Source organism: Coregonus clupeaformis, unplaced genomic scaffold, assembly GCF_020615455.1.
Source record: "Coregonus clupeaformis isolate EN_2021a unplaced genomic scaffold, ASM2061545v1 scaf0076, whole genome shotgun sequence".
NCBI classification, from domain to species: Eukaryota; Metazoa; Chordata; class Actinopteri; order Salmoniformes; family Salmonidae; genus Coregonus; species Coregonus clupeaformis.
Window position 1 is genome coordinate 24,892 of NW_025533531.1, and position 62,609 is coordinate 87,500.

General features: G+C 45.0%; 4 protein-coding genes across 4 annotated transcripts in view; 1 reads left to right on the forward strand and 3 right to left on the reverse strand.

Annotated features, from left to right (window-relative positions):
* Positions 1-4,776, reverse strand: part of LOC123481043 (B-cell receptor CD22-like) — a 26,593-nt gene extending 21,817 nt beyond the window's left edge. Inside the window, exons 1-2 of the mRNA XM_045213054.1 lie at positions 4,575-4,776; positions 1,736-1,783 (exon numbers count right to left, since the gene is read on the reverse strand). Of these exons, the coding sequence (XP_045068989.1) occupies positions 1,736-1,781 (46 nt within the window). The 5' untranslated portion in view covers positions 1,782-1,783; positions 4,575-4,776. The remainder of the gene's footprint in view (positions 1-1,735; positions 1,784-4,574) is intronic.
* A 9,794-nt stretch (positions 4,777-14,570) lies between these two features.
* Positions 14,571-17,519, forward strand: zgc:64002 (uncharacterized protein LOC393330 homolog). Its single transcript, XM_041869215.2, has 3 exons — positions 14,571-14,793; positions 16,500-16,707; positions 17,032-17,519. Exons 1-3 carry the CDS (start codon positions 14,652-14,654, stop codon positions 17,453-17,455), a joined length of 774 nt encoding a protein of 257 aa, XP_041725149.1. The 5' UTR covers positions 14,571-14,651; the 3' UTR covers positions 17,456-17,519.
* Positions 17,520-28,361: 10,842 nt separating this feature from the next.
* Positions 28,362-29,493, reverse strand: LOC123483309 (collectin-12-like; the record flags this gene model as incomplete). The annotated part of the gene is made up of 3 exons (XM_045213056.1): positions 28,362-28,593; positions 28,786-29,139; positions 29,256-29,493. Coding segments are annotated over 3 exons (600 nt in total), but the record flags the coding sequence as incomplete, so codon positions are not given.
* Positions 29,408-37,876, reverse strand: LOC121555396 (L-selectin-like). Its single transcript, XM_041869222.2, has 4 exons — positions 37,847-37,876; positions 33,637-33,695; positions 31,577-31,936; positions 29,408-29,732 (listed from the first exon to the last, which is right to left on the reverse strand). Exons 2-4 carry the CDS (start codon positions 33,668-33,670, stop codon positions 29,521-29,523), a joined length of 606 nt encoding a protein of 201 aa, XP_041725156.1. The 5' UTR covers positions 33,671-33,695; positions 37,847-37,876; the 3' UTR covers positions 29,408-29,520.
* Between the last annotated feature and the right edge of the window lie 24,733 nt (positions 37,877-62,609).

Sequence of the window (62,609 nt, forward strand, 5' to 3'; positions counted from 1 at the left end):
ACTAACTCTAACCCTGCTGGATAGATGGCTTAGACAACAATCTCTCCTTAACAAATATATACTAACTCTAACCCTGCTGGATAGATGGCTTAGACAACAATCTCTCCTTAACAAATATATACTAACTCTAACCCTGCTGGATAGATGGCTTAGACAACAAACTACTAGGTTAGTAAAAAGATGAACAGTTTATAATTATTTAACTGCTCCCCAATTGATTAACCATTAACCAATACAATGGACATAATCTGAGGCCGTATTTATAAAGTGTTCCAGAGAAGGAATGCTGTTCTGGGATCAGGTCCCTCCTGTCATCTCATCTTTATTTATTCTGATCTAAAATGTTAAACTGGTTCCAGATCAGCTATCCTACTCTGAGACAATATGGCCCCTGAAATGATCTGACCACTGGTCTTAGTGATCTAACAGGATGTTTTCATTTCCAATGTGACTATTGATCTGGGAGGAAACCGGGACCACAGCAGCTTATTTTGGAAATTAAGTACCAGTCGAAAGTTTGGACACACCTACTCATTCCAGGGTTTTTCTGTATTTTTACTATTTTCGACATTGTAGAATAATAGTGAAGATTTCAAACTATGAAATAACACATATGGAATCATGTAGTAACCAAAAAATCTATGTTATATGTGAGATTCTTTAAATAGCCACCCTTTGCCTTGATGACAGCTTTGCACACTCTTTGCATTCTCTCAACCAGCTTCACCTGGAATGCTTTTCCAACAGTCTTGAAGGAGTTCCCACATATGCTGAGCACTTGTTGGCTGCTTTTCCTTCACTCTGCGGTCCAACTCTTCCCAAACCATCTCAATTGGATTGAGGTCGGGGGATTGTGGAGGCCAGGTCATCTGATGCAGCACTCCATCACTCTTCTTCTTGGTCAAATAGCCCTTACACAGCCTGGAGGTGTGTTGGGTCATTGTCCTGTTGAACAACAAATGATAGTCCCACTAAGCCCAAACCAGATGAGATGGCATATCGCTGCAGAATGCTGTGGTAGCCATGCTGGTTAATTGTGCCTTGAATTCTAAATAAATCACAAACAGTGTCACCAGAAAATCACCCCCACACCATAACACCTCCTCCTCCATGCTTTACGGTGGGAACCATACACATGCGGAGAAATTCCACAAATTAACTTTTTAAGAAGGCACACCTGTTAATTGAAATGCATTCCAGGTGACTACCTCATGAAGCTGGTTGAGAGAATGCCAAGAGTGTGAAAAGCTGTCATCAAGGCAAAGGGTGGCTACTTTGAAGAATGAATCTCAAATATAAAATATATTTTGATTTGTTTAACACTTTTGTGATTACTACATCATTCCATATTTGTTATTCCATTGTTTTGATGTCTTCACTATTATTTTACATTGTAAAAGTAAAGAAAAAAAGATAAATATGTAGGTGTGTCCAAAATTTTGACTGGTAGTGTATGTGTCAGTGTTCTGCAGAACTGAATTAGTGGTCTCTGTTTGCAGGGCTGGGTTCAACAGAACTGAGTTAGTGGTCTCTGTTTGCAGGGCTGGGTTCAACAACCCAATACAATACTGACACTGAATGAATAAATATCCTATCATAACCTACATTAATTGATCAATTGATCATTCTTCAATTCCTCTAAAAATTGAAAATTCTTCCTTCTCAAAATTGACCTGAACATATATGATCTGTAAGAAAGAAATGTATAAAATCAAAAAGCACATTTTCTAAGCACCTTTCAGCAGCCAGCCCAGAAAGATCAGTCTCTCTGCTCCTTGCATCTCTACACGGGGAGAGATAAACACACACACACACACACACACACACACACACACACACACACACACACACACACACACACACACACACACACACACACACACACACACACATACACACACACACACACACACACACACACACACACACACACACACACACACACACACACACACACACACAATGACACTCTCACTACATAACCATGAAAAGGCACAATTATTACAGTTTTTTTTGATTGCTTAAGCACGATTTTCAAAACAGGGCCCGTGTTTTCAAAAACACTACACACAATTAGCACAACCACACACCCAATTAGCTAAAACACTACAGATCCTTTGCAAAATTAAACACTCTTGTAAAAACTATACACTTCTTTTCAAAAACCACACTTTGTTACCATATGAAACACACACGTTTCACATTACTATACTCTGTTTGCACGAGTTACACTCTGCTGTGATAAACCTAAAACACTTTTAGCACTTCTACTTCCCTATGATTAGAGTAGGCTACCTCAACAAAGTACAAATATAATGTAAATTCACCAAACACTACACAAGACCAATGTTGCAGACTGAAGAAACTCATTTATTTCTCAACACGCCCAAAATGTTGACATGGAGATTCATAATACTGTAACCAAACGTCACTTTACGTATTGTAAGTTCAAAAAAAATTAAAAAAAATAACTAGACATTGTCTCTTCCGCTCAGCTGGATCTGGCCAGAGAATTTCATCAACATCGCAGGCAATGTTGTCATTAGCAAGACACCTTGGAAAGAAACGTCTTGAATGACGAATCCATCCTTGCATTGCTGCTACCTCCATCTGGTCACAGGCCGGGGGTACCTCAGCCTGAGACGGAGATCATATACCTTCACCGCCATGCCGAGAAAAAACTATTCTATAGGGTTGAGGAATGGAGAGTATGGTGGAAGATATAGGACGGTGAAATGTGGATGTTGCTGAAACCAGTTCTGAACCAGAGCAGAGCGGGTGGAAAAGACACATTGTCCCAGACAACAATGTATTGCATATGATCGATTTGATGCTGTTATGTTGCTGCAATTGGTCCAAGAATGTAAGTATGAGTGCTGTGTTGTAAGGGCCCATATGGGCATGGCGGTGGAGGACCCCATTCTGTGTAATGGCTGCACAGAGTGTTATATTACCCCCACGTTGCCCTGGGACATTGACTACAGCCCTGTGGCCAATGATGTTTCTTCCCTCCTTCGTGTTCTCGTCAGGTTGAACCCAGCCTCATCTACGTAAATGAACTCATGCTGGATCTCCTCTCCATCCATTCGTAAAACTCTCTGAAAAACAGTGTCAGGCAAAATTGTGTAGTTCAGTGTAGATCTAGTATACATATTACAGTACAGTAAAAGATTATGAGACAGTATGCAAGATCACACTGCTAAAGTGAATACATACCTCTGCATAATCATGCCGCAGTCGTTTCACCCTTTCGGAATTGCGCTCGAAAGGCACTCGATACATTTGCTTCATTTGAATATGTTTTTTTTTAGGATGCGTGCCAGTGTTGATGTTGAGACCTGATGGATATCGTTCGAAAATGGCGTGGTTATTGACAATGTTAGCTTGGAGCTGCTTGAGTGTTATAGCATTGTTGGCCAAAACCATGTTTACTATCTCCCTCTCTTGCTGTTCTGTGAACATAGGAGGCCTTTCCCCCTTGTCGTCCCTGACCCTCAATCCTATGTAGAAAAAAAAACAGTATACAATAGTACAGTAATTTCACAGGAAAAAGGTAACAGAAGTGCTGATTGTTTTTTTTATCATGTTTTTGATATGATGATATTTTACAATACCTATTTTCCAGTCGAAATGTTCTCATCACACTTGCCACTGTATATCGGCTCAGATTTGGCTGTACTCGTAGTCCAGCCTCCCTCAGCGTCAGGCCGTGGTTGACAATGTGGTCAACCAGTGTTGCGCTGGATCTCATTTGTCAGATTCGGGTCCTCTTTGAGCACCTTCTTGTCTTCCTCTTCCTCTTCCTCTTCCCCTCCTCTTCCCCCCTCCTCGTCTCTCCTCGTCCTCTCGTCCTCCCTCGTTCTCCTCGTCCTCCTCCTCGTCCTCGTCTCCTCCCCTCGTTCTCCTCCTCGTTCTCCTCCTCGCTCTCTCCTCGCCTCCTCCCCTCAGCTCTCTCCTCGTCCTCCTCGCCCTCCTCCTCGTTCTCCTCCTCGTCTCCTCCTCGTTCTCCTCCTCCTCCTCCTCCTCCTCGTCTTACCTCTTTCTCTGACTCTTTCCATTGTGCTTGAAGACCGATGAACTCACCTGCTGCTTTTTATAGTGCTTATACACCTGATTGGTGTGTCTACAATTAAGCAAACGAGTGTTTGCACACCTGATGACTGTGTTGAACCAATTGGTTGGACGGTGTGGTAATTTGACAGTCAGTGCTTTGGTATTGCAAGGACGTGACTTCATGATAGATTTTTGTGTGTAATGTATGTTAAGTGTGTTTAGTGTTTTGCAAATCACTGTGTGTAGAGTTTTGCAACAAGTGTAAGGTTGACAATGTGCTTATAGTTGTGCAAATATGGGCTGATGTTTTGCTTCTTGAGTGTAAGGTTTTGCTAATAGTGTACTACTTTTAATTTTAGTGTGTAAGCAATCCAAAAAAACTGTAATAAATGTAAAAAATCGACATATCAAAAGTTTAACTAAATGATATCGTAAGTTCCTTAAACATCCATAAATGTTCAATCATTCATTCTTGTTCTTGTCACAATGATGTATTGTAAATACACAATAAATCAACCTACCGTATATTAAGTTTCCAACTCCTAGAAATGTAAAACGGTTCTAAATAGCTCAATGAATGGCCCGATGAAAGTCCTACTCATACTTGGTCATTCCTCTGAATGAAAACAGTGGTTCTTCTCACTCTTCCCCCAGAGACAGAGTGGTCCCGTCCTCAAGCACGAATACAGACTTCACTTACATCAGTAGCGTTCTAAAATGACTTGAAGGAATAGGCTAAGGGCTACCTCTGCTGGTTGTTCAATAAATGCAATAAATCTGTAGCTCAGCTGGTAGAGCACGGCGCTTGTAACGCCAGGGTGGTGGGTTTGATCCCCGGGACCACCCATACGTAAAAATGTATGCACACATGACTGTAAGTCGCTTTGGATAAAAGCATCTGCTAAATGGCATATTATTATTATTATTATTATTCAATGTGTAATAGCAGTGGAAATACCCCATTCAAACACTTTGGATGCCCCCCTGACACCCTCCACTTAAACTCTGTTAAAGTTATGTCTTCGTCCTCCACTGGCCAGATACTAGGGGCTGCATGGCCCTGACAGTGCTTCGCCTACCACCAGTGTACCGAATGCAAGTAGCTACATATTGAAATGAAAGTAGTTTATCAAATGTCGATCCACGTTTATCCATTTTGACTGTCCCCTAAAAAAAACCTTGTTATGTCTTTGTCCCCCGGATGTTAAAGACGACATGGTCCTGAGACTGTTTCCGCCGGTGTAACGAGTTGGAAAAGAAGACTGCCCGCCCAAGCAGTGATGAGGCCCGAAAGTCATTTTGTAAGTATGCATGTGGAATGTTGAATACTATTTAATATGTAATATGTAATACTGTAAACCAGAGATGGGAGGTAACTCAATTATCTCGTTACTGTAACTGAGGAGCTTTTCCAAGTACTTGTAAATGTTTCGTATTTTTCAAAGTCAGCAATTTCTCTACTTGAGTAAAATGTCATTGAAGTAACAGTACTTCCACTGCAGCAGGACTCTTCCTGCCGTAAACCACAAAGTGGCTTCACTCAACTCAACGATTAACGTCCTGCACACAGCAGTAGACTGTATAGGAGTATAGAGGGTCCCCTGTAGCCCAGTTGGTAGAGCATGGCGTTTCAACGCCAGGGTTGTGGGTTCGTTCCCACGGGGGGCCAGTATGAAAAATGTATGCACTCACTAACTGTAAGTCGCTCTGGATAAGAGCGTCTGCTAAATGACTGAAATGTAAAAAATATAGCATGTTCTGAGCAATAGGAAAAGGCCACAATTTGTGTGATGAGTGTCTTGATTGTTGTTCAATATTTTATAATCATATTCTCTAATCCCCAGGCTGGAACCAATATGGCTGAATATCTCCGCCAGGCGACCAAAAGAACAAGAGACCCGAGCCCTTCGTTCTGACTCTCTGTTACAATCTCCTCTACTCCCCTGGCATTCACCATCATGAATGGGCAGGCTCTGGAGCACAAAGAATTGTTTCATTGTTGTTGTTTTACATGAATTCATATTGAAAATTGATACCTGATTGGGGTTGGGGTTGAGGAGTAGAGGGTAAAGGGTTTACTTTTCTTTAGACCCGTTCCTCAGCTTTAATCGATAGGGCTGCTGTCAGTTTAAAATGATAGATTGTGCTTCTAAAGTTTTAGTTTATTTGTGTGTTCCTTATTTGTTGTTTATCTTTTGCATGACTTCATTTTGTAACTGAAATTAATATCTTAAAATAAACATTTTGTATTTTATCTCCAATTTCTCATGGTTGGCCATATGCCATTTTAAGGAATTTCATAGACTGTAGTAACGTTGTAACATTGATTGTTATTGTTAGAAGTATTTGTACCTTTAGAAAATTAGCAGATTCTGTAATAGAGAGAAGGTCAATCTAAATAACGATAACCCAGCAATAAAGAAATAAATAACCTACTGCTGGGTCAAAAATATCCACATGTTGGGGTATGTCAAGTAACCCAAGGTGTTGGGTCATTCACATAACCCAACACTGATGGGTGAAAATTACCAAAATTGGGTCATTATTGACCCAGCATTTTTTTCTTTTAAGTGTACATTTCTGTAAGCCAAGCACTTGGGACAGTTGAGGAAGTTGAGCCCCAAGTCCACAACAAACTGGGATGAGGCGTTTTAGCGCCCCCTGGTGGAGTTTTCTGTCAGTTGCTTTGTTGTTACATCGATTTGGCTCAAAGTGTTCGTGTCAGTGGCCCTCTGCACACATGCCTGTAGTTATTCATAATTTGCCCCACATTCAGAGAGAGAGAAGACAGGAAAGAAACCACCATTTACCTGTTTTCATTTAAATAAACCACCATTTACCTGTTTTCATTTAATTTGAGTGGTAATTAAATAGAATTGATGTAGAATTATTTTTTAAAGACTTTTCCCAGAAATATTTTTACCAGCTCGGTGTATTCTCAAATTGAAAATAATGAGGGAGCGCTGCTCCCCCACTATATGGCAGCATGGATTCGTTGCCATAGAAATGTACCTGGCTAAAAGGTGAGCCACTTTCATATGACTGGTTATCCCAAGTTGAACTCACAGTTGACCCAAGTTACCTTGCTAACTTCAGAAACCTGCTTCATAAGATACCTCTGGTGCATGGGAAATCATTTGATTGATTATGACGTAAGCTTAAATAAACAAACTGATACGGGCAAGAGAAGTGTGTGGTTTTTCCTTTTTAAATGTTAATAAAAAACAAACATATGGTGGATAAACTGTGTTTATGTATTTTTTTTTTAGTTTATAAACTATGTTCTTGTTCTTTATATGTTCTAGTGTTGATCTGGCACATGCACACACACACACACACACACACACACACACACACACACACAATGTGGGATTCCAGTTCAGCAGGATAATTCCATAAGGGTTGCCACAGGACTCTTGTTGGATGTCACGCACGCTCATCGGATCCGCCTGTAAGTACCCCGTCACTCCGTCTGTCATGCTGTACTCCGACATGCCACAGTATTGAATTTAAACAGTTGTTATTATGAACTACTATCAATTTGGGCGGTTAACTGTTTGTTCAATGTCTTCTCTCTTGTAAATGTGATTTAAAAGTGACTCTGTAGCTCAGCTGGTAGAGCACGGCGCTTGTAACGCCAAGGTAGTGGGTTCGATCCCCGGGACCACCCATACACAAAAATGTATGCACGCATGACTGTAAGTCGCTTTGGATAAAAGCGTCTGCTAAATGGCATATTATTATTATTACATATAACCGTCGCATTTCACACTGCTGGCTGGTGGTGCGCTGCTATGACGTTTGGCGAGCTCGGCTACTGTCCGCCATCAAGCTGCACTTGCCTTGTTTCAAAGTTTCCTATCTGTAGTTGAACTTTTTCTTACATTTATAATAGCATTACTAAATGATTTATTTCTGTAGCCAGTGAGTGAATGAAAGTAGTCAGGCGCGCTTGCCCCTGCTGCTGCTTCTACAGAACTCCCCAAAATACATTCCGTAGCCCGCCAGCTGGCGTTTATTAATATACCCCTTACCCTTTAGCAGGCTGCATTGCGGTCAGCATGGAGTAAGAAAGACCACCTATAATACGTTCCTAGACGTATTAAGATGAGCAATAGTGTCAACGAAAAAACTGCACGGAGTTGAGAAGATCTGTCAGGGGACAGTATGGGTTTTCATGTAATACACAATAGCGCTATGCTATCTCTCTGTCCTACGGTGGTCCTCTGTAGCTCAGCTGGTAGAGCACGGCGCTTGTAACGCCAAGGTAGTGGGTTCGATCCCCGGGACCACCCATACACAAAAATGTATGCACGCATGACTGTAAGTCGCTTTGGATCAAAGCGTCTGCTAAATGGCATATTATTATTTTATTGTTACTACGCCTGCTGTCATAAATGTTAACATCACATATCTCTCTCTCTGCATGTTGCCATTGTTGATACCACTCTCTACCCTCAGGTGACCAACAGGTCTGACATAGATAGGAAACTCCTAAAGGGGAAATCAGTAGTTGCTACATCAATTTTTGGACTTATAAATTAATGATATGTACCCATTGATTATTGAAGAATATAACTTAGAAATGCCTTATGAGCTTAGTTAAACTGTTAACCTCATCAGAATCTAAATGATAAGCTTGTTTTACGACCATGTTTTGTAAACTAAGTAAAGACTGTATAGCCTCAAAACCTGCTTAAAACTAGAACAAATTACAAACATCCATTTAATATAATGGCTGGTCAGTCCTTGCATTGATTGTCTTTGAATTTGAGAGTATTTACATTTATTAGCCCCATCCCCCAGCTTTTTACCAAAACAGTGGTGGTGAGATCGCTTTGTTATTGTTTCAACTGCTGATTGCCACTTTAAATAACTTCACCATGGCTATTTCAATTAAATGAAACAGTTGTATTTGGCTGGAGTTAGGTATTGTATGTATGTAGATTTGTGTCGGGGAGAAAGTGTCCCTCAAAATACTTTATTCAAAAAGTTGTCTTAGGTTGCAAACTCCTGTCCAGCAGGTGGCAGTATAACATCGTTCTTGGTGATATTCAAACTCCAGTCCGGGAGGTGGCAGTATAACATCGTTCTTGGTGATATTCAAACTCCAGTCCAGGAGGTGGCAGTATATTTGCCCTGCTTTCACACAGTCAGCTTTCTGTTTCTCTGAAGTGATGTCTTTAAAAGTGTGAGTGTCTGACAGGTCCAAAACAACATTTGGCTTTCAATTAGAAACAGCCAATGAGATCTAATAGTACTCCACTATATATATGTAGATATCAGTCTGTATGCTATAGGTCTGTACTACTCCATAGGCTGGTCAGATATCAGTCTGTAAGCTGAAGGAGAGAGGCCTTACACACACGCACACGCACACGCACATGCACGCACACACACACACACACACACACACACACACACACACACACACACACACACACACACACACACACACACACACACACACAGCAGGGGCTTTAGACAGCAACCCAGGGCGTCCTGGTGTCAGGGAGATTGATGTTTCTGCACAATGGGCTATAGTACTGTAGGGCTGGGGTATAGTACTATAGGGCTGGGGTATAGTACTATAGGGCTGGGGTATAGTACTATAGGGCTGGGGTATAGTACTATAGGGCTGGGGTATAGTACTATATGGCTGGGGTATAGTACTATAGGGCTGGGGTATAGTACTATAGGGCTGGGCTATAGTACTATAGGGCTGGGGTATAGTACTATAGGGCTGGGGTATAGTACTATAGGGCTGGGGTATAGTACTATAGGGCTGGGGTATAGTACTATAGGGCTGGGGTATAGTACTATAGGGCTGGGTATAGTACTATAGGGCTGGGGTATAGTACTACAGGGCTGGGGTATAGTACTATAGGGCTGGGGTATAGTACTATATGGCTGGGGTATAGTACTATAGGGCTGGGGTATAGTACTATAGGGCTGGGGTATAGTACTATAGGGCTGGGCTATAGTACTATAGGGCTGAGTATAGTACTACAGGGGCTGGGGTATAATACTATAGGGCTGGGGTATAGTACTATAGGGCTGGGGTATAGTACTATAGGGCTGGGGTATAGTACTATAGGGCTGGGGTATAGTACTATAGGGCTGGGGTATAGTACTATAGGGCTGGGGGTATAGTACTATAGGGCTGGGGTATAGTACTATAGGGCTGGGGTATAGTACTATAGGGCTGGGTATAGTACTATAGGGCTGGGGTATAGTACTATAGGGCTGGGGTATAGTACTATAGGGCTGGGGTATGGTACTACAGGGCTGGGGTATAGTACTATAGGGCTGGGGTATAGTACTATAGGGGTATAGTACTATAGGGCTGGGGTATAGTACTATAGGGCTGGGGTATAGTACTATAGGGCTGGGGTATAGTACTATAGGGCTGGGGTATAGTACTATAGGGCTGGGGTATAGTACTATAGGGCTGGGGTATAGTACTATAGGGCTGGGGTATAGTACTATAGGGGTATAGTACTATAGGGCTGGGGTATAGTACTATAGGGCTGGGGTATAGTACTATAGGGCTGGGGTATAGTACTATAGGGCTGGGGTATAGTACTATAGGGCTGGGGTATAGTACTATAGGGCTGGGGTATAGTACTATAGGGCTGGGGTATAGTACTATAGGGCTGGGGTATAGTACTATAGGGCTGGGGTATAGTACTATAGGGCTGGGGTATAGTACTATAGGGCTGGGGTATAGTACTATAGGGCTGGGGGTAGAGTACTATAGGGGCTGGGGTATAGTACTATAGGGCTGGGTATAGTACTATAGGGCTGGGGTATAGTACTATAGGGCTGGGGTATAGTACTGTAGGGCTGGGGTATAGTACTATAGGGCTGGGGTATAGTACTATAGGGCTGGGGTATAGTACTATAGGGCTGGGGTATAGTACTGTAGGGCTGGGGTATAGTACTATAGGGCTGGGGTATAGTACTATAGGGCTGGGGTATAGTACTATAGGGCTGGGGGTATAGTACTATAGGGCTGGGGTATAGTACTATAGGGCTGGGGTATAGTACTATAGGGCTGGGGTATAGTACTATAGGGCTGGGGTATAGTACTATAGGGCTGGGGTATAGTACTATAGGGCTGGGGTATAGTACTATAGGGCTGGGGTATAGTACTATAGGGCTGGGGTATAGTACTGTAGGGCTGGGGTATAGTACTATAGGGCTGGGGTATAGTACTATAGGGCTGGGGTATAGTACTATAGGGCTGGGGTATAGTACTATAGGGCTGGGGTATAGTACTATAGGGCTGGGGTATAGTACTGTAGGGCTGGGGTATAGTTCTACAGGGCTGGGGTATAGTACTATAGGGCTGGGGTATAGTACTATAGGGCTGGGGTATAGTACTATAGGGCTGGTGTATAGTACTATAGGGCTGGGGTATAGTACTATAGGGCTGGGGTATAGTACTATAGGGCTGGGGTATAGAACTATAGGGCTGTGGTATAGAACTATAGGGCTGGGGTATAGTACTATAGGGCTGGGGTATAGTACTATAGGGCTGGGGTATAGTACTATAGGGCTGAGTATAGTACTATAGGGCTGGGGTATAGTACTATAGGGGCTGGGGTATAGTACTATAGGGCTGGGGTATAGTACTATAGGGCTGGGTATAGTACTATAGGGCTGGGGTATAGTACTATAGGGCTGGGTATAGTACTATAGGGCTGGGGTATAGTACTATAGGGCTGGGGTATAGTACTATAGGGCTGGGGGTATAGTACTATAGGGCTGGGGTATAGTACTATAGGGCTGGGGTATAGTACTATAGGGCTGGGGTATAGTACTATAGGGCTGGGGTATAGTACTATAGGGCTGGGGTATAGTACTATAGGGCTGGGGTATAGTACTATAGGGCTGGGGTATAGTACTATAGGGCTGGGGTATAGTACTATAGGGCTGGGGTATAGTACTATAGGGCTGGGGTATAGTACTATAGGGCTGGGGTATAGTACTATAGGGCTGGGGTATAGTACTATAGGGCTGGGGTATAGTACTATAGGGCTGGGGTATAGTACTATAGGGCTCGGGGTATAGTACTATAGGGCTGGGGTATAGTACTATAGGGCTGGGGTATAGTACTATAGGGCTGGGGTATAGTACTATAGGGCTGGGGTATAGTACTATAGGGCTGGGGTATAGTACTATAGGGCTGGGGTATAGTACTATAGGGCTGGGGTATAGTACTATAGGGCTGGGGTATAGTACTATAGGGCTGGGGTATAGTACTATAGGGCTGGGGTATAGTACTATAGGGCTGGGGTATAGTACTATAGGGCTGGGGTATAGTACTAAGGTATAGTACTATAGGGCTGGGGTATAGTACTATAGGGCTGGGGTATAGTACTATAGGGCTGGGGTATAGTACTATAGGGCTGGGGGTATAGTACTATAGGGGCTGGGGTATAGTACTATAGGGCTGGGGTATAGTACTATAGGTGCATAGTATAGGGCTGGGTATAGTACTATAGGGCTGGGGTATAGTACTATAGGGCTGGGTATAGTACTATAGGGCTGGGGTATAGTACTATAGGGCTGGGGTATAGTACTATAGGGCTGGGTATAGTACTATAGGGCTGGGGTATAGTACTATAGGGCTGGGGTATAGTACTATAGGGCTGGGGTATAGTACTATAGGGCTGGGGTATAGTACTATAGGGCTGGGGTATAGTACTATAGGGCTGGGGTATAGTACTATAGGGCTGGGGTATAGTACTATAGGGCTGGGGTATAGTACTATAGGGCTGGGGGTATAGTACTATAGGGCTGGGGTATAGTACTATAGGGCTGGGGTATAGTACTATAGGGCTGGGGTATAGTACTATAGGGCTGGGGTATAGTACTATAGGGGCTGGGGTATAGTACTATAGGGCTGGGGTATAGTACTATAGGGCTGGGGTATAGTACTATAGGGCTGGGGTATAGTACTATAGGGCTGGGGTATAGTACTATAGGGCTGGGGTATAGTACTATAGGGCTGGGGTATAGTACTATAGGGCTGGGGTATAGTACTATAGGGCTGGGGTATAGTACTATAGGGCTGGGGTATAGTACTATAGGGCTGGGGTATAGTACTATAGGGCTGGGGTATAGTACTATAGGGCTGGGGTATAGTACTATAGGGCTGGGGTATAGTACTATAGGGCTGGGGTATAGTACTATAGGGCTGGGGTATAGTACTATAGGGCTGGGGTATAGTACTATAGGGCTGGGGTATAGTACTATAGGGCTGGGGGTATAGTACTATAGGGCTGGGGTATAGTACTATAGGGCTGGGGTATAGTACTATAGGGCTGGGTATAGTACTATAGGGCTGGGGTATAGTACTATAGGGCTGGGGTATAGTACTATAGGGCTGGGGTATAGTACTATAGGGCTGGGGTATAGTACTATAGGGCTGGGGTATAGTACTATAGGGCTGGGTATAGTACTATAGGGCTGGGGTATAGTACTATAGGGCTGGGGTATAGTACTATAGGGCTGGGGTATAGTACTACAGGGCTGGGGTATAGTACTATAGGGCTGGGGTATAGTACTATAGGGCTGGGGTATAGTACTATAGGGCTGGGGTATAGTACTATAGGGCTGGGGTATAGTACTATAGGGCTGGGGTATAGTACTATAGGGCTGGGGTATAGTACTATAGGGCTGGGGTATAGTACTATAGGGCTGGGTATAGTACTACAGGGCTGGGGTATAGTACTATAGGGGCTGGGGTATAGTACTACAGGGCTGGGGGATAGTACTATAGGGCTGGGGTATAGTACTATAGGGCTGGGGTATAGTACTATAGGGCTGGGGTATAGTACTATAGGGCTGGGGTATAGTACTACAGGGCTGGGGTATAGTAGTATAGGGCTGGGGTATAGTACTATAGGGCTGGGGTATAGTCCTCACTATCTTACCTATTATTTCCCCCCCTCTCTCACAGGTACTGCACCTCTCCCACCACAATCTGAGTCACACACCTGAACACCTGAACACCTGAACACCTGAACACCTGAACACCTGAACAACCACCAGAACTCCAGAACACCCACCTGAACACCTGAACAACCACCAGAACTGCTGAACACCCACCTGAACACCTGAACAACCACCAGAACACCTGACTCACACGCCTAAACACCTGAACACCTGAACACCCACCAGAACACCTGAACAACCACCAGAACACCTGAGTCACACGCCTAAACACCTGAACACCTGAACACCCACCAGAACACCTGAACAACCACCAGAACACCTGAGTCACACGCCTAAACACCTGAACACCTGAACACCCACCAGAACACCTGAACAACCACCAGAACACCTGAGTCACACGCCTAAACACCTGAACACCTGAACAACCACGAGAACACCTGAGTCAAACACCTGATCACCTGAACACCCACCAGAACACCTGAGCCACACACCTGAACACCTGAACACCCACCAGAACACCTGAGCCACACACCTGAACACCTGAACACCCACCAGAACACCTGAACACACACCAGAACTCCTGAGCCACACACCTGAACACCTGAACACCCACCACACCCTACCACACCGCCATGGGAGAGTGCCACCAGGCAAAGTTTGACCCAAAGACCTACTTCAACTACTGCTACCAGTTTGCTGCTGTCCCGGGCCAGAAAGACAACAGCCGCTTCGTCTCCTTCGTCCTCTGTCAGCTTAGCAAGACCTTCTCAACAGGTAGACAACAGGAACAGTAGGCCGCTCTGTGTCATTGATTCCAATAGTATGTAACTTCATTGGTGTGTGTAGGTGTATTGATAAGGTCATTGGTGTGTCTAGGTGTATTGATAAGGTCATTGGTGTGTCTAAGTGTATTGATAAGGTCATTGGTGTGTCTAAGTGTATTGATAAGGTCACTGGTGTGTCTAAGTGTATTGATAAGGTCATTGGAGTGTGTAGGTGTATTGATAAGGTCATTGGAGTGTGTAGGTGTATTGATAAGGTCATTGGTGTCACACTGTTGGGTAACAACAATATGTCTTGATCTGAGACCTTGAAAGGAATCTATCCGGTGTACCAGTATGTACAGTGCATTCGGAAACTATTCCGACCCCTTGACCTTTTTCCACATTTTGTTATGTTACAGCCTTATTCTAAAATGGATTAAATTGTTTTCCCCCCCTCATCAATCTACTCATAATACCCCATAATGACAAAGTGAAAACAGGTTTTTAGATTTATTTGTAAATGTATAAATAAATAAATAACTGAAATATAACATTTCCATAAGTATTCAGACCCTTTACTCAGTACTTTGTTGAAGCACCTTTGGCAGCGATTACAGCCTCCAGTCTTCTTGGGTATGACGCTACAATATTGGCACACCTATATGTGGGGAGTTTCTCCCATTCTTCTCTGTAGATCCTCTCAAGCTCTGTCAGGTTGGATGGGGATCGTCACTGCACAGCTATTTTCAGGTCTCTCCAGAGATGTTCGATCGTGTTCAAGTCCAGACTCTGGCTGGGCCACTCAAGGACATTCAGAGACTTGTCCTGAAGCCACTCCTGCGTTGTCTTGGCTGTGTGCTTAGAGTCGTTGTCCTGTTGGAAGGTGAACCTTCGCCCCAGTCTGAGGTCCTGAGCGCTCTGGAGCAGGTTTTCATCAAGGATCTCTCTGTACTTTGCTCCGTTCATCTTTCCCTCAATCCTGACTACCGTAATTTTCAGACTATTAGCCGCGCCTTTTTTCCCATTTTTCGACCCTGCGGCTTATATAACAGTGCGGCTAATCTATGGATTTTTACAGCTAACGGCCACTAGAAGACCTCCTAAATCTATGGATTTTACAGGTTACAGTCCACCAACTTTAACTCTATGGGCTCTATGACCGGTCCGCGCCCCCCACCTTTAAGCGGCAGGCAAGTGGAAGGGTACCATTTTTTGGTACCCTTCCCCAGATCTGTGCCTCGACACAATCCTGTCTCTGAGCTCTACGGACAATTCCCTCGACCTCATGGCTTGGTTTTTGCTCTGACATGCACTGTCAACTGTGGGACCTATAATAGACCGGTGTGTGACTTTCCAAATCATGTCCAATCAAGTTGTAGAAAACTCAAGGATGATCAATGGTAACAGGATGCACCTGAGCTCAATTTCGAGTCTCATAGCAAAGTGTCTGAATACTTAAGGTATTTTTTTTTTTTTTTTTATACATTTGCAAAAATGTCTAAAAACCTGTGTTCGCATTGATATTATGGAGTATTGTGTGTAGATTGATGAGGAAACGTTTTTATTTAATCCATAATAAGGCTGTAACATAAAAAAATGTGGAAAAAGGGAAAGGGTCTGAATACTTTCCCGAATGCACTGTATGTAATGGACGGTTAAATAAACATCAACTTAGAATGAATGAATGAAAGGATACTGTGTTGTTCCTCTCCTCAGGGAAGTACAGGGGCCAGAGGCTGGTAGAGGTGGGAACAGGGCCAACCATCCACACTCTGATCAGCGCCTGTGAGTACTACGATGAGATTGTGGTGTCGGACTACGTGGACAGCAACAGGAGGGAGATCGAGAGGTGGCTGAGAGCAGAGGAGGGATGTTTCGACTGGAACACTCACCTCCAGTACGTCTGTGATCTGGAGAGGAAAAGGTGCGGTAATAGACTAATCCTGTTGTTTTTTACAATAACTTACTGCCAGCTAGTTACCTGAAATTTACTGTAAAAAAATGGTACAGTATGTTACCATGAATTCCAAAGAAACTTACTGTAAAGTTGACTTTTTTTTTTTTACAGTTCAGATATGGGTTAGAAGTGAGCTTATATGGTTTCAACTATGGTTACATTTCTTTTTGTAAATGTAGGCGTCCTTCTTTCCTTCCATTCGCTTAAATTCTTTCTTGTAATCACTGTATTGTATTTACTTATAAAAAAAAAACACATTCTCCTTCTGTCTCTCACAACCTCCCTCCCCAGAACCCCAGCGATCGTCACAGACACTCTCCGTCAGAGGGTTAAACAGGTTCTAAAGTGCGACATCTGCCTGGAGAACCCATTCCACCCTGTCACGGTTCCACCGGCGGACTGCGTCCTTTCCTCGCTGTGCCTGGAGGCAGCGTGTAAGGACCGCGAGTCCTACCACCGTTCGCTGTCCTCCATGGTGGGCCTGCTGAGGTCTGGAGGGGTCCTGGTTCTGATCGGCGACCTGGATGAGACCTACTACACGGTGGGAGAGCAGAGGTTTGACTGTGTCAACCTGAGTGAGGAGTTCATCACTGAGACGCTGTCAAGGCTGGGGATGTGTGTGGAGGAGTTTACTCTGCAGCAGGCTGAGGACAGGGACAGCAACCGCAAGTGTGACTACGCAGCCTCCTTCCACCTCATCGCCATCAAACACTGATCGGTCATAAACTAACTGATTAATCATTCATATTATAATAAATACAACTCTGTTTGTGTTTTGCGACAGTATCTGGTTTGATTTTAATTGATTCTCTGTGTAGTTTTTATTTGATACATTTTTAGAGTAGCCTGGAGCCAACCAGTCTGTTTGCGCTCACATTTCACAGCTCGCATGTTTATGTAAGAACTATGATCAGTGTTTTGGACTGTCTGTTTCCACCCTGTGGTTGCGTGTTTGGAATGGATTATTATCTCTCCTTTTAAGGGACAGGGAGAGATAGGCATCGATAGGATGTCAGGCAGGAACATTCACTCTGCATCCCAAATAACCCTGGTCAAAAGTAGTGCACTACATAAGGAATAGGCTGCCATTTGGGACGAAGATACAGCCTGCCACACTCGGTCCCTAATGGTCCTTTTCCTGTCAGATAAATGTCTGGTAGATGACCACAGAGACCACTTTGATTAAAACAAATCAGAAGGCTCATGTGATGGTGGAGGGATCAGTATGATTTCTCCTCTTCCTCCTCTTCCTCCTCCTCCTCCTCCTCCTCCTCCTCCTCCACATCTTCCTCCTCCTCCTCCTCCTCCTCCTCCTCCTCCTCCTCCTCCTCCTCCTCCTCCTCCTCCTTCTCCTCCTCCTCATCTTCCTCCTCCTCCTCCTCCTCCTCCTCCTCCTCCTCCTCCTCCTCTTCCTCCTCCTCCTCCTCCTCCTCCTCCTCCTCCTCCTCGTCTTCCTCCTCTTCCTCCTCCTCCTCCTCCTCCTCCTCCTCGTCTTCCTCCTCCTCCTCCTCCTCCTCCTCGTCTTCCTCCTCCTCCTCGTCTTCCTCCTCCTCCTCCTCCTCCTCCTCCTCCTCGTCTTCCTCCTCCTCCTCCTCCTCCTCCTCCTCCTCGTCTTCCTCCTCCTCCTCCTCCTCCTCCTCCTCCTCCTATTCGCGTTCTCCAGAAACATAGAAGTCTCTCTTTGTTTACCCAGCTGTGTGTCTCAATTCAATTTTAAGGGCTTTATTGGCATGGGAAACGTGTGTTAACATTGCCAAAGCATGTGAAGTAGATAATAAACAAAAGTGAAATAAACAATAAATATTAACAGTAAACATTACACTCAGAAGTTCCAAAAGAATAAAGACATTTCAAATGTCATATTATGTCTATATACAGTGTTGTAACAACGTGCAAATAGTTAAAGTTCTTGGTTGGTGAGTGGACCCCAGACCTCAAAATCATAAAGGGCAATGGGTTCTATAACTGATTCAAATATTTTTAGCCAGATCCTAATTGGTATGTCAAATTTTATGTTCCTTTTGATGGCATAGAAGGCCCTTCTTGCCTTGTCTCTCAGATCGTTCACAGCTTTGTGGAAGTTACCTGTGGCGCTGATGTGGCGCTCCCTCCCTCCCTCCCTTTTTTATTGCTCCTTCTCTCTCAAACAGGCACATTTCATTTCTGGGAGCAGAAAGAGAACTCAGGAGATATTTATTAAACCTGATGTTATCGTGAAAAACCTCCTATTTTCTCGGTGTATGCATTGTGTGCAGTACTGTTTGCGTGGCTCTGTTCAAAAACGTAAATTCCCTGTTTTCCTGAAGTAGCCCACATTGTGTTAGATCCCTGGGTTCATGGCTGATCTATGATCAGCTTTGCATTTTAGATCATAATGAATAAGATTTGACGGACAGGGTGGGACCTGATCCTGGATCAGCGCTCCTACACTGAGACAGGAGTCCAAAGGACCATACTTGCATCCTAAATAGTAGGCCGTTTGAGTATGCAGAAAATAATGTTTTATGGTATGTGACATTTCGAAAATCAAGTATACTTTAAATGCCCGGATGTCATACTCATTTCAGCTTTGACAACAGCTGATCATCAGGATCAGAAGGGGATGTGCTACCGAAAAATAACCAATAACACAAAAAAAACTATGCAATCGCGTATGGCACATTCTCAGCATGCGAAAATAGAACGTTTTATAGTATGTGCATTTTCTAAAATCGAGTACGGTTTAAATGCCAGGATGTTATACTCATTTAATCTCTTCATCTAGTAGAATTTGATGCATACTTTCCCACAATGCATTGGAAGAGGTGGGCTGTGAGTGATAGGCCCTAGTTCTCTTCAAGTAGCCACACAATAAAAACTAGGCTATTTAACTAGGAAGATGCCGAATAGCGAAGTGGTATTGTTAGAAATGTAGGCTAAGAAGTTTTTGTTCTCCTTAAAATGATTACGAGTATTGTGTTTCACGCCTCGGACTGAGACGTGGTCAGCAGGTAATAAACCTGAATTAACAGGGTGGAATGATGAGACGGAGAAACCTTAGTGATGTTCAGTGGTACGCCTTCTACAAGATCTATTCAAATATTGTTCTCCTTTGTTAATCGTTTTTTGTTGTCAAAATCAATTATCCATTACAACTCCATTGTAGTACTAAATCTTCACATTTCATATTCCAGTATCAAAAAAAATAAAAGGTCTCAGGTTCAAAAACTATCACCGTACATCTACACATTCACATTATATAATAACTGACTGTAAGGTAGCTTGATGTACAGGACACACACCTGGACAGGACACTAGTCTATCTCCTGTTTCTGTAGTGCGGTAGCTTGATAAACAGGACACCCCCCTGGACAGGACACTAGTTTATCTCCTGTTTCTGTAGTGAGACAGCTTGATGTACAGGACACCCCCCTGGACAGGACACTAGTCTATCTCCTGTTTCTGTAGTGAGACAGCTTGATGTACAGGACACCCCCCTGGACAGGACACTAGTCTATCTCCTGGTTCTGTAGTGCGGTAGCTTGATAAACAGGACACCCCCCTGGACAGGACACTAGTTTATCTCCTGTTTCTGTAGTGAGACAGCTTGATGTACAGGACACCCCCCTGGACAGGACACTAGTCTATCTCCTGTTTCTGTAGTGAGACAGCTTGATGTACAGGACACCCCCCTGGACAGGACACTAGTCTATCTCCTGGTTCTGTAGTGAGGCAGCTTGATGTACAGGACACCCCCTGGACAGGACACTAGTATATCTCCTGTTTCTGTAGTGAGGTAGCTTGATGAACAGGACACCCCCCTGGACAGGACACTAGTCTATCTCCTGTTTCTGTAGTGAGGTAGCTTGATGAACAGGACACCCCACTGGACAGGACACTAGTCTATCTCCTGTTTCTGTAGTGAGGTAGCTTGATGTACAGTACACCCCCTGGACAAGACACTAGTCTATCTCCTGTTTCTGTAGTGAGACAGCTTGATGTGCAGGACACCCCCCTGGACAGGACACTAGTCTATCTCCTGTTTCTGTAGTGAGACAGCTTGATGTACAGTACACCCCCTGGACTGGACACTAGTCTATCTCTGTTTCTGTAGTGAGACAGCTTGATGTACAGGACACCCCCTGGACAGGACACTAGTCTATCTCCTGTTTCTGTAGTGAGACAGCTTGATGTACAGGACACCCCCTGGACAGGACACTAGTATATCTCCTGTTTCTGTAGTGAGACAGCTTGATGTACAGTACACCCCCTGGACAGGACACTAGTCTATCTCCTGTTTCTGTAGTGAGGCAGCTTGATGTACAGGACACCCCCTGGACAGGACACTAGTCTATCTCCTGTTTCTGTATTGAGGTAGTTTGATGTACAGGACACCCCCTGGATAGGACACTAGTCTATCTCCTGTTTCTGTAGTGAGACAGCTTGATGTATAGTACACCCCCTGGACAGAACACTAGTCTATCTCCTGTTTCTGTAGTGAGACAGCTTGATGTACCAGAACACCCCCTGGACAGGACACTAGTCTATCTCCTGTTTCTGTAGTGAGACAGCTTGATGTACCAGTACAACCCCTGGACAGGACACTAGTCTATCTCCTGTTTCTGTAGTGAGACAGCTTGATGTACAGTACACCCCCTGGACAGGACACTAGTCTATCTCCTGTTTCTGTAGTGAGGCAGCTTGATGTACCAGGAAACCCCCTGGACAGGACACTAGTCTATCTCCTGTTTCTGTAGTGAGACAGCTTGATGTAACAGTACACCCCCTGGACAGGACACTAGTCTATCTCCTGTTTCTGTAGTGAGACTGCTTGATGTACAGTACACCCCCTGGACAGGACACTAGTCTATCTCCTGTTTCTGTAGTGAGGTAGTTTGTTATACAGGACACCCCCTGGACAGGAAACTAGTCTATCTCCTGTTTCTGTATTGAGGTAGGTTGATGTACTGGACACCCCCTGGACAGGACACTAGTCTATCTCCTGTTTCTGTAGTGAGACAGCTTGATGTACCAGTACACCCCCTGGACAGGACACTAGTCTATCTCCTGTTTCTCTATTGAGGTAGGTTGATGTACTGGACACCCCCTGGACAGGACACTAGTCTATCTCCTGTTTCTGTAGTGAGGTAGTTTGTCATACAGGACACCCCCTGGACAGGACACTAGTCTATCTCCTGTTTCTGTAGTGAGGTAGTTTGATATACAGGACACCCCCTGGACAGGACACTAGTCTATCTCCTGTTTCTGTAGTGAGACAGCTTGATGTACCAGTACACCCCCTAGACAGGACACTAGTCTAACTCCTGTTTCTGTAGTGAGACAGCTTGATGTACAGTACACCCACTGGACAGGACACTAGTCTATCTCCTGTTTCTGTAGTGTAACAGCTTGATGTACAGAACACCCCCTGGACAGGACACTAGTCTATCTCCTGTTTCTGTAGTGAGACAGCTTGATGTACCAGTACACCCCCTGGACAGTACACTAGTCTATCTCCTGTTTCTGTAGTGAGACAGCTTGATGTACAGTAAACCCACTGGACAGGACACTAGTCTATATCCTGTTTCTGTAGTGAGGCAGCTTGATGTACCAGTACACCCCCTGGACAGGACACTAGTCTATCTCCTGTTTCTGTAGTGAGACAGCTTGATGTACAGGACACCCCCTGGACAGGACACTAGTCTATCTCCTGTTTCTGTAGTGAGACAGCTTTATGTACATAACACCCCCTGGACAGGACACTAGTCTATCTCCTGTTTCTGTAGTGAGACAGCTTGATGTACAGGACACCCCCTGGACAGGACACTAGTCTATCTCCTGTTTCTGTAGTGAGACAGCTTGATGTACATAACACCCCCTGGACAGGACACTAGTCTATCTCCTGTTTCTGTAGTGAGACAGCTTGATGTACATAACACCCACTAGACAGGACACTAGTCTATCTCCTGTTTCTGTAGTGAGACAGCTTGATGTACAGGACACCCCCTGGACAGGACACTTGTCTATCTCCTATTTCTGTAGTGAGACAGCTTGATGTACATAACACCCCCTGGACAGGACACTAGTCTATCTCCTGTTTCTGTATTGAGACAGCTTGATGTACAGGACACCCCCTGGACAGGACACTAGTCTATCTCCTGTTTCTGTAGTGAGACAGCTTGATGTACAGTACACCCCCTGGACAGGACACTAGTCTATCTCCTGTTTCTGTAGTGAGGTATTTTGATGTACTGGACACCCCCTGGACAGGACACTAGTCCATCTCCTGTTTCTGTATTGAGACATCTTGATGTACAGGACACCCCCTGGACAGGACGCTAGTCTATTGCAGCTCCTGCTGATCTGTCTTTAGAGTCTGATGAGGAACCTTCATTTCCCCATCACTACCTTCTGGATATCAGTTGTAGGTTAATCTCGTCCAGAGAAAATTCAGAGAATGCCAGACTTTGATGACAAAGTTTGATGTCAAATTTTTCCCACGAAGGACCTCCGCGCCACCTTCCTGTTCAAATGAGAACAAAACAACAAGGTGAGTCCAAAAATGTTGTGTATGCTTCTGCATAAATGATGTAATATGCCAGGGAGATATGTATACTGTAGCTTAGAAAGTAATACTAAGTGTATGTTGTGTAGTAAGCTGTTAGTACCCATGTGCCTCACCCTAATAATTTTGTCTATTTTCTCCTCTTAATTTCGCCTACTGTTCTGACTTGGTGGTGCACATGTAGCCTATAACCTGTTTTAGAGAAATGTAATCATTGAATATTGTAAGTGCTTTCATTGTCTGCTTATATGCCCCCTTTATTTATCCTACGTTTCTGACTTGGTTTACTGGGAGAACACTGTAAGAACGGCCCACATTGCTGTACATTTAAAAACTGCTGAACAAATAGTTATATTGACTACGTCGTCCTAGATCGCTCATTAATGTCTTAATTAAAATTAAGGATTGCCTCTTATCCGCTCGTCGTCCCCTTATGCCATAGTTTGTACATCTCAATTGTCAGTAAAAAACACATCTGTTTAAGCAAGTCAGCCATATCAGCCATGTTTTTTTTAAGGCAGTAAACGAGGCTGAATGAACTGTTTCGCTGCCAGACAAGGCTCCGCTGATAGCCAGGTGTAGCAGTGGTAAGGTGTTGGGACTCTGCTGTTGGGACAGCTTTATGGAGGCCCTAACAGTTTGTGGGCACCGTTTGTCACCGTTATAGTGCAATACATGTATTGTTTGGTGTTGTGTTGTGTTGTGTAGTGGCTTTGTTGGCATCCATCCCACTATTTGATAGTTTTTTCCACACCAAGATTTACACGCTAAAATCACCACTCCTCAGAGGCAAGACATTAGCATAAATATGAGGAAGACTAAAGGCCTGGATTCAATCAGATCAAGCGTTAACCGAAGATAGCAGACAGACGCAGAGAATATGTTTTGGCGCAAAAACAGTGAGCAGCTGCCCCACTCGAGAAAGTGATTATAGAAATAATGACCATCAGATTGAACATCATTAAACAAAATAAAGAGGATTTCAGTCATCCTCATGGAAGTGTAGATTACATCACACATTCCAGTGTTCAAACATGTAAACAAGGCTGCTCGGGATTTCTCTCAATGCGACTCCATGCAGCCAATGGCAATGTCCGCTTTCAGTATAATGCCGGGAGCCACTTGAGGATTTGACAGCTCTAACGCACTTCGACCTCCGACACCGCCAAAAACAACCGCTATGCAGATGTTGGCTAAAGCGGACCTGATTGAATCGAGCCCTTAAGGGGAGTGCCGGGCGATTCTAGGACTTGAAGGACAGGGTAAAGAAGCCAAGAGTACGTGATCTACTGGATGTACAGCATTTGTAGAGATATATTGACAAACGTATTCAACTACCTGCTTGCTAACCTCTTCATGCACTAAAAGCACAAGGTAAAGAAAGCCAGCTGTATGTGATGTAGGTGTTAAAAAAATACATTTTTATGGTGAGGTAACCCTTTAACTCCACTGTGCACCAGCAAGAGGCTGTTTTTGTAGCTGTGTTTTTGTAGCTGTGTTTTTGTAGCTGTGTTTTTGTAGCTGTGTTTTTGTGGCTGTGTTTTTGTAGCTGTGTTTTTGTGGCTGTGTTTTTTTAGCGCACGTAACGGTAGAGTTTGCTAAACAAAACACCCATTAGATTGATGCAAATAATCATGATGTCATTCTGCCAGGTACAGTAAGCATAGGCTACTTTGTAGTTAACATTTAATTGAGAAGGTTTTTTGGGAAAGCCTTTCCATCTACCAGAAGACTTCTCATTAGCGTCACTAACGGCTACACAAAGTGGTAGACGCGTTCATTAGCGTCACTAACGGCTACACAAAGTGGTTGATGCGTTCATTAGCGTCACTAACGGCTACACAAAGTGGTAGACGCGTTCATTACCGTCACTAACGGCTACACAAAGTGGTAGACGCGTTCATTAGCGTGAACGCGTTCATAGAGCATGAACCTATAGGATTGGGTCACCGCCTTGATGTTAGCGGAGAACGACAGGGTGTTGTCCAGGGTCACGCCAAGGCTCTTCGCACTCTGGGAGGAGGAGACAACGGAGTTGTCAACCGTGATGGCGAGATCATGGAACGGGCAGTCCTTCCCCGGGAGGAAGAGCAGCTCCGTCTTGCCAAGGTTCAGCTTGAGGTGGTGATCCGTCATCCATACTGATATGTCTGCCAGACATGCAGAGATGCGATTCGCCACCTGGTTATCAGAAGGGGGAAAGGAGAAGATTAGTTGTGTGTCGTCTGCGTAGCAATGATAGGAGAGGCCATGTGAGGATATGACAGAGCCAAGTGACTTGGTGTATAGCGAGAATAGGAGAGGGCCTAGAAATGAGCCCTGGGGGACACCAGTGGTGAGAGCACGTGGTGCGGAGATAGCTTCTCGCCACACCACTTAGTAGGAGCGACCGGTCAAGTAGGACGCAATCCAAGAGTGTGCCGCGCCGGAGATGCCCAGCTCGGAGAGGGTGGAGAGGAGGATCTGATGGTTCACAGTATCAAAGGCAGCAGACAGGTCTAGAAGGACAAGAGCAGAGGAGGGAGAGTTAGCTTTAGCAGTGCGGAGAGCCTCCGTGACACAGAGAAGTACAGTCTCAGTTGAATGACCAGTCTTGAAACCTGACTGGTTTGGATCAAGAAGGTCATTCTGAGAGAGATAGCAAGAGAGTTGGCTAAAGACGGCACGCTCAATAGTTTTGGAGAGAAAAGAAAGAAGGGATACTGGTCTGTAGTTGTTGACATCAGAGGGATCGAGTGTTGGTTTTTTGAGAAGGGGTGCAACTCTCGCTCTCTTGAAGACGGAAGGGACATAGCCAGCGGTCAAGGATGAGTTGATCTGCGAGGTGAGGTAAGGGAGAAGGTCACCGTAGATGGTCTGGAGAAGAGAGGAGGGGATAGGGTCAAGCGGGCAGGTTGTTGGGCAGCCGGCAGTCACAAGTCGCAAGATTTTATCTGGAGAGAGAGGGGAGAAAGAAGTCAAAGCATAGGGTAGGGCAGTGTGAGCAGGACCAGCAGTGTCATTTGACTTAACAAACGAGGATCGGATGTTGTCAACCTTCTTTTCAAAATGGTTGACGAAGTCATCCACAGAATGGGAGGGGGGGGGGGGAGGGGGAGGAGGATTCAGCAGGGAGGAGAAGGTGGCAAAGAGCTTCCTAGTGTTAGAGGCAGATGCTTGGAATTTAGAGTGGTAGAAAGTGGCCTTAGCAGCAGAAACAGATGAAGAAAATGTAGAGAGGAGGGAGTGAAAAGATGCCAGGTCCGCAGGGAGTCTAGTTTTCCTCCATTTCCGCTCGGCTGCCCGGAGCCCTGTTCTGTGAGCTCGGTGAGAGGGTGAGGTCAAAAGAGGAGAGGAGTGGAAAGAAGGAGGCAGAGAGAAATGAGTCAAAGGTAGACGTAGGGAGGTTGAAGTCTCCCAGAACTGTGAGGGGTGACCCATCCTCAGGAAAGGAGCTTATCAAGGCGTCAAGCTCATTGATGGTCAGTCTATGTCATGGAAAGAGCAGGTGTTCTTAATGTTTTGTATACTCAGTGTATGTATTTATGTGCAATCCTGGTCACTTTAGAACCTCTTTGTACTGTGTGTATGTACTGCATAGGCTATTTATTGTGGCGTTGAAAACGCAAACCATGATATTGAGGTGCCCAAAGTCGGTGTGTTTTATTTATTGGTTGTGTGGTGCATTGGCACAGAAACCTGTTGGTGGGCAATTTGTTGCATATATTTTATACAATTATAAATATGACATAAAAATGTTGAAAATCTGATTTCCCCCTAGATGATAATTGTGTGCAGCTGGCTGTGATCGTAGTGTAATGAACCAGGCAGGGAGAGTGAGTATTCAGACCCTCCACGCTGGTCGACGAACCCTCAACCTTCTGTCTCGTAGCTGAATGGCGTTGACTGTTCCACAAAAACATGCTTTATGTACCCTTAATGCTTTATGTACCCTTAGTGCTTTATGTACCCTTAATGCTTTATGTACCTGTAGTGTATTAGGATTATGTCTTTGTTAATGTTTTTCATGTGGAACTGAAAATATGTTTATGTTAGTTCAAAAGTAGCCATTTGTAGGGTGACGCCCCAGGGGAGACAGGTGATTGGACAGCAGAGGGAGCAACCCATATTTTTGCATTGTTTATAAGTATATGCTGGAGGGAAAGGGGGTTAGAACAGACAGATTAATTTGGGACACGTTTCTCCAGACGCTGCAGGTCTGTAACTTATGCTGACATCTTGTGATATAAATAAAACTTATAATCAAAGTGCAGCCTAAGCGGACTCTTTGTTTGACAGCAATAAGTACCAGCATGCGACGCGACACGACATACCCTTAATGCTTTATGTACCCTTAGTGCTTTATGTACCTTTAATGCTTTATGTACCCTTAATGCTTTATCTACCCTTAATGCTTTATGTACCCTTAATGCTTTATGTACCCTTAATGCTTTATGTACCCTTAATGCGTTATGTACCCTTAATGCTTTATGTACCCTTAATGCTTTATGTACCCTTAATGCGTTATGTACCCTTAATGCTTTATGTACCCTTAATGCTTTATGTACCCTTAATGCGTTATGTACCCTTAATGCTTTATGTACCCTTAGTGCTTTATGTACCCTTAGTGCTTTATGTACCCTTAATGCTTTATGTACCCTTAATGCCCTGAATCTTGGACCAGTGGTTCTGGAAGATACTGACTTCATGACCAAAGTTCTCCAACATTTAGTCCATGTTGTAGCTAGCACAGCTGTTTAGGACTAATATCATACTGCAGATGTTTTCAACTAGAGAAGTTGTTTTATTAATTCCAGTTGTCCCTGTCACTTCAATGAAATAGGTAATAAGAAAACAATAACAGTATGGTAATAATCACTTTCAATACGATAATATACTAATATAAAACAATATTACAATCATTAAAATGATTCATTATAAAGAATATTTCACACATTAAATAATAATAATATGCCATTTAGCAGACGCTTTTATCCAAAGCGACTTACAGTCATGCGTGCATACATTTTTTTTTTTTTTTTTGTGTATGGGTGGTCCCGGGGATCAAACCCACTACCCTGGCGTTAGAAGCGCTGTGCTCTACCAGCTGAGCTACAGAGGACCACAAAGATTGAGTATCCATCACCTTATGTAATGTAAATCTGAATATGTCTGGAACAATGTGTTGGGCTGTAGGGTTCAGTTGGTCCAGAGAACAGGGTCTGGAACAATGAGTTGGGCTGTAGGGTTCAGTTGGTCCAGAGAACAGGGTCTGGAACAATGTGTTGGGGGTTCAGTAGGTCCAGAGAACAGGGTCTGGTTTTAGTAATCTGGATTACAGAACAAATAAAAGAAAAAAGAAAGATTAGTGTAAGAGAAATCATGAAATACATTTGAAGAGAGAGAGAGAGAGAGACAGAGAGAGAGAGAGAGAGAGAGAGAGAGAGAGGAGGCAATGTGAGAGGAGAGAATACTATTAATATGACGATAGTTGAATGAAACCAAAACAGATATAATCTGACCGTCATTGCTGCAGATAAAGTTGTATCTTTCAGTCTCAGGCAGGCCGACCCACTGCCCCCCGTCTCTCTGTATGGCCCCTGTGTTCCCACACTGCTCCTTGCCAGTGTTGTAGCCCTCCCTGTCAGCCCAGTTGTGGTAACAGGACTCTTCTCCAGTGACCCAGAACCAGAAGTCCAGGGTGCAGGTGTACCTCAGGCCCAGCCAGACGAAGGGAGTGGAGGCATTCTTGGCTCTCTGTCGGACCCAGTCCTGGACGCTCTGGTTGTGGACAGACACCAGCTCCATGTCCAGGTCTCTGCAGTGCCACAGGGCTTCTGACCACGTCTTGTTCTCTGGGACCAGGACCAGCTTATCTGGAGGAAGAGGAGGATATGGAGACTCATGCTAATTGCTCACAAAAAAACGTTCAATCTAAAGTACATTTACATTTTGATATGACCATGTATGTAAACCCCCCCCACACACTCACCATCATAGCAGATAAAAGGATGTTTGACGTTACAATCGTGATCATTCCACTGTCCAGATGGGAACTTAACTTCCACAGACAACTCTCCATGCTGTCCTCCCGCATATACCCCGTTTGGCTCGTTAGCCATCCAGTTTCTGAAGGGTGAGCCACTCTGGTCAGACCACCTCCACTCTCTATACAGGCCGATCCAAACTTCTTTAGTTGACTCCACAGCTTTCTGTAAACGTTTTGCAAATGCTGATTATGTTTTTTAACACAGTGCTCAAAGTGCAAGACAAATAAGGTCAATAAAGTGGAGTGAACTTGCCTGTGTGGTGTTCTGTATGGTGTTCTGTATGGTGTTCTCTATGATGTTCTGTATGGTGTGGTTCTTCACACTGGCCAGGTCTTTGTGGTTCTTCCGACAGTAGCTCTGAGCCTCACTCCAAGTTTTCTTTTCAGTGATGACGATGTACTTATCAGTGTGATTTGTGTCTATTTGAAAGGCAATAAGGTATAAAAGAAGAGATAAGATATAAAATAACATGTAGAGAGAATGATTTATTTCAGCTTTTATTTCTATCATCACATTCCCAGTGGGTCAGAAGTTTACATACACTCAATTAGTATTTGGTAGCATTGCCTTTAAATTGTTTAACTTGGGTCAAACGTGTCGGGTAGCCTTCCACAAGCTTCCCACAATAAGTTGGGTGAATTTTGGCCCATTCCTCCTGACAGAGCTGGTGTAACTGAGTCAGGTTTGTAGGCCTCCTTGCTCGCACATGCTTTTTCAGTTCTGCTCACACATTTTCTATAGGATTGAGGTCAGGGCTTTGTGATGGCCACTCCAATACCTTGACTTTGTTGTCCTTAAGACATTTTGCCACAACTTTGGAAGAATGCTTGGGGTCATTGTCCATTTGGAAGACCCATTTGCGACCAAGCATTAACTTACTGACTGATGTTTTGAGATGTTGCTTCAATATATCCACATAATTTTCCTTCCTCGTGATGCCATCTATTTTGTGATGTGCACCAGTCCACCCCCACAGCATGATGCTGCCACCCCCGTGCTTCACGGTTGGGATGGTGTTGCGGCAGGTAGCTTAGTGGTTAAGAGCGTTGTGCTGGTAACCGGAAGGTCGCTGGTTCTAATCCCCGAGCTGACTAGGTGAAAAATCTGAGCAAGGCACTTAACCCTAATTGCTCCTGTAAGTCGCTCTGGATAAGAGCATCTGCTAAAATGTAAATGTAAAATGTGATCTTCGGCTTGCAAGCAACCCCCTTTTTCTTCCAAACATAACGATGGTCATTATGGCCAAACAGTTCTATTTTGGTTTAATCAGACCAGAGGACATTTCTCCAAAAAGTATGATCTTTGTCCCCGTGTGCAGTTGCAAAACGTAGTCTGGCTTTTTTATTGCGGTTTTGGAGCAGTGGCTTCTTCCTTGCTGAGCGGCCTTTCAGGTTATGTCGATATAGGACTTGTTTTATTGTGGATATAGATAATTTTATACCTGTTTCCTCCAGCATCTTCACAAGGTCCTTTGCTGTTGTTCTGGGATTGATTTGCACTTTTCGCACCAAAGTACGTTCATCTCTAGGAGACAGAACGCGTCTCCTTCCTGAGCGGTATGATGGCTGCGTGGTCCCATGGTGTTTATACTTGCGTACTATTGTTTGTACAGATGAACGTGGTACCTTCAGGCATTTGGAAATTGCTCCCAAGGATGAACCAGACTTGTGGAGGTCTACCATTTTTTTCTGAGGTCTTGGCTGATTTCTTTAGATTTTCCCATGATATCAAGCAAAGAGGCACTGAGTTTGAAGGTAGGCCTTGAAATACATCCACAGGTACACCTCCAATTGAATCAAATGATATCAATTAGCCTATCAGAAGCTTCTAAAGCTATGACATCATTTCTGGAATTGTCCAAGCTGTTTAAAGGCACAGTCAACTTAGTGTATGTAAACTTCTGACCCACTGGAATTGTGATACAGTGAATTATAAGTGAAATAATCTGTCTGTAAACAATTGTTGGAAAAATTACTTGTGTCATGCACAAAGTAGATGTCCTAACGGACTTGCCAAAACGATAGTTTGTTAACAAGAAATTTGTGGAGTGGTTGAAAAAACGAGTTTTATTGACTCCAACCTAAGTGTATGTAAACTTCCGACTTCAACTGTAGGTTCATACAGACAAATACACGGTTGGAAAAAACTTTTCAATAAAATATGATTGTCTTGACTGAATCCAAACTCTTTGGTGTTTGACTGGTTGACATGCAGAAAGATGGAAGGAAGGTCAGTGAAAAGGCTGGCTGACAGGGGAGCTCACCATAGCAGACAAAATAATGTGTTGTACCACAGTTGTCGTCATTCCATGACCCATTTTTCATCCACACACAGAACTCAATTTTCATTTGATTATCTGGTTGTTTATCGCCCCAAAACCCATCTGTGTCTAACTCTGTGTCTCCCAGAGACCACCTCCAGCTGCGGTTATACAGCCCTATCCAGGCTGGTTCAGTTAACCCAGCCACTACTGTTTTCTTGAGCCTCTCCATGTCTGCTATGTCGTCTACGGTGGCCAGGTCAGTGTAGTTCTGTCTGCAGAAACTCTGAGCTTCAGTCCAGGTCTTATTGATGTTCACAAAGTGGAACTGATGAGGGACGCTGGAGGGGAGGATGGACAGCCCTGTGGAGAACAAACCAACATTATGACTGTACAAAAAAAACACATGCACAAACGCATGCACAAACTAACTTGAACACACAAACTAACCGTTGATATCAATGCTAATGGAAATTGGATTTAGGCACGCATATCTCATGGTAGACAGACACAGACAGACAGACAGACAGACAGACAGACAGACAGACAGACAGACAGGCAGGCAGGCAGGCAGGCAGGCAGGCAGGCAGGCAGGCAGGCAGGCAGGCAGGCAGGCAGGCAGGCAGGCAGGCAGGCAGGCAGGCAGGCAGGCAGGCAGACAGACAGGCAGGCAGGCAGGCAGGCAGGCAGGCAGGCAGGCAGGCAGGCAGGCAGACAGACAGACAGACGCTGGACGAGCTCGTTTTGCACATCCAGGGGACGGCGAACTATGTAAGCTCTGGATAAGAGCGTCTGCTAAATGACGTAAATGTAAATGTAAATGTAAGCGATGAAGGAAGAGTTTGTCTTTGTAATCGAGGCTGTAGAGCCGGGGCACGGCGAATGTTGTCACTAACTAAAACACAACAAATAAGGAAACATTTTCAGACAAATCAACACACACTAACACACACTAACACACAATAACACACACTAACACACACTAACACACACTAACATACACTAACACACACTAACATACACTAACACACACTAACATACACTAACACACACTAACACACACTAACACACACTAACATACACTAACACACACTAACACACACTAACACACACTAACACACACAAACACACACGACCACACACTAACACACACTAACACACACTAACACACACTAACACACACTAACACACACTAACACACACTAACACACACAAACACACACGACCACACACTAACACACACTAACACACACTAACACACACTAACACACACTAACACACACTAACACACACTAACACACACTAACACACACAAACAAACACTAACACACACTAACACACACTAACACACACGAACACACACGAACACACACTAACACACACTAACACACACGAACACACACGAACACACACTAACACACACTAACATACACTAACACACACGAACACACACAAGCACACACTAACACACACTAACACACACTAACACACACAAACACACACAAACACACACTAACACACACTAACACACACTAACACACACAAACACACACTAACACACACTAACACACACTAACACACACGAACACACACGAACACACACTAACACACACTAACACACACGAACACACACGAACACACACTAACACACACTAACACACACTAACACACACGAACACACACTAACACACACTAACACACACTAACATACACTAACACACACGAACACACACAAGCACACACTAACACACACTAACACACACTAACACACACAAACACACACAAACACACACTAACACACACTAACACACACTAACACACACGAACACACACTAACACACACGAACACACACTAACACACACTAACACACACTAACACACACGAACACACACTAACACACGCTAACACACGCTAACACACACGAACACACACTAACACACACTAACACACACTAACACACACTAACACACACGAACACACACGAACACACACTAACACACACGAACACACACTAACACACACGAACACACACTAACACACACTAACACACACGAACACCAACCTGAGAAGAACAGGAGAAACAGAGAGTGGCCCATTCCTGGATACTGGAAGGATAACAGTCTGGTGAACACATAGCTGGGTCATTCTACAGATTCGGTGACATTTCAGTATTGTCAGTGTCCCAAGATGTACTAGTGTTATAACTTGTCAGAACATTTATCAAACTACACTTAAATTACAACATTTCAAAGTTTTACATGTTTTTAATATGGAGTAGAGAATATGATTTTAAGCAGAGATGAATTTCAATACTTATATGTTTGCTTTTCTTAGGAGTATTAAGAATTTCGCCTGTCCCTATTGACCATCATGCAAATGACGTGACTCATTTTGAGTACACAGTGTTAAATAATAATGCTTTTTTTTTTGTTAAATTAATTGTATATGCCCCCTTATTATGCATAATCCATTTTCTCAGCATAAGACATTTTATTTTCTGAGAATTCAGGCTTTTACCCCTGTCCTTGTATTTCTTTCAACCCCGTAACGCAACAATACCCCCACTCACAATTAAATAATGGTTTGATCCTGTGGACATCATTTATGAGGAAGTGACATCATACAAGTCTTCAGAGAAGCCTGGTGTGACAAGTGGTAAGCTGCTCTCTCACTTTTTATAAATATTTCATGTTTTTTAAGCACATATGGGCTTTGTCAATCTCAGGTATTCAACTCTGTTGGGGGAATTCATAGTTAAGATTTTACCAAGAATTGTTTTTATAGCTATGAAGTATAACAATGTCTTTTGTTGAATAAGGCCATGTGGCACACTGCTAGCTGCTAGCATCCCGAATTAGCAACAGATTAGCACAAAATCTTCAACCCTGTCACATTCAACCCCATCACATTTTTCAATGTTACGGGTTGAATGGCTGTTACAGGGTTGAATAGCTGTTAAATCTTAGCAATATTTAATGTATATTGCTTAATACCAATCATATTTTCTTGTTGAATGTTTGTTGTTTACGGTTTTACAGTATCAACTAAAAGTACGAGAAATTTTTGAAAATAATAACTTAAAAAAAGTGACAATTAATTTGTTCTCTCTCCTATATACATTGACATATTTAGGAGTATCATCTGCAAGTTCATGTTCATTTTACTACATAGTGATTAAAAGGATACAATATTTAGTCTTGAAGAGTAAGCAGGTCATTGACTTGACCTTGACCTACAATTTCAGATTCAACAATGGAAAAAACAGCAGCAGAAAGGAAACACACATAGAGAGGAAGGTGAGGGACATCTGCGCGCCGGTGGTCAGGTAATTCCCCTGGACATGGGAAGGGAGCACCAGATGGTGTTGGTGCAACCCTAAAAAGAACCGCAGACAGGCTGATAAGTCAAGGATGTGACATCCCAAATGCTCATACTCTGTACAGGGTCTTAGAGGAGAACAACACTGCCATCAAGCTTTACTTCATTGAAGACGAGGCCATCGAGAAAGCCGTCCAAGGTATGCCAGCCAATTTGCCAGTAGTTCCATCCACAATGCGGATCCACCAAGTTGTTTGTGTGGCTGCAAGGCAAATTGCCTACCGTGATGTAAGCTGTATGTGCACAGTCCACAACAAGAAACTGGAATGCCAGTGTTTCAATACACAACATTTCACATTTACCCCTAAAGTTACTGGTTGTGCTGTTGTTACTAAAGTTACTAAAGTTGTGCTGGACCAAATAGGTACTTCTGGCCACTTCTTGATGATATCCTGTGGTATCCATTTGAGGACATCTTGGAACACATTGATCCCCCTAAACCGGTGACTTCTAGGCACATGGAAATACAGAAGGAATTGTGGGCTAGGCTCTCTCAGTAAAAATGGTGAACAAACTGTAGGCTTACCTATAGGTTATTAATGTTAAGATGTTTGCTTAATGTTCAAACATTCAAACAACACAGACATTCCTGCCATTACTCTGGATATTTCTATGAAATCAATGAAAATGTTGTAACTGTTGTTAGTTTATTAATGTGTTTTAATCTGTCTAGATTTCATCTTGATTGTTTAAACTTTAAAAGCTACGTTGACAGTAGTTTAAAATGTTAAAAAATGGCAACATGTGACCTATATAGGTTATCAATGTTAAGATGTTTGCTCAATGTTCAAACAGACTCCTGCCATTATCAGATGGATATTTTTATGAAATCTATGAAATGTTGTTACTGTTATTAGTTCATTAATGTGTTTTACTCTGTCTAGCTTTCATCTAGATTCTTTAGATTTTAAAAGCTATGTTGACAGTAGGTTTAAAAATGTTTAAAATGTTTAAAAAATGACAACATGTTAGTGATCTCAAAAGATAAAACATATGACACGTGATGCTTTTCACTCAACCCTGTTACATGATTTTCAACCCTGTTGCGGTGCATTCATCCCTATTACGAGATTATTTTTTTTACATTTTTGTATTAAATACACAAAATATAACATCAATAGTGTTTTTATTGTGTGTATTAAATCAGGGTAAATAAGGCTATTTCAATTTTGTCAGGAATTACGCAGCATTCTTGCACATTTCTTGCGAAAATGTGGAGTTAGATTAGAAATTTCTTCATCGTAAACTGGAAAGGATGGTGCTGGTCAGTTTTTCTTGATTTTCTCTTTAATTACAATATGCCATTATTTACAAGGGACATCTAAACTGTGAGATTATGCCAGAAGCTGATCTCAAGCTTATTGGAAAAATGAATAGTTGAATAACAAAATGACTGTGACGGGGTTGAATTAAATTGGGACTTGTTTGAGAAAATAATACAGAATAATAACTTAATACTCTACATTGAGATGGGAAAAGGTATTTTCTATCAAGTACACACATTACTTTGTCACATCAAATAAAAAAAAGCTTAAGATTTTAATGTTCATTGTTTCATCCTCCTCAATCACAAAAGGCACCGAATCTGTAGAATGACCCAGCTACCACATATAGCTACCACATATAGCTACCACATATAGCTACCACATATAGCTACCACATATAGCTACCACATATAGCTACCACATATAGCTACCAACAACTGAACTTGAACTTTTACCAGCAGAATGGTCGCATGCTTCAGAATTTAACGTCATGAAATGTAATGGCTGAAAAAACATATGTAAATATTTCAATAATTATTTAAGGGAATTTTACTTTAAGGACGGTTCACTTCCAGGCAAGACTTTTCTGTCATTCTACTCCTCATAAATATTGATTTATAAGCATTATAACATTAACTAAATAACAATACACATTCATGTTTACTAAATAACAATACACATTCATGTTTACTAAATAACAATACACATTCATGTTTACTAAATAACAATACAAATTCATGTTTACTAAATAACAATACACATTGATGTTTATGAAATAAAAATACACATTCATGTTTACTAAATAACAATACACATTAATGTTTTCTAAATAACAATACACATATATGTTTACTAAATAACAATACACTTTCATGTTTACTAAATAACAATACACATATATGTTTACTAAATAAAAATACACATTCATGTTTACTAAATAACAATACACATATATGTTTACAAAATAACAATACACATATATGTTTACTAAATAACAATACACATTCATGTTGACTAAATAGCAATACACATTCATGTTTACTAAATAACAATACACATATATATTTACAAAAAAAAATCACATTCAGGTTTACTAAATAACAATACACATATATTTTTACTAAATAACAATACACATTCATGTTTACTAAATAACAATACACATATATGTTTACTAAATAAAATACACATTCATGTATACTAAATAACAATACACATATATGTTTACTAAATAACAATGCACATTCATGTTTACTAAATAACAATACACATATATGTTTACTAAATAAAAATACACATTCATGTTTACTAAATAACAGTACACATATATGTTTACCAAATAACAATACACATATATGTTTACTAAATAACAGTACACATATATGTTTACCAAATAACAATACACATATATGTTTACTAAATAACAATACACATTCATGTTGACTAAATAGCAATACACATATATGTTTACTAAATAACAATACACATTCATGTTTACTAAATAACAATACACATATATGTTTACTAAATAACAATACACATTCATGTTTACTAAATAAAAAAAACACATGAATGTCTATTGTCTTGTACTTTACTCTTTCAAAAAATAGATAGAAGAAATCCTCATACCTGATGTTTGCTGTTGTTGTTGTTGTTGCTGTTGTCGATGTTGTTCTTGATATTGTTGTCAGTCTCCCTCTCCCTCTGAGTGGCTCTGTCCCCTCTGAGACAGGTGGGTGTTATACAGCTACATTTCAATACCTGTACTTCCTGCTTCCTGCCCTGTACTTCCTGCACTTTGACCTCATAATGTAGTGATGTCGCCGTGGAGGGATGAAAGGCATCTCTGTTAGTTGTTTAGTCTCAGTACTTCCTCGTAGAGACATGCAAAACACTGGTCAAAGAAAAAACCCACACAGGAATAGGCAGGAAATACAGGAATCCTCCAACTGGGATTTTTGGAAAACTTGGGAATTTTTGGGGAAATTACAAAATATACAGAATAAATTGCAACCCTCCATGTCGCTAAACTATACTAATATGTGGGACTTGATTACAACATCATTTAATATAATATAATATCTCCTTTACAAAAGTAAAGAGGAAGGAGGAAAGAGTGAAATCATCAACAGTGAAATCCATAAAGCTGTCTGAGAAAAAGACAGTCCTGTTATCTGTTCAGTACGGATTATGAACCTGTCTGAGAAATAGACAGTCCTGTTATCTGTTCAGTACGGATTATGAACCTGTCTGAGAAATAGACAGTCCTGTTATCTGTTCAGTACGGATTATGAACCTGTCTGAGAAATAGACAGTCCTGTTATCTGTTCAGTACGGATTATGAACCTGTCTGAGAAATAGACAGTCCTGTTATCTGTTCAGTACGGATTATGAACCTGTCTGAGAAATAGACAGTCCTGTTATCTGTTCAGTACGGAAGATGAACCTGTCTGAGAATACTATGGTATAAATACTGTAGTATTCACTGTAGTGTTTTCACTCTAGTGTTTTTGGGGTTTTTCCCGCCATAATCGACTTGAGTGGGTTGAGTCACTGATTTGAATTTCCGTCCGGTCTTGCGCCCCCCTCAGGATTGTCCATGGAGGAGATCTTCATGGGCTATACTCAGCCTTGTCTCAGGGTATTAAGTTGGTGGTCTGTTGATATCTCTCTGACCATAATTATATCCTCCTGATTCCTGCTTAAAAGCAAAAACTAAAGCAGGAAGTACCAGTGACTCGCTCAATACGGAAGTGGTCAGATGACGCAGATGCTACGCTACAGGACTGTTTTGCTAGCACAGGCTGGAATATTTTCTTGGATACATACAATGGCATTGAGGAGCATACCACCTCAGTCATCGGCTTCATCAATAAATGCATTGACGACGTCGTCCCCACAGTGACCGTACGTACATATCCCAACCAAAAGCCATGGATTGATTACAGGCAACATCCGCACCGAGCTAAAGGCTAGAGCTGCCGCTTTCAAGGAGCGGGACACTAATCCGGACGCTTATAAGAAATCCCGCTATGCCCTCAAACGAACCATCAAACAGGCAATGCATCAATAGAGGACTAAGATTGAATCGTACTACACCGGCTCTGACGCTCATAGGATGTGGCAGGGCTTGAAAACTATTACGGACTACAAATGGAAACCCAGCCACGAGCTGCCCAGTGACGCGAGCCTACCAGATGAGCTAAATGCCTTTTATGCTTGCTTCGAGGCAAGCGACACTGAAGCATGCATGAGAGCACCAGCTGTTCCGGACGACTGTGTGATCACGCTCTCGGAAGCCGATGTGAGCAAGCCCTTTAAACAGGTCAACATTCACAAAGCCACAGGGCCAGACGGATTACCAGGACATGTACTCAAAGCATGCGTGGACCAACTGGCAAGTGTCTTCACTGACATTTTCAATCTCTCCCTGACGGAGTCTGTAATACCTACACATTTCAAGCAGACCACCATAGTCCCTGTGCCAAAGGAAGAGAAGGTAACCTGCCTAAATGATTACCGCCCCGTAGCACTCACGTCAGTAGCCATGAAGTGCTTTGAAAGGCTGGTCATGGCTCACATCAACACCATTATCTCAGAAACCCTAGACCCACTCCAATTAGCATACCGCCCCAACAGATCCACAGATGACACAATCTCAATCACACTCCACAATGCCCTTTCCCACCCGGACAGAAGGAACACCTATGTTCAACACCATAGTGCCCACAAAGCTCATCACTAAGCTAAGGACCCTGGGACTAAACACCTCCCTCTGCAACTGGATCTTAGACTTCCTGATGGGCCGCCACCAGGTGGTAAGGGTAGGCAACAACACGTCTGCCACACTGATCCTCAACACTGTGACCCCTCAGGGGTGCATGCTTAGTCCCCTCCTGTACTCCCTGTTCACCTATGACTGCGTGGTGAAGCACGACTCTAACATCATCATTAAGTTTGCTAACGACACAACAGTGGTAGGCCTGATCACTGACAAAGATGAGACAGCCTATAGGGAGGAGATCAGAGACCTGGCCATGTGGTGCCAGGACAACAACCTTTCCCTCAATGTGAGCAAGACAAAGGAGATGATCGTGGACTGCAGGAAAAGGCGGGCCGAACACGCCCCCATTAACATCGATGGGGCTGTAGTGGAGCGGGTCGAGAGTTTAAGTTCCTTGGTGTCCACATCACCAACAAACTATCATGGTCCAAACACACCAAGACAGTCATGAAGAGGGCACGACAACACATTTTTCCCCTCAGGAGAATGATAAGATTTGGCATGGGTCCCCAGATCCTCAAAAAGTTATACAGCTGCACCATCGAGAGCATCCTGACCGGTTGCATCACTGCCTTGTATTGCAACTGCTCTGCATCTGACCGTAAGGCGCTACAGAGGGTAGTACGTATGGCCCAGTACATCACTGAGACTGACGCCGACGAAGATGGCGGCCTCGCGACTAGCTCTTAGGAAACTTTGCAGTATTTTGTTCTTTTATGTATTATTTTTTACAATATTCGCTTAGAAAGTGTTTTGTATCATTACATACAGCCAGGGAAAACTATTGGATATCAAAGCGGCGTTAACTCACTCTCTACCTTACCTGTCACCCTAGCTCTACCTTACCTGTCACACTTGACCCACTTCAATTTTGCTTACCGCCCCAATAGATCCACAGACGATGCAATCGCCATCACACTGCACACTGCCCTATCCCATCTGGACAAGAGGAATACCTATGTAAGAATGCTGTTCATTGACTATAGCTCAGCATTCAACACCATAGTACCCTCCAAGCTCATCATCAAGCTCGAGGCCCTGGGTCTGAACCCCCCCCTGTGCAACTGGGTCCTGGACTTCCTGACGGGCCGCCCCCAGGTGGTGAAGGTAGGAAACAACATCTTCACTTTGCTGATCCGCAACACTGGGGCCCCACAAGGGTGGGTACTCAGCCCCCTCCTGTACTCCCTGTTCACCCATGACTGCGTGGCCAAGCACGCCTCCAACTCAATCATCAAGTTTGCAGACGACACAACAGTAGTAGGCTTGATTACCAACAATGAGGAGACCACCTACAGGGAGGAGGTGAGGGCTCTGGGAGTGTGGTGCCAGGAAAATACAGTGGGGAAAAAAAGTATTTAGTCAGCCACCAATTGTGCAAGTTCTCCCACTTAAAAAGATGAGAGAGGCCTGTAATTTTCATCATAGGTACACGTCAACTATGACAGACAAATTGAGATAAAAAAAATCCAGAAAATCACATTGTAGGATTTTTAATGAATTTATTTGCAAATTATGGTGGAAAATAAGTATTTGGTCACCTACAAACAAGCAAGATTTCTGGCTCTCACAGACCTGTAACTTCTTATTTAAGAAGCTCCTCTGTCCTCCACTCGTTACCTGTATTAATGGCACCTGTTTGAACTTGTTATCAGAATAAAAGACACCTGTCCACAACATCAAACAGTCACACTCCAAACTCCACTATGGCCAAGACCAAAGAGCTGTCAAAGGACACCAGAAACAAAATTGTAGACCTGCACCAGGCTGGGAAGACTGAATCTGCAATAGGTAAGCAGCTTGGTTTGAAAAAATCAACTGTGGGAGCAATTATTAGGAAATGGAAGACATACAAGACCACTGATAATCTCCCTCGATCTGGGGCTCCACGCAAGATCTCACCCCGTGGGGTCAAAATGATCACAAGAACGGTGAGCAAAAATCCCTGAACTACACGGGGGACTTAGTTAATGACCTGCAGAGAGCTGGGACCAAAGTAACAAAGCCTACCATCAGAAACACACTACGCCGCCAGGGACTCAAATCCTGCAGTGCGAGACGTGTCCCCCTGCTTAAGCCAGTACATGTCCAGGCCCGTCTGAAGTTTGCTAGAGTGCATTTGGATGATCCAGAAGAGGATTGGGAGAATGTCATATGGTCAGATGAAACCAAAATATAACTTTTTGGTAAAAACTCAACTCGTCGTGTTTGGAGGACAAAGAATGCTGAGTTGCATCCAAAGAACACCATACCTACTGTGAAGCATGGGGGTGGAAACATCATGCTTTGGGGCTGTTTTTCTGCAAAGGGACCAGGACGACTGATCCGTGTAAAGGAAAGAATGAATGGGGCCATGTATCGTGAGATTTTGAGTGAAAACCTCCTTCCATCAGCAAGGGCATTGAAGATGAAACGTGGCTGGGTCTTTCAGCATGACAATGATCCCAAACACACTGCCCGGGCAACGAAGGAGTGGCTTCGTAAGAAGCATTTCAAGGTCCTGGAGTGGCCTAGCCAGTCTCCAGATCTCAACCCCATAGAAAATCTTTGGAGGGAGTTGAAAGTCCGTGTTGCCCAGCGACAGCCCCAAAACATCACTGCTCTAGAGGAGATCTGCATGGAGGAATGGGCCAAAATACCAGCAACAGTGTGTGAAAACCTTGTGAAGACTTACAGAAAACGTTTGACCTGTGTCATTGCCAACAAAGGGTATATAACAAAGTATTGAGAAACTTTTGTTATTGACCAAATACTTATTTTCCACCATAATTTGCAAATAAATTCATTAAAAATCCTACTATGTGATTTTCAGGATTTTTTTTCTCATTTTGTCTGTCATAGTTGGCGTGTACCTATGATGAAAATTACAGGCCTCTCTCATCTTTTTAAGTGGAAGAACTTGCACAATTGGTGGCTGACTAAATACTTTTTTTCCCCACTGTAACCTCTCACTCAACGTCAACAAAACGAAGCAGATGATCGTGGACTTCAGGAAACAGCAGAGGGTGCACCCCCCTATCAAAATCGACGGGACCGCAGTGGAGAAGGTGGAAAGCTTCAAGTTCCTTGGCGTACACATCACCGACAAACTGAAATGGTCCACCCACACAGACAGTGTGGTGAAGAAGGCGCAACAGAGCCTCTTCAACCTCAGGAGGCTGAAGAAATTCGGCTTGGCACCTAAAACCCTCACAAATTTTTACAGATGCACAATTGAGAGCATCCTGTCGGGCTGTATCACCACCTGGTACGACAACTGCAGCGCCCGCAACTGCAGGGCTCTCCAGAGGGTGGTGCGGTCTGCCGAACGCATTATCGGGGGCAAACTACCCGCCCTCCAAGACACATACAGCACCCGATGTCACAGGAGGCCAAAAAGATCATCAAGGACATCAACCACCTGAGCCACTGCCTGTTCACCCCGCTATCATCCAGAAGGCGAGGTCAGTACAGGTGCATCAAAGCTGGGACCGAGAGACTGAAAAACAGCTTCTATCTCAAGGCCATTAGACTGTTAAATAGCCATCACTAGCACATTAGAGGCTGCTGCTGCCTATTGAAATCACTGGCCACTTTAAGAAATGGAACACTAGTCACTTTAATAATGTTTACATATCTTGCACTACTCATCTCATATGTATATACTGCATTCTATTCTATAATATTCTACTTTATCTTAGTCCATGCCACTCTGTCATTGCTTGTCCACAGATGTATATTTTCTTAAATTCCACTACTTACTTATTTTGTGTGTATTAGATATTAGTTGTGAAATTGTTAGATATTACTGCACTGTCGGAGCTAGAAGCACAAGCATTCCGCTACACCCGCTATAACATCTGCTAAACACGTGTATGTGACAAATAACATTTGATTTGATTTGATCACTGGGGCCAAGCTTCCTGCCATCCAGGACCTCTATACCAGGCGGTGTCAGAGGAAGGTCCAAAACATTGTCAAAAGACTCCAGCCACCCTAGTCATAGAGTGTTCTTCTCTGCTACCGCACGGCAAGCGGTACCGGAAGCGGCAAGTCTTGGACCAAAAGGCTCCTTAACAGCTTTTACCCCCCATTTGTTTTTACACTGCTGCTACCCTCTGTCTATTATCTACGGATAGTCACTTTACCCGTACCATTACCTAGGTATATATCCTCCTTTTGATTTAGTGAAAAATAAACTTTGATTTGATTTGATTTGGTGTGGGGGGGCTGTGCTTTGGAAAAGTGGATGGGGTTATATATTACCTGATTGGCCCTGTCCGGGGGTATCGTCAGACGGGGCCACAATGTCAGAGAGAGTCAGAGAGAGAAGGGGAGCGAGAGAGTGAGAGAAGGGGAGAGGGAGAGGGAGAGAAGGGGAGAGGGAGAGGGAGAGAACGGGAGAGGGAGAGAGTGTCAGAGAGAGTCAGAGAGATAGTGAGAGAGAAACGGTTTGTTTATGTCAGATGGGCGGTCTGGTGGGCGGGTGGAAGGTCAGGTGGTCAGGTGAGCGGTCAGGTTGATGGGCAGGTAAACAGGATGTACTCCCCTACGTATTTATTTTGACAGTCAGTGTTTTCCACCGGCTGATGGCTATACAGCCGATTACATACTCATTTTCAGCAGGGTACTTTTCCTCTTAAACTAAATAGGCTACTTTTCAATTCGCTAGTCATCCCACTAGAATGAACAATTTGCATCTTCTAGAGATCTATTGATAGAACGTTAGTTAGTCACGAAGCTGACAGGGAAACAGTCTGCTGTCTGTCCTCCCTCTCGGTACCGGTGTGGGTGGTGTGTGTGCTGTGGTTACAGTCAGACGTCTTTACACGAAGGGAGACAGCATGAATTTGCACATCTCATATGTGACCCATGGATTCGATCCTATGTAGCAAAATTTGAAATATTGTTTTTTACATTGGATAAAAGTAGAGACTCAGAGCTAGAAAATGGTATATCATACACTGCATTTGAGGAACAACGGGAAAGTAATTCTGTTTTGAAAGTTGATAAACTTTCACTTTTGAGAAAATGGCCCGTGGATGTCCTTGAATGGTCTTTGAATGTTTTGGTACACTTACTGGAGAGCTCTTATTTTTCTACACCCATTCAGCATCGTTCAAACCCTCTTAAGCCTTAGCCCCACCCATCTCTTTAAGGATTCACATGTGAGGCCATGTGCTAAACAGAGTGAGTAAGGTAGTGTAGAAAACAATCAAAGATTTCGAGACTAAATGTAGTAGCATAAAGTAGTGGTAAAAATACACTGTATTTAGTCATTGGCCGATATCCTAATCTGACTTTGGTGCAGGTCATGTTGTTGTTCACATTGCCGTCTCTGTTTAACTGTCATGATTTAACTGGATTTGAACCCAAATGCAGACAACTACACCAAGCCAGAGAAGGTTTAACAGGTTTATTCACAAAGTTCAATTTGTCCAGGTTTCCAATAATAGGGGAAGAGCAAGTCCAGGTTTACAGGGAGGGTAACAGATCCAGGTTCAGAGCAGGTGTGGTACCGTAACTTCCTAGTGTCCGTGGTGAGTCCAAAAGGGAGGTCCGGTAGGGGAAAGCAGGATGGTGGTGGCAGGAGTAAAGCGGAGGCAGGAGTCAGGTTCCAATAATCTGTGGCACAGGAGAAAAGTAACTAGAACAGGCCAAAAACACAAAGGGCGAAAACAAGCAGGTTGAGTCAACAGCGAAACTAACATGGTCGTCTTGACTATGATCTGACGATGAGTGGCAAGTTTGACCGGGTCTTAAAGGCTGAGGTGATTATGGTGAATGAGCTGCAGCTGGAACCCTGACTCCCGCACACCAGACTTCACTCCTGCAATCAAGGACAGACAGAGGGGAGGGGGAGAGCAGAGAGAGCGCTACCTAGCGGCAGTAGACCTAACATTAACACACAGCCGATTACATACTCATTTTCAGCAGGGTACTTTTCCTCTTAAACTAAATAGGCTACTTTTCAATTCGCTAGTCATCCCACTAGAATGAACAATTTGCATCTTCTAGAGATCTATTGATAGAACGTTAGTTAGTCACGAAGCTGACAGGGAAACAGTCTGCTGTCTGTCCTCCCTCTCGGTACCGGTGTGGGTGGTGTGTGTGCTGTGGTTACAGTCAGACGTCTTTACACGAAGGGAGATAGCATGAATTTGCACATCTCATATGTGACCCATTTATTCGATCCTATGTAGCAAAATTTGAAATATTGTTTTTTACATTGGATAAAAGTAGAGACTCAGAGCAAGAAAATGGTATATCATACACTGCATTTGAGGAACAATGGGAATGTAATTCTGCTTTGAAAGTTGATAAACTTTCACTTTTGAGAAAATGGCCCGTGGATGTCCTTGAATGGTCTTTGAATGTTTTGGTACACCTACTGGAGAGCTCTTATTTTTCTACACCCATTCAGCATCGTTCAAACCCTCTTAAGCCTTAGCCCCACCCATCTCTTTAAGGATTCACATGTGAGGCCATGTGCTAAACAGAGTGAGTAAGGTAGTGTAGAAAACAATCAAAGATTTCGAGACTAAATGTAGTAGCATAAAGTAGTGGTAAAAATACACTGTATTTAGTCATTGGCCGATATCCTAATCTGACTTTGGTGCAGGTCATGTTGTTGTTCACATTGCCGTCTCTGTTTAACTGTCATGATTTAACTGGATTTGAACCCAAATGCAGACAACTACACCAAGCCAGAGAAGGTTTAACAGGTTTATTCACAAAGTTCAATTTGTCCAGGTTTCCAATAATAGGGGAAGAGCAAGTCCAGGTTTACAGGGAGGGTAACAGATCCAGGTTCAGAGCAGGTGTGGTACCGTAACGTCCTAGTGTCCGTGGTGAGTCCAAAAGGGAGGTCCGGTAGGGGAAAGCAGGATGGTGGTGGCAGGAGTAAAGCGGAGGCAGGAGTCAGGTTCCAATAATCTGTGGCACAGGAGAAAAGTAACTAGAACAGGCCAAAAACACAAAGGGCGAAAACAAGCAGGTTGAGTCAACAGCGAAACTAACATGGTCGTCTTGACTATGATCTGACGATGAGTGGCAAGTTTGACCGGGTCTTAAAGGTTGAGGTGATTATGGTGAATGAGCTGCAGCTGGAACCCTGACTCCCGCACACCAGACTTCACTCCTGCAATCAAGGACAGACAGAGGGGAGGGGGAGAGCAGAGAGAGCGCTACCTAGCGGCAGTAGACCTAACAGTACCCCCCCCTCTACGGACGCCATCTGGCGGCCGACAGGGTTTATCGGGATGTAACCTATGAAACTCACGGACCAGAGCAGGATCCACAATGAAGCTCCTGGGCACCCAGGAACGTTCCTCAGGACCATAACCCTCCCAATCCACCAGGTACTGGAAACCACGACCCCGGCGGCGAACATCCAGAAGTCGCCGGACAGTGTAGACAGGACCCCCACCCACGATCCTGGGCGGAGGAGGGGGACGAGAGGGCGGGCACAGAGGGCTAACCGACACAGGCTTAATCTGGGAAACATGAAAGGTGGAATGAACCCGTAGGGAGGCAGGAAGCTGTAGCTTAACCGCGCAGGGGTTAACAATAGACAGTATCTTGAACGGTCCTATAAAACGCGGCGCCATCTTCTTAGACTCCACTTTCAATGGAAGATCACGTGACTTAAGCCATACCTCTTGACCAGGAGAGTAACCGGGAGCCTGGGACCGGTGACGGTTGGCTTGCCTCTGCATGTACGCCGAAGCTTGGGACAGAGCTACCCTGGCCTTCCTCCAGACCTTGAAGCAGTGGCGCATGTGGGACTGCACCGAGGGTACCGCCAGTTCCCTCTCTTGAGAAGGGAACAGGGGAGGTTGATAACCCAGAGCACACAGAAAGGGAGACAAACCAGAGGAAGCGTTAGTCAAGGTGTTATGAGCATATTCCACCCAGGGGAGCATAGAGCTCCATGACCCAGGGTTAGACCCTGTGACACAGCGGAGAGCGGTCTCCATCTCCTGGTTCGCTCTCTCGGCTTGCCCGTTGGTCTGGGGGTGATATCCAGAGGACAGGCTGGATGTGATGCCCAAAACTTTACAGAAAGCTTTCCATACCTGGGAGACAAACTGGGGACCCCTGTCAGAGACAATATCCGTGGGTAGACCATGAGAGCGGAACACATGTTCAACCAAAATATCAGCCGTCTCTCTGGCAGTGGGCAGTTTAGGTAGGGCCAAAAAATGAGCGAACTTAGAAAAATGATCAATCACAGTAAGAAAGACAGTCTTTCCAGACGAGGGGGGAAGTCCAGTGACAAAATCCATAGCAATGTGCGACCAGGGCCGGCTGGGTATTGGTAGAGGTCGTAGATGACCAGCGCTGGCCTGGGTGGAGTTCTTACTTCGTGCACATACCGTACAAGCAGCAATGAAGGCTCGAGTGTCCGCCTCCATCCTGGGCCACCAGAACTTCCGTCGCACAAAGTCAAGGGTCCGCGTAACTCCAGGGTGACAGGTAAGGGGGAGACGAGTGAGCCCACTGAAGTACCTGGGAGCGAGCAGACTCAGGGACAAACAACCGGTTAGGAGGACCCCTCCCAGGGTCAGCTTGATGATGTTGAGCCTGTCTAACAATCCCTTCGATGTCACATGTGATGGCCGCAATACTGCAGGTAGGAGGCAAGATGGGTTCAGGGTTACTACCAGTATCAACAGCCGAATGAACACGAGACAGGGCGTCAGGCTTGACGTTGCGTGACCCAGGACGGTAAGACAGAGAAAAATTGAATCTCCCAAAAAATAGTGCCCACCTGGCTTGACAGGGGTTGAGCTGCTTCGCTGACTGGATGTAAGCCAGATTCTTATGATCCGTCCAAACGATGAAGGGTTGTTCCGCCCCCTCCAACCAATGTCGCCACTCCTCGAGAGCCAGCTTAACGGCGAGCAGTTCACGATTGTCAACATCATAATTCCTCTCTGCCTGAGAAAGTTTCCTTGAAAGAAAAGCACAGGGATGCAGTTTGTTATCTTCAGGAGAACGTTGTGACAACACCGCACCTACCCCAGTGTCGGATGCATCCACCTCCACGACAAACTGGCGGTCGGGGTCCGGCTGCATCAGAATGGGAGCCGAGGCGAAGCGATGTTTCAGTTCTTCGAACGGTGATTCGGCCCATTCATTCCAAGCGAACGGTCATGAGATGGAGGTGAGAGCGGTGAGTGGCGCCGCAATGCGGCTGTAGTCCTTACTCAGGGGCGGTGTGTTCATTAGGGCGACAAACTGGCGGTCGGGGTCCGGCTGCATCAGAATGGGAGCCGAGGCGAAGCGATGTTTCAGTTCTTCGAACGGTGATTCGGCCCATTCATTCCAAGCGAACGGTCATGAGATGGAGGTGAGAGCGGTGAGTGGCGCCGCAATGTGGCTGTAGTCCTTACTCAGGGGCGGTGTGTTCATTAGGGCGATATGGGCGCCACTCACCGCTCTCACCGCCCTAATGAACACACCGCCCCTGAGTAAGGACTACAGCCGCATTGCGGCGCCACTCACCGCTCTCACCTCCATCTCATGACCGTTTGCTTGGAATGAATGGGCCGAATCACCGTTCGAAGAACGCACTGCCAAACGGGAAAAGGAAGGGATTTTTTTTCGAATCAATTATATCACGGCAACAGTAGTTTTCAGTGTTCTAATCTAGACGTCTGATCTGCCACTAAATGTCCAATCAGGCTAAAGTCGTGCTTCAAATGGCCCCGCCCCTTTTGGGGCGATTTCAGTCAGGTTGAAAATCGCCCAGGAGTCTCTCATAGACTATCATGTAAAATATTTTTTTTTTCAAATATCAGAGCTTTCAATACAATCTCTATGGGTTCGGGAGGGCTTGCACTTACGCGCTTTCGTCATACGTAACATAAGTAACCATGAACATAACTAAGAAAAGAGCGGGTAGCAGCGTCAATCAATTCACGTACAACTGTCAAGATGGCTAGCTTTGCGAGGCAAAGATGAAACTGAGGGCTCCACCAACCCTGGTATTTTTCTTGGACTTGTCAACTTTGTGGCACAATTAGATGAGGTGTTTGATGACCATTTTAAAAATGCTAAAGTTTTCAAGGGCACATCAAAGACCATTCAAAACGAGCTACTGGAGTGTATGCTAGCGGTCATGAGGGAACATATTGTGGAGGAGGTGAAGTCGGCGAACTTCGTAGCTATCCAAGCTGACGAGACCACGGACGTTTCTACACAGACACAGCTGGTGCTTGTGCTGAGGTACATAGATAGCAACCACAAAGTGCAGGAGCGCTTTTTGAGTTCCTTCCCATCTCGGAATCAACCTCAGTCTCAATCGCCAGTGTGCTTTTGGAGAGACTGAACAGTCTTTTTGCCGACGACGAGAAAGTCAAACTCATTGCGCAAGCTTACGATGGAGCCAGTGTGATGAGGTGAGAGAAGGCTGGTGTGCAGCAAAATGTGCGTGAGCATTTCAAGAATGACCATTACGTGCATTGCTATGCGCATCAGCTGAATTTGATCATGCAGCAAGCTAGAACAGTTTCAGTACAAGCAGGGGCGGTGTGTTCAATAGGGCGATATGGGCGACGCACTGCCAAACGGGAAAAGGAAGGGATTTTTTTTCTAATCAATTATATCACGGCAACAGTAGTTATCAGTGTTGTAATCTAGACGTCTGATCTGCCACAGTGCCACACTGCCACTAAATGTCCAACCAGGCTAAAGTCGTGCTTCAAATGCCCCCCCCCCCCCTTTTTGGGGCGATTTCAGTCAGGTTGAAAATCGCCCAGAAGTCTGTCATAGACTCCCATGTAAAATCTATTTTTTTCAAATTTCAGAGCTTTCAATACAATCTCTATGGGTTTCTGAGGGCTTGCACTTACGCGCTTTCGTCATACGTAACGTAACCATGAACGTAACTAAGAAAAGAGCGGGTAGCAGCATCAATCAATTCACGTACTACTATCAAGATGGCTATAGCGTTCAGTGCAACTCGATTGTCTCTTTGAAAGAAGTTCACATCAAAGAGACAACCACAAAGTGAAGGAGCGCTTTTTTGAGTTCCTTCCCATCTTGGAATCAACCTCAGTCTCAATCGCCAGTGTGCTTTTGGAGAGACTGAACAGTCTTTTTGCCGACGACGTGAAAGTCAAACTCATTGCGCAAGCTTACGATGGAGCCAGTGTGATGAGGCGAGAGAAGGCAAAGGTGCGTGAGCATTTCAAGAAAGGCCATTACGTGCATTGCTATGCGCATCAGCTGAATTTGATCATGCAGCAAGCTAAAAAGTAACTAGTAAACTAGTCCTCAGCATGCCTGATTTCAATGAGAAAGTCATTGACCGCTTTGCTGCATTGAAAGAGAGAGAAGAGAACAGTTTCAGTACAAGTAATGTAGCCTCTCTCTCTCTTTGTCCCTCCCTGTCTGTCTCTTTAACACACACACGCCCAAATCAGTTCACAGTTGATGTTGTTTAAAATAGTTATTTTTCATTTTTTAAAAAGTAAACAATTTTTTTTACAAATCTATACAATTGGCCAGAATATGGTTGTTCATATTTACAAAGCCATACAGATAGCTGTGTTTACCTTTTCTAGAAATTATTTTCAAATTCTGTTTTCAGGCAAAATGTCTATCACTGTTCATTTTCACAAATCTATACAAGAGGGCAGAATATGGAAGTCTATAAAAATTTCTGAAACGGACAGTTTATTTTTTTCCCTTTAACCAAACTTTGGGACTGGTAGGAACATCTCATGGCTTCATGTCCTCTTCTGTCCCTGTCCTCCATGTATCTGTCTCTTTGGGACTGGTAGGAACATCTCAGGGCTTCATGTCCTCTTCTGTCCCTCTCCTCCATGTATCTGTCTCTTTGGGACAGGTAGGAACATCTCAGGGCTTCATGTCCTCTTCTGTCCCTCTCCTCCATGTATCTGTCTCTTTGGGACTGGTAGGAACATCTCAGGGCTTCATGTCCTCTTCTGTCCCTCTCCTCCATGTATCTGTCTCTTTGGGACTGATAGGAACATCTCAGGGCTTCATGTCCTCTTATGTCCCTCTCTTCCATGTATCTGTCTCTTTGGGACTGATAGGAACATCTCAGGGCTTCATGTCCTCTTCTGTCCCTCTCCTCCATGTATTGTCTCTTTGGGACAGGTAGGAACATCTCAGGGCTTCATGTCCTCTTCTGTCCCTCTCCTCCATGTATCTGTCTCTTTGGGACTGGTAGGAACATCTCAGGGCTTCATGTCCTCTTCTGTCCCTCTCCTCCATGTATCTGTCTCTTTGGGACAGGTAGGAACATCTCAGGGCTTCATGTCCTCTTCTGTCCCTCTCCTCCATGTATCTGTCTCTTTGGGACTGGTAGGAACATCTCAGGGCTTCATGTCCTCTTCTGTCCCTCTCCTCCATGTATCTGTCTCTTTGGGACTGATAGGAACATCTCAGGGCTTCATGTCCTCTTCTGTCCCTCTCCTCCGTGTATCTGTCTCTTTGGGACTGGTAGGAACATCTCAGGGCTTCATGTCCTCTTCTGTCCCTGTCCTCCATATATCTGTCTCTTTGGGACTGGTAGGAACATCTCAGGGCTTCATGTCCTCTTCTGTCCCTCTCCTCCATGTATCTGTCTCTTTGGGACTGATAGGAACATCTCAGGGCTTCATGTGCTCTTCTGTCCCTCTCCTCCGTGTATCTGTCTCTTTGGAACTGGTAGGAACATCTCAGGGCTTCATGTCCTCTTCTGTCCCTGTCCTCCATATATCTGTCTCTTTGGGACTGGTAGGAACATCTCAGGGCTTCATGTCCTCTTCTGTCCCTGTCCTCCATGTATCTGTCTCTTTGGGACTGGTAGGAACATCTCAGGGCTTCATGTCCTCTTCTGTCCCTCTCCTCCATGTATCTGTCTCTTTGGGACTGGTAGGAACATCTCAGGGCTTCATGTCCTCTTCTGTCCCTGTCCTCCATGTATCTGTCTCTTTGGGACTGGTAGGAACATCTCAGGGCTTCATGTCCTCTTCTGTCCCTCTCCTCCATGTATCTGTCTCTTTGGGACTGGTAGGAACATCTCAGGGCTTCATGTCCTCTTCTGTCCCTCTCCTCCATGTATCTGTCTCTTTGGGACAGGTAGGAACATCTCAGGGCTTCATGTCCTCTTCTGTCCCTCTCCTCCATGTATCTGTCTCTTTGGGACTGATAGGAACATCTCAGGGCTTCATGTCCTCTTATGTCCCTCTCCTCCATGTATCTGTCTCTTTGGGACAGGTAGGAACATCTCAGGGCTTCATGTCCTCTTCTGTCCCTCTCCTCCATGTATCTGTCTCTTTGGGACTGATAGGAACATCTCAGGGCTTCATGTCCTCTTCTGTCCCTCTCCTCCGTGTATCTGTCTCTTTGGGACTGGTAGGAACATCTCAGGGCTTCATGTCCTCTTCTGTCCCTGTCCTCCATATATCTGTCTCTTTGGGACTGGTAGGAACATCTCAGGGCTTCATGTCCTCTTCTGTCCCTGTCCTCCATGTATCTGTCTCTTTGGGACTGGTAGGAACATCTCAGGGCTTCATGTCCTCTTCTGTCCCTCTCCTCCATGTATCTGTCTCTTTGGGTTTGGTAGGAACATCTCAGGGCTTCATGTCCTCTTCTGTCCCTCTCCTCCATGTATCTGTCTCTTTGGGACAGGTAGGAACATCTCAGGGCTTCATGTCCTCTTCTGTCCCTCTCCTCCATGTATCTGTCTCTTTGGGACTGATAGGAACATCTCAGGGCTTCATGTCCTCTTATGTCCCTCTCCTCCATGTATCTGTCTCTTTGGGACAGGTAGGAACATCTCAGGGCTTCATGTCCTCTTCTGTCCCTCTCCTCCATGTATCTGTCTCTTTGGGTTTGGTAGGAACATCTCAGGGCTTCATGTCCTCTTCTGTCCCTCTCCTCCATGTATCTGTCTCTTTGGGACAGGTAGGAACATCTCAGGGCTTCATGTCCTCTTCTGTCCCTCTCCTCCATGTATCTGTCTCTTTGGGACTGATAGGAACATCTCAGGGCTTCATGTCCTCTTATGTCCCTCTCCTCCATGTATCTGTCTCTTTGGGACAGGTAGGAACATCTCAGGGCTTCATGTCCTCTTCTGTCCCTCTCCTCCATGTATCTGTCTCTTTGGGACTGATAGGAACATCTCAGGCTTCATGTCCTCTTATGTCCCTCTCCTCCATGTATCTGTCTCTTTGGGACAGGTAGGAACATCTCAGGGCTTCATGTCCTCTTCTGTCCCTCTCCTCCATGTATCTGTCTCTTTGGGACTGATAGGAACATCTCAGGGCTTCATGTCCTCTTATGTCCCTCTCCTCCATGTATCTGTCTCTTTGGGACAGGTAGGAACATCTCAGGGCTTCATGTCCTCTTCTGTCCCTCTCCTCCATGTATCTGTCTCTTTGGGACTGATAGGAACATCTCAGGGCTTCATGTCCTCTTATGTCCCTCTCCTCCATGTATCTGTCTCTTTGGGACAGGTAGGAACATCTCAGGGCTTCATGTCCTCTTCTGTCCCTCTCCTCCATGTATCTGTCTCTTTGGGACTGGTAGGAACATCTCAGGGCTTCATGTCCTCTTCTGTCCCTCTCCTCCATGTATCTGTCTCTTGAAGGTCAGGTAAGGTACATCCAGGGGGGGGCTGTAATGTCGTAAGGTATCAGGGGGAGGGTCTGGTGAAGGTCAGGTAAGGTATCAGGGAGGGGTCTGGTGAAGGTCAGGTAAGGTACCAGGGGGAGGGGTCTGGTGAAGGTCAGGTAAGGTACCAGGGGGAGGGGTCTGGTGAAGGTCAGGTAAGGTACCAGGGGGAGGGGTCTGGTGAAGGTCAGGTAAGGTATCAGGGAGGGGTCTGGTGAAGGTCAGGTAAGGTATCAGGGGAGGGGTCAGGTGAAGGTCAGGTAAGGTACCGGGGAGGGGTCTGGTGAAGGTCAGGTAAGGTATCAGGGGGAGGGGTCTGGTGAAGGTCAGGTAAGGTATCAGGGGGAGGGGTCTGGTGAAGGTCAGGTAAGGTATCAGGGGGAGGGGTCTGGTGAAGGTCAGGTAAGGTACCAGGGGGAGGGGTCTGGTGAAGGTCAGGTAAGGTATCAGGGGAGGGGTCTGGTGAAGGTCAGGTAAGGTATCAGGGGAGGGGTCTGGTGAAGGTCAGGTAAGGTATCAGGGGGAGGGGTCAGGTGAAGGTCAGGTAAGGTACCAGGGGGAGGGGTGGTGGAGTTCTCCTTTTGTCTTCCTTGGCTTGATTTGAAAATGTTTTAAGAAGTAAAGCAAATAAAATAATAAAATAAAATAGAGGAGGAGGGGTTGTGTAGAGGGTATGAACCCGGTTTAGTGTAAGGGGTTTGGGTTGGGGGAGAGGGAAATAACTTTATTAAAAATTGAAAGTAGGGAAACTTGTTCTTCAGAATACTGGGAGGGAGGTAGTGGTTTGTGATTTTTGAGTGGTGGGATGAATGGTTGTGGTTGTTGTTGATGTTTTTTGTGGTCAACAAGAGTGGCAGACAGGAATACGCACAGGTCTTCTCCAGAGCAACAAACTACCGCCTACACAGCGGTCTGAATCTCAGGTAAGTCATTAGGTAGCATGTTATTGTTCCTACAATTTCTAAGCAAACAGCTGGAGGCAGGGCTTTCTCCTATAGAGCTAAATTTTTATGGAATGGTTTCGATCCATGTGAGAGATGCAGACTCTGCCTTTACCTCTTTACTGAAGACTCTTCAGTAGGTCCTATGATTGAGTGTAGTCTGGCCCAGGGTTGCGAAGGTGAACGGCAAGGCACTGGAGTGATGAACCATCCTTGCAGTCTCTGCCTTGCCGGCTCCCCTCTCTCCACTGGGATTCTCTGCCTCTGACTCTATCACGGGGGCTGAGTCACTGGCTTGCTAGTGCTCTCCCATGCTGTCCCTAGGAGGGGTGCGTCACGTCGTGCCAGGCTTTTTCCCGCCTCAATCGACTTGAGTGGATTGAGTCACTGACTAGATTTTCCGTCCGGTCTTGCGTCCCCCTCAGGATCGTCCGGTGGAGGAGATCTTCATGGGCTATACTCAGCCTTGTCTCAGGGTATTAAGTTGGTGGTCTGTTGATATCCCTCTGACCATAATTATATCCTCCTGATTCCTGCTTAAAAGCAAAAACTAAAGCAGGAAGTACCAGTGACTCGCTCAATACGGAAGTGGTCAGATGACGCAGATGCTACGCTACAGGACTCTTTTGCTAGCACAGGCTGGAATATTTTCTTGGATTCATACAATGGCATTGAGGAGCATACCACCTCAGTCATCGGCTTTATCAATAAGTGCATTGACGATGTCGTCCACCAGTGACCGTACGTACATATCCCAACCAGAAGCCATGGATTGATTACAGGCAACATCCGCATCGAGCTGAAGGCTAGAGCTGCCGCTTTCAAGGAGCGGGACACTAATCCGGACGCTTATAAGAAATCCTGCTATGCCCTCAAACGAACCATCAAACAGGCAATGCATCAATAGAGGACTAAGATTGAATCCTACTACACCGGCTCTGACGCTCATAGGATGTGGCAGGGCTTGAAAACTATTACGGACTACAAAGGGAAACCCAGCCACGAGCTGCCCAGTGACGCGAGCCTACCAGATGAGCTAAATGCCTTTTATGCTTGCTTCGAGGCAAGCGACACTGAAGCATGCATGAGAGCACCAGCTGTTCCGGACGACTGTGTGATCACGCTCTCGGAAGCCGATGTGAGCAAGCCCTTTAAACAGGTCAACATTCACAAAGCCACAGGGCCAGACGGATTACCAGGACATGTACTCAAAGCATGCGTGGACCAACTGGCAAGTGTCTTCACTGACATTTTCAACCTCTCCCTGACGGAGTCTGTAATACCTACACATTTCAAGCAGACCACCAGAGTCCCTGTGCCAAAGGAAGAGAAGGTAACCTGCCTAAATGATTACCGCCCCGTAGCACTCACGTCAGTAGCCATGAAGTGCTCTGAAAGGCTGTTCATGGCTCACATCAACACCATTAGCCCAGAAACCCTAAGCCCACTCCAATTCTCATACCGCCCGACAGATCCACAGATGACACAATCTCAATCGCTCTCCACACTGCCCTTTCCCACCTGGACAAAAGGAACACCTATGTTCAACACCATAGTGCCCACAAAGCTCATCACTAAGCTAAGGACCCTGGGACTAAACACCTCCCTCTGCAACTGGATCCTAGACTTCCTGATGGGCCGCCACCAGGTGGTAAGGGTAGGCAACAACACGTCTGCCACACTGATCCTCAACACTGTGACCCCTCAGGGGTGCATGCTTAGTCCCCTCCTGTACTCCCTGTTCAACTATGACTGCGTGGCGAAGCACGACTCCAACATCATCATTAAGTTTGCTAACGACACAACAGTGGTAGGCCTGATCACTGACAACGATGAGACAGCCTATAGGGAGGAGATCAGAGACCTGGCCATGTGGTGCCAGGACAACAACCTTTCCCTCAATGTGAGCAAGACAAAGGAGATGATCGTGGACTGCAGGAAAAGGCGGGCCGAACACGCCCCCATTAATATAGATGGGGCTGTAGTGGAGCGGGTCGAGAGTTTAAGTTCCTTGGTGTCCACATCACCAACAAACTATCATGGTCCAAACACACCAAGACAGTCATGAAGAGGGCACGACAACACATTTTTCCCCTCAGGAGAATGATAAGATTTGGCATGGGTCCCCAGATCCTCAAAAAGTTATACAGCTGCACCATCGAGAGCATCCTGACCGGTTGCATCACTGCCTTGTATTGCAACTGCTCTGCATCTGACCGTAAGGCGCTACAGAGGGTAGTACGTACAGCCCAGTACATCACTGAGACTGACGCCGACGAAGATGGCGGCCTCGCGACTAGCTCTTAGGAAACTTTGCAGTATTTTGTTCTTTTATGTATTATTTTTTACATTATTAGCTTAGAAAGTGTTTTGTATCATTACATACAGCCGGGGAAAACTATTGGATATCAAAGCGGCGGTAACTCACTCTCTACCTTACCTGTCACCCTAGCTCTACCTTACCTGTCACACTAGACCCACTTCAATTTTGCTTACCGCCCCAATAGATCCACAGACGATGCAATCCCCATCACACTGCACACTGCCCTATCCCATCTGGACAAGAGGAATACCTATGTAAGAATGCTGTTCATTTGTCACACCCTGGCTATGGGACTCTAGTTGTTGAGCCAGGGTGTGTTTGTTCTATGTGGTGTGTGTCTATGTTGGGGGTTCTGGTTCGTTGCTTTCTATGTTTGCCTTAGTGACTCCCAATCAGAGGCAACGAGTGTCAGCTGTTCGTTGGTTGTCTCTGATTGGGAGCCATATTTATACTGTCTGTTTTTCATTCGGGTTTGTGGGATTTTGTTCGTGTTGGTTTGTGTTGTAACCATAGACGTCACGCATCGTTGTTTATTGTTTTGATCGTGTGATCATTTAATAAATATAATATGTTCACCTTTAACGCTGCGCATTGGTCCTCCTCATTAGACGATCGTGACAGAAAATCCCACCAAGATATGACCAAGCAGCGTGTCCAGGAGCCATCGCCAGGGATATCCCTAACAGATCTCCTTCGCCTCCTCGACTGGGTCAAGCCGAGTGAGGAGGAGAAGGGCTTGACCTTGTGGCAGAAGGGCGAAAGGCTGGCGAGGGATATGGAGACCTGGTCCACGGGTAGGGGAGACGCCCAGAATTTTTTTAGGGGGGGGGGCTAACGCCGTGGACGACGGGCCAGCAGGAGACCGCGGCAGAGCGGCCCAGCGGATTGGCAGAGGAGGACGCCAGGTTACGGGAGTCACTGGTCACCAGGGGGAAGGTGGTTGTAGAGGCACGGCGAGAGGTACTGGCGTGTGTTGCCAGTCCAGTCCGGCCTGTTCCTGATCCCCACGTAGGGCCAGTGGTGTGTGTTCCCAGTACGGTCCGGCCTGTTCCTGCCACTCGCACCAAGTCAGTGGTGCGCGTCGTCAGCCCGGTCCGGCCCATTCCTGCTCCCCGCACCAAGTCAGTGGTGCGGCGTCGTCAGCCCGGTCCGGCCCATTCCTGCTCCCGCACCAAGTCAGTGGTGCGCGTCGTCAGCCCGGTCCGGCCCATTCCTGCTCCCCGCACCAAGTCAGTGGTGCGCGTCGTCAACCGGTCCGGCCCGTTCCTGCTCCCGCACCAGGTCAGGGGTGCGCCCGACAGCCCGGCTCGCCCGCTCCTGCTCCCCCACACCAAGCCAGTGGGGTGCGTCGTCAGTCCGGCACGGCCCGTGCCTGTTCCCCGCACCAAGTCGAGGTGCGCCCGGCAGCCCGGCTCGGCTCGCTCCTGCTCCCCACACCAAGCCAGTGGTGTGCGTCGTCAGTCCGGCACGGCCCGTGCCTGTTCCACCGGTGGCTGGTCCGACACCGGTCAGAGGCTTCACGTCGGAGCTAGAGCAATCCGCTCCACCAGTGTTCAGTCCAGCTCCGGCCAGCAGGGCCAGACCGGACCAGGGGTACTTTGGGGGGTTAGAGAAGGAGTGGGGGTCAAGCCCGGAGCCAGAACCGCCGCCGAGGAGGTATGCCCACCCAGCCCTCCCCTGTTTTGCTCTTTTTGAGGCGCGGTCGCAGTCCGCGCCTTTAGGGGGGGGTACTGTCACACCCTGGCTATGGGACTCTAGTTGTTGAGCCAGGGTGTGTTTGTTCTATGTGGTGTGTGTCTATGTTGGGGGTTCTGGTTCGTTGCTTTCTATGTTTGCCTTAGTGACTCCCAATCAGAGGCAACGAGTGTCAGCTGTTCGTTGGTTGTCTCTGATTGGGAGCCATATTTATACTGTCTGTTTTTCATTCGGGTTTGTGGGATTTTGTTCGTGTTGGTTTGTGTTGTAACCATAGACGTCACGCATCGTTGTTTATTGTTTTGATCGTGTGATCATTTAATAAATATAATATGTTCACCTTCAACGCTGCGCATTGGTCCTCCTCATTAGACGATCGTGACATCATTGACTATAGCTCAGCATTCAACACCATAGTACCCTCCAAGCTCATCATCAAGCTCGAGGCCCTGGGTCTGAACCCCCCCCGTGCAACTGGGTCCTGGACTTCCTGACGGGCCGCCCCCAGGTGGTGAAGGTAGGAAACAACATCTTCACTTTGCTGATCCGCAACACTGGGGCCCCACAAGGGTCCGTACTCAGCCCCCTCCTGTACTCCCTGTTCACCCATGACTGCGTGGCCAAGCACGCCTCCAACTCAATCATCAAGTTTGCAGACGACACAACAGTAGTAGGCTTGATTACCAACAATGATGAGACCACCTACAGGGAGGAGGTGAGGGCTCTGGGAGTGTGGTGCCAGGAAAATACAGTGGGGAAAAAAAGTATTTAGACAGCCACCAATTCTGCAAGTACTCCCACTTAAAAAGATGAGAGAGGCCTGTAATTTTCATCATAGGTACACGTCAACTATGACAGACAAATTGAGTTTTTTTCTCTCCAGAAAATCACATTGTAGGATTTTTAATGAATTTATTTGCAAATTATGGTGGAAAATAAGTATTTGGTCACCTACAAACAAGCAAGATTTCTGGCTCTCACAGACCTGTAACTTCTTCTTTAAGAGGCTCCTCTGTCCTCCACTCGTTACCTGTATTAATGGCACCTGTTTGAACTTGTTATCAGTATAAAAGACACCTGTCCACAACCTCAAACAGTCACACTCCAAACTCCACTATGGCCAAGACCAAAGAGCTGTCAAAGGACACCAAAAAACAAAATTGTAGACCTGCACCAGGCTGGGAAGACTGAATCTGCAATAGGTAAGCAGCTTGGTTTGAAGAAATCAACACTGGGAGCAATTATTAGGAAATGGAAGACATACAAGACCACTGATAATCTCCCTCGATCTGGGGCTCCACGCAAGATCTCACCCCGTGGGGTCAAAATGATCACAAGAACGGTGAGCAAATATCCCTGAACCACACGGGGGGACCTAGTGAATGACCTGCAGAGAGCTGGGACCAAAGTAACAAAGCCTACCATCAGTAACACACTACACCACCAGGGACTCAAATCCTGCAGTGCCAGACGTGTCCCCCTGCTTAAGCCAGTACATGTCCAGGCCCGTCTGAAGTTTGTTAGAGTGCATTTGGATGATCCAGAAGAGGATTAGGAGAATGTCATATGGTCAGATGAAACCAAAATATAACTTTTTGGTAAAAACTCAACTCGTCGTGTTTGGAGGACAAAGAATGCTGAGTTGCATCCAAAGAACACCATACCTACTGTGAAGCATGGGGGTGGAAACATCATGCTTTGGGGCTGTTTTTCTGCAAAGGGACCAGGACGACTGATCCGTGTAAAGGAAAGAATGAATGGGGCCATGTATCGTGAGATTTTGAGTGAGGGCATTGAAGAGGGCATTGAAGATGAAACGTGGCTGGGTCTTTCAGCATGACAATGATCCCAAACACACTGCCGGGCAACGAAGGAGTGGCTTCATAAGAATCATTTCAAGGTCCTGGAGTGGCCTAGCCAGTCTCCAGATCTCAACCCCATAGAAAATCTTTGGAGGGAGTTGAAAGTCCGTGTTGCCCAGCGACAGCCACAAAACATCACTGCTCTAGAGGAGATCTGCATGGAGGAATGGGCCAAAATACCAGCAACAGTGTGTTAAAAACCTTGTGAAGACTTACAGAAAACATTTGACCTGTGTCATTGCCAACAAAGGGTATATAACAAAGTATTGAGAAACTTTTGTTATTCACCAAATACTTATTTTCCACCATAATTTGCAAATAAATTCATTAAAAAACCTACAATGTGATTTTCTGGATATTCGGCTTGGCACCTAAAACCCTCACACATTTTTACATATGCACAATTGAGAGCATCCTGTCGGGCTGTATCACCACCTGGTACGGCAACTGCAGCGCCCACAACTGCAGGGCTCTCCAGAGGGTGGTGCGGTCTGCCGAACGCATTATCGGGGGCAAACTACCCGCCCTCCAAGACACATACAGCACCCGATGTCACAGAAGGACAAAAAGATCATCAAGGACATCAACCACCCAAGCCACGGCCTGTTCACCCCGCTATCATCCAGAAGGCGAGGTCAGTACAGGTGCATCAAAGCTGGGACCGAGAGACTGAAAAACAGCTTCTATCTCAAGGCCATTAGACTGTTAAATAGCCATCACTAGCACATTAGAGGCTGCTGCTGCCTATTGAAATCACTGGCCACTTTAAGAAATGGAACACTAGTCACTTTAATAATGTTTACATATCTTGCACTACTCATCTCATATGTATATACTGCATTCTATTCTATAATATTCTACTGTATATATTATTAAATTCCACTCCTTACTAGTTTTGTGTGTATTAGATATTAGTTGTGAAATTGTTAGATATTACTTGTTAGATATTACTGCACTGTCGGAGCTAGAAGCACAAGCATTTCGCTACACCCGCTATAACATCTGCTAAACACGTGTATGTGACAAATAACATTTGATTTGATCACTGGGGCCAAGCTTCCTGCCATCCAGGACCTCTATACCAGGCGGTATCAGAGGAAGGTCCAAAACATTGTCAAAAGACTCCAGCCACCCTAGTCATAGACTGTTCTTCTCTGCTACCGCATGGCAAGCG

Bases quoted from the DNA above. Each gene is read 5' to 3' on its own strand.
- zgc:64002 (XM_041869215.2), top strand. From the start codon at position 14,652: ATGGGAGAGTGCCACCAGGCAAAGTTTGACCCAAAGACCTACTTCAAC. The intron at 14,794-16,499 runs GTAGACAACAGG...TCCTCTCCTCAG, and splicing joins TAGCAAGACCTTCTCAACAG to GGAAGTACAGGGGCCAGAGG. The intron at 16,708-17,031 runs GTGCGGTAATAG...CTCCCTCCCCAG, and splicing joins TGTGATCTGGAGAGGAAAAG to AACCCCAGCGATCGTCACAG.
- LOC121555396 (XM_041869222.2), bottom strand. From the start codon at position 33,670: ATGGGCCACTCTCTGTTTCTCCTGTTCTTCTCAG. The intron at 31,937-33,636 runs GTTGGTGTTCGT...TGTTCTCCACAG, and splicing joins GTTTCTCCTGTTCTTCTCAG to GGCTGTCCATCCTCCCCTCC. The intron at 29,733-31,576 runs GTGAGCTCCCCT...CCTTTCAAATAG, and splicing joins ACATTATTTTGTCTGCTATG to ACACAAATCACACTGATAAG.